General features: G+C 36.4%; 5 protein-coding genes and 1 long non-coding RNA gene across 7 annotated transcripts in view; 2 read left to right on the top strand and 4 right to left on the bottom strand.

The window, feature by feature from the left end:
- Window positions 1-6,048: 6,048 nt before the first annotated feature.
- LOC125491905 (uncharacterized) lies at window positions 6,049-9,009 on the bottom strand. Its single transcript, XR_007268474.2, has 2 exons — window positions 8,637-9,009; window positions 6,049-6,232 (listed from the first exon to the last, which is right to left on the bottom strand). It is a non-coding gene; the product is annotated as an uncharacterized LOC125491905 (long non-coding RNA).
- A 3,064-nt stretch (window positions 9,010-12,073) lies between these two features.
- LOC104884023 (uncharacterized) lies at window positions 12,074-16,469 on the top strand. 2 transcript variants are annotated; one of them, XM_057391560.1, is made up of 6 exons: window positions 12,074-12,305; window positions 12,449-12,497; window positions 13,329-13,455; window positions 14,888-14,958; window positions 15,037-15,109; window positions 15,993-16,130. In XM_057391560.1, exons 1-6 carry the CDS (start codon window positions 12,149-12,151, stop codon window positions 16,011-16,013), a joined length of 498 nt encoding a protein of 165 aa, XP_057247543.1. In that variant the 5' UTR covers window positions 12,074-12,148; the 3' UTR covers window positions 16,014-16,130. The 2 variants fall into 2 exon arrangements, with proteins under 2 accessions (XP_057247543.1, XP_010666915.2); XM_010668613.4 differs by having other exon boundaries at window positions 12,086-12,305; window positions 16,009-16,469.
- A 1,394-nt stretch (window positions 16,470-17,863) lies between these two features.
- On the bottom strand, window positions 17,864-19,761 carry LOC104885392 (UPF0496 protein At1g20180). Its single transcript, XM_010670090.4, has 2 exons — window positions 19,503-19,761; window positions 17,864-19,406 (listed from the first exon to the last, which is right to left on the bottom strand). The coding sequence occupies exons 1-2, from the start codon at window positions 19,567-19,569 to the stop codon at window positions 18,220-18,222; spliced, it is 1,254 nt and encodes a 417-aa protein (XP_010668392.2). The 5' UTR covers window positions 19,570-19,761; the 3' UTR covers window positions 17,864-18,219.
- Window positions 19,762-38,057: 18,296 nt separating this feature from the next.
- On the top strand, window positions 38,058-39,096 carry LOC130589618 (uncharacterized). The gene is made up of 2 exons (XM_057390987.1): window positions 38,058-38,340; window positions 38,513-39,096. The coding sequence occupies exons 1-2, from the start codon at window positions 38,058-38,060 to the stop codon at window positions 39,094-39,096; spliced, it is 867 nt and encodes a 288-aa protein (XP_057246970.1).
- A 4,162-nt stretch (window positions 39,097-43,258) lies between these two features.
- LOC130589616 (uncharacterized) lies at window positions 43,259-43,905 on the bottom strand. Its single transcript, XM_057390986.1, has 2 exons — window positions 43,872-43,905; window positions 43,259-43,792 (listed from the first exon to the last, which is right to left on the bottom strand). The coding sequence occupies exon 2, from the start codon at window positions 43,622-43,624 to the stop codon at window positions 43,259-43,261; it is 366 nt and encodes a 121-aa protein (XP_057246969.1). The 5' UTR covers window positions 43,625-43,792; window positions 43,872-43,905.
- Window positions 43,906-60,178: 16,273 nt separating this feature from the next.
- LOC125491907 (uncharacterized) overlaps window positions 60,179-60,948 on the bottom strand; it is a 1,311-nt gene continuing 541 nt past the window's right edge. Inside the window, exons 1-2 of the mRNA XM_057390981.1 lie at window positions 60,453-60,948; window positions 60,179-60,368 (exon numbers count right to left, since the gene is read on the bottom strand). The exon at window positions 60,453-60,948 is cut by the window's right edge and continues 541 nt beyond it. Coding sequence (XP_057246964.1) covers window positions 60,179-60,368; window positions 60,453-60,948 — 686 coding nt within the window. The remainder of the gene's footprint in view (window positions 60,369-60,452) is intronic.

Genomic DNA, 60,948 nt, shown 5'->3' with positions numbered 1-60,948 from the left:
AAGTAGGGGGAGAAGAAATCAACAAAGGGGAAATGCAAGTCATAAAAGATCAAAGTGAAGAGGGTAAGGTAAATCGAATGAGGGAGCTCATGTGGTTTGTTGGGAGTGTGGTAATAAAGGTCATTTCAAGAAAGATTATCCAAAGAGAGGGAATGGGAAAGGGAAGGAGAAAGTTCAAGATAGTGACGAGAGGGAGATGCTGCAACAACAAACCTGACATTCCGATGCTTTGGTGGTAAGCATGGGTGCTCCAAAAGAGTTGTTTGGGTGGTCGGGATCATGGGTTTTGGAATCAGGTTCTTCTCATCATTCCTTATCATGCAAGGAGTTGTTCTAGAATTTCAAATCTGAAAAACTTGGAAAAGTCTATCTTGCGGATGGCAAGGTAGTGGAAGTCATGGGGTCAGGTGATGTGAGTGTGAAACTCACTCATGGTAGCCTGTTGGAGTTGAAGGATGTCAAGTTCATCCTGAGGTTCAAGAAGAGCTTGATATTTGTGAGTAATTTGCCACATCGGGTCGCAAGATTGTGTTTGATGTGGTTCTTGGAAGATTGTTAAGGGATCTATGATTATAGCTCGGGGAACAAGAAGTGGAACCCTTTACACCATGGGAAGAACAGGAAAAGAGCCCAAAATTAGGACGGAAACTTCATATAAGGTGGTGTTTGGTCGGTAATCAATCGATAGTGGGCAAAAGGATTAGAATCGTGGTAAAGCGGTGTCTCGGTGGCAAATTGACATGTAAGCGCATGAGGTGAAGGTGGCACACAAGGATGTTATACCGGAAATCCTAAGTGGAGCAAAGGGTGTTTTATTAGGGTGGGACCAATGTGAGTTTGTTTCTAGAACAATGAGATGCTTTTTTGGCTAAGGTGGTGATTGTTTTGTTTGGGTTTGACTAGACTTCAATAGGCTTCCTCGATTGGAGACGAAGTGGTTATCTTACTTGGTTGATGAGGATGAGATCATCATTTTGTTGTAGTTGTCTCTTAGATGAACCGACCTCCGGGGTAGAAGGTTGTGCAGGTTCATGTAGTGATGGTGCAATGATTTAGAGGTTTCTTCACTAGTGGAAAAAATCTCATCTAATCCGATCACAATCATGCTTATTGATCTGGATTGGATGAGCCCGCAACGAGTAGGAGTGACAAACAGATCCGGTCCAAAATTGGATCAGTTTGTCACTAATTGATCCGGTTATCTTGCAAAATCACATCAGTTTTGGGAGTCATGAAGCAAAAAAAAAAAAGTCTGCCTTGCAATGTAGGTTTGCAGCAACAAGTAGGAGTAGCCAACGAAAACCAAAAGTCAAGCAAATATACACGTCTGCAGCAATGAAAATTTGAAAAAATTCAGATCTAACAAATATTATAAAAACTAAAAATGAATTCAATTGTACAAATATTATACAAATTCCGATTTTATAGCATATATTGCATAAATATTTAATAAAATTCCGATTTTACAGCATATTGCATAAATATTAGTAAATATTGTATAATTACAAATTTAAATTACAACGAAATACTGAAAACTAAATTACAAAACTACACACAAATTACAAAATAATAAAATAACAAAAATCAAAAAATATTACATAAATATTTAAAAATATTTAAATACAAAAAAAATTATAACGAAAATGAACAAAGATTATTCCACAGCAAAAGCGAAAACTAAAAATCAGAAATTACAAACTTAAAACAAACAAAAAAGGAATAATATTTCCTTATATCTAGAAACTTGGTTGGTGGTGGCTCGAATTCTTGTAGGTGGTGTCGCGTTGGCTAGATTGAATTGTTGTTGTGGTTCGTCGTTGTGGACCAAATAGGGAGGAGAAACGAGGGAGGAGGATTGTGGAGATGGTGGTGTTGCTGATGGTGTCATGGTCTTCGTTGGTGACATAGTGGGTGGTAGGCCTTTGTTTGTGGCGTCATGGGTCACGTGGGTGATTGTGAACGACATTGGTGAGAGAGAAAAGAGGAAAACCAGTGGTCGATTATTTGTCTTTAGGGGCGTCGATGTTCGTGGTGGCCACTAGGAAGTTTGCAGATGAGGGGATGGTATGGTGAATCTTAAAGTGGGAAGTTTACAGATAAGGAGATGGTATGAGAGGAAAAGAGGGATGGAATTGGCCACTGGGAAGAAGGATTGGTTGTTGTTTTTGGCTGGATCGTTGAGGATAGAGAAGAGGGAGAGGGGAGAATGGTGACTCGGTTGAAGAGGAGTGGAAAGAGGGAGGAGGACAAAGGGTAAGATAGGGTTCCATTAAATAAGAAATGGGTGAGCCATGAGAGAAAGGAGTTCATTTACCAAAGAAAACTGGGCCAGGTTGCGGTAGAATACGTTGGGCCTTGAACTTATTAGGCCACTTAAATGATCCGATTAGAGGCGACAAGATCAGTTAACCAAATCCAACTCTCCTCTCAACCGGATCAGTTTATTGGCCCAAAAATTTCCGCCTTCAAAAATTTGCATTAACTGGTCCAATTTTGTGAAAACCCGGTCAGTTTGTTTGTGACATATGAGGTTTTTCCACTAGTGCATAGTGAGAATCAAATTTGGTGTAGGTTTTAATGTCTTTGTATTGGAGTTTGTGCAAACTTCAATGACATTTCTTTGGTTTAGGGAGATGTGTTATCATGGGGATGCTTTGTCTAGGTGGAAGCATGGTTGTGATGCTTGTGTTTGTATCTATGTGGGAGCATGCGTATGATGGGTTTGAAGAGATGTTGGATCGAGGTTGGTTGAGACCTTCTTGTTGCTTCCTTTGATCCAAAGGAAGCTGGATTAGTTATGGCTAATGTATGGAGAGAGATGATGGTGATAGTTTCGGACATTTATGGAAGGATGTTCTCTTGCTTAACCAATCTCTATGTAGGAGATTGTTGGGTTGTGGTCTTGTGGAGATGGTGAAGCATTAAGACACAAGGAAGAAGGCAAGAAGAAGAGAAGGAAGTGTAGTAGCGCCAGTTGCTTCCTGGGCGGGCAGCAGCAGGGCCCATGCTAGCGCTCAAGTGGCCCGGACGTTGTCCCCTGGCGGGCACTTCTTCACTCGGGCGTGCAATTTTTGCAGAAAGGAGGCAGGAACTTCCAAGAAGTCGGCCACCAGCGGGCAAGCATTTTGCATATTTTTTGCAACTCAAGTTTTAATTGTGGCTCTTGGATTCTTTTATTCCTAGGTTTATAGATATCCTATTTTATGATTTTAGAATGAGTTCCACTCAACTTCATTATTAAAACTTGATATCTTATCTTTTATATGGTTATAGGAGAGAGAGTGAAAGTTTTTAAGAGAGCATTGTTCTCCATTGATTCCACGGTGCAAGTTTGTGGGTTTTTCTCCAGAAGCTCAGGTTTCCTACGTTAATGTTAGTGCGTTCCTTGTTTTTCCTTTTCTTAGTTTGTTTGTTTGTTGTATCAATTTCATGATTCTTCTTGATTATTGTTAATTGCATAATTAGTTAGCACTTGTTTATAAATCACAACACTGGAGGGCATGTGCAAACCCAATGTCAAATTCTTTCTTTGGCTTCTCTAGCATGATAAAGCTCCCTTCCCCCCGACGCGCTCGTTTATGGATCCGAAAGCTCTCCCTTGATCTTTGTTTCCCTAGATGTTAAGGTCCGTTTGTAAATGTGGTCGACCTTATCTGACTGTCGAAATTTTTTGGAGATTTGCTTCCAGCCTGAATTTCCTTCCTCTCTTAACTTCGGCATGATGTTCATTGGTTGGCTAGCCCAAAACATGGCCAATAGTGTTGAGGCTAGAGGCCTTGTGTAGCGCGATATATTTCCTTACCCATGTCATGAGACTGAAAAAAATAAAAATAGTTGTGTCTTCCGTAATACACCCCCATCCCTAGCAATGTCATTGTTAGTAGGGTAGTTTATCATGCAAAAAAATTTAAGAAGCCCACTGCCTCGAGAACTTTAGCTAGTTAGGGACACTTCATCCCCGAGATGTCATTATGATCCATGTTGACGCTTTCTTTGTTAGCATTCATGGCCCAACTAGGATAGTGGAATCGAAAAAGATGATATGGAAAATTGAAATCTAAACTAGGTAACGATTTACACTAACTATTCTTTTTTACCCCCATCTGCCTAGTTATTATGTGCCTCATTATATTGCGAATATGACTAACTGTGCGGCTTGTGAAAAATCATTTACTTGGATTACTATTCTGACAAAAAGAAATATAATCAACGCATTTTATAATGTTTTAGATTCATTGATTTAAGTACATTATTCATAAGTTACACATTTTTAATACAACCCATAAAAGTCCTAGATTGCCAAAGTCAAAATCAAATTTAATAAGTCCACAAGTATCAACAAACTAACAAGATAATAGTCAAACTTCACGAATCATTGGCCCCAAAATTATTCCAAGCAAAGAAAGCAAATAAACAATTGTCAAAGAGTAGTTTCCCATAATATAAAGGAAATTTAGCCAAGAAGATGTATTTCAAACATGGCGCCAAAAGGGTTTTGAAATGTACAACGTGGAAGGCTGGAAGCCCTAATTGTCACGAGACTACCAAAGGTCTTAATTAGAAGCTAATGTCAGCCAAAAACAACACAATAACAATTTTTATTTTAAGTTCTTTTTGAATTTTAATCCTATTTTAGTGTAGAATTAGCATGTTTTAGTGTAACTTAACTTGACGTTTGACACAGTTACCAAAATAATTTTATAGGTTGGAGGTACCAAGCTAAGGGTAAGCTAGTACTAAATCACGTTAAAGTTGGTACCAAAATTTTCACTTTAATACATATACTGAAGTGATTCTTACTACCAAAGTTTATTTTGGTACTAACTTGACTACACTTACACCAGCTTACATTGGAGTATTCAATGAGTTACCAACACCTTTTCATAGCAAACTAGTTATTAGGACCGGGATATCCTCCAGGTAAGAAAAAATTTCATTTATTGATATAATACATTATGATAATAACACTAAATATAACTTAGCCTAGTGGTTAAAACTTTAGTGTATGTACCTAAGGTCTCGGGATCAAACCCTATACTATGCAATTTCTTAATTTTTTTATTGTACATGGATTACATGAACTAAAACTCCCTAGGTAGAGTGTCACGTAGCACAATTTCTTATTTTCGCACGCCTTTTAATATATTTGTATAGATGCCTCATTTTTGTTACTTATTTACCTCCTACATTTGTAAGTGCATTGGGAGTATTACAAATTTAACTCATTGTCATTTAAATATAGTAAATTTTATCTTTTAAGTTCATCGGTAATCTTCTCATGTCCAGATTACGGGTTTTTTTTTTGGCAATACTAGTTTAAAAAGAGATGAAATTGATAAGTTAGCTAAAACTAATAATATATTAGCTGAAATTGGTAAGGTGCTGAAACTGATAAGGTAGTTAATTAGTTTAACTCTTTGGCAAAATTAGTTGACGAAGTTGATAAATTATTTTTGAAAAATTAGTTATTATCGAAATTTTAGAAAGGTTTTTCAAAATTTCAGTCAGCTGATTTTGATAAGTTACAATTTCAGCTTATATGTTACCTAGCCAAACTCGCCACCTCATGTGTCAAAGTCAAATGTTCTTCCTTCCCCGCTCCCTCTCACTACTAGAAAAAGTCTTTTTAACGACAAACAAATTCGTCGTTATAGGACCTAAAAGTCGTCGTTAAACCTTTTAACGACGAAAAAAAGTTGGTCGTTTGTTCGTTGCAATAGCTTCCGTCGTTAATAGTTTTAACGACAATGTTTGTCGTTAGTTTTTTTAGTCATTAACAATGATATGTCCACACGTCGTTAAGCAATAACGACAAATATTCTTTCGTCGTTATTCATTTACAACAAACAACCTATTGTCATTATTGGATATTGAATGGCAACATATTTATAAGTAATAACGACCACATAATAGTGAAATATTGTGCTTAAAATATACCAATATAATTCCAACAAGTACTTCATATAGATATAACTATATAAGTGATAAGGACACGTTTTCACGTGTTACTTTAATTTGTTCAATGAACATGTATATAAGATTAGAAAAGATAAAAACTAAAAATAGAAATAAATCGTTAACATAATATCAATTGATTTTAGTACAAGCCGCTAGAAACATAAATGAGTTTGAAGATCTTTCAAATAGTCATCTCATCCTATAAAGCTTTAAAACTACATAAATCATTCCTAAGTTGTCGATGATGTGCATGGTTGTTTTCTTCTTCATATACCTAGAAGACAATACAAGTTAACAATAAGATTAGTTCATGTACTAAAATACATACACAACAAAAGATAAAGTTAGTATATATTGACAATTTAAGAGCAACATAAGCCATGAATTAAGATCATTTGTAATGCAGCAACAATAAAAGAACCATGAACAAAAATAAATAACTAATTTATAGAAATTCAAATGTGAAATTTGGCAGAGTTTCCTTTGTAAATTGGATAACATAAACTTAACCAATAACAGATAAATTAAAAACCTGTTTCAAAACCACAAATACAATCCCAAATGCCAAACATATACTCAGAATGGTAGCAAATTCATATCAAAAGTTAACCAACACTTCCCGTTGAACAATTTTTAATTAGTAGAGAGAAACAAATAAAATCCATCATTCACGAATTCATGATCATGTCTCTTAGGTGCACATACCCTACTCGACTCAAGTAAATATATAATACAGTATATCATTTCCACAAAGACTGACTTTGGATTCCCAACAGTTATGGGCTAACTTTTGAGACGCCTAAACATTCAAAGGATTTCTCAAATACCAAGCATGATATATATAATAGGCTCAAATAGTGGATAAAAGAACTAAATTTTAAGCTTGATGCATATAAACAAGTTGATGATTTAGTCAATCTCTTTAACTTAATCATTTGATATATATCAGGAATTTCCTAGCAGCCTATTCAACTTGCTACACAGACTACCAAACAACTATGTTTTGGTTGCTGTATAGGCTGCCAGGCAGCTCTGTTTTACTTGCTGCACAGCTGCCAGCAGCTTTGTTCTACATGTTGCATAGCTGCCAGCAGCAGCTCTATATTACTTTCTTGCACAAATGTCATTCTGCTAGCTGCCAGTGGCTCTGTTCTTCTCGCTGTACAAGCTGCCCAGCAGCTCTGTTGGCTAAAAAATGGTGTAAAATAGTTGCAGAGTGTGTGTGCAAATATGTGTAAACACACTTTCATAACTATGAATCTATCACAATAACTGTGTTACTAGTCACTTCTCAATGCAAGTTTTGTTGTGATTCATGAATGACCACTTATCTATCTGACTCTTAATAAACTAATTAGGTGCACAACAAGAAATTTTAGACTTCTAAAATCATATAAGCCTAAACAATATGCAAAACTTGCAAAATGGTTTCTCTAATCGATGGCACAATCCACTGTTCCCAAACTGCTCTAGCAAAGGAAATGAAAGCCTGAAATGTTTGTTAACCATAGGTATGTCAACTTACACAAAAGAAATTTAGTTTATAACCTTTGATACTAGTGTCAACATGAAACAACCATAGCAGGCTGCAAATCAATTGTATTTATAACGAGTTTTTTTATAAAAGACCTCCACTTTTGCTTACCCACTGCATATTCATTTGAGTTATTTCATACAATCAAAATATGAAGTCCCAAAAGTACCACGTTTTCTGCTTCCTAGATTTTTATTAGCATAATAGATCAAGATTACAAACTTAATCAAAATTCAAACGTGTGTTAGAATCTAATCAATTGGACAACTTCAAATATCGACAAATAAACTTAAAAATATGTATTAGAAAGATGTGTCGTTTCGTCATAATAACAATAATTATTATTATCATCTTGATTCTTAGACTCCCTAATCAATTCTCTCACTCTTTCAATGATATCTAAAATTATTATTAAGTCATGCTTTATGTAATAATCATTATATCAATTGATAAAAGTTACAGATGAATGTATGTAAATTCGTTTCGCAGTTGTCATTCTACACCTCATACTATCATAACATTACTTAACTATAACTTAACTTCTTTTAAAATTCTTTATCAGATTGAAGTATGATGATTTAAAGGAACTAATATTAGAACCTCATATAATTTAATGTTATAAACCCCTGCATCAAACAAACTATTAGATGATAAACCCCCTGCGATAGTAATTCTTTCTATTTCTCAAACACAATATTCAAAATTAAAAGTTCAGATTTCAAATTTAAGAAAAACTTCCAATAATTGAAATGACTTCTAATTTCCCAAACACTACCTAATAGAAAACAATAATTAATGTTCACCAAACAATTGATATTGAATTAATTTTTAGAATTTTATTTTCGAATTTTTGCTTCAAGGAAGTAAAATGAATACAAAGAAACACTACCCGAAAATTGCAATTTAGCTAAAACCCACATCCAAGCACAATATTCAATCTAATTGAATCCAATAAAAGATTAAAATTAGCATATAAACAAATAAAATCGATGCAATCAATTTAGATACAGTAAGCAACATTAGAATTAGAAAATTTAAACATGTATGGTGATACTAACTTCTTAGGATTGAAAATTTCACTCAATAACTGGAATATACAAAAAATTGAGTCGAATTTGAAATTCCCAAATTCAAAAGTACTTACCAAATAACTTGGTTGAAATTAGGTCGAAGCAGCGAAATTCAGTCGGCACAGCAAATTCAATTCAGTCGTCGATCGAATTCAGTCGTTGAAGCAGCGGCTTGCAAGTTGAGAGAGAAGCAGTTTCAAAACTTAATTTCATGTTGAAAGCGATTTTTTTTTCTAAACAATGTATGTTGAAAGAGGAGAAATGGAGCGAATAGGTTTCATTTTCAATTTTAAAGAAAAATTTTGCTCCTCGATCTGGCGCTCTAAGTGCTTAATTACGGTTTTTTTCTAAAAAAATGAAGTTAGTATCAGGTATTAACGATGAACTTGATATAATTTATTTTTCTTCTCAGGTATTAACGAGAGTTTAGCAACTCATAATATGTACTAGACCTTATAACAACGACGATCGCCAAAAGTTCTCGTTAATGCATACATATATCAACGAAAATTTCACTTGGTCGTTATAATGTAGTCGTTAATAATGCAGATTCTAGTAGTGTCTTTTTCTACATATGCGGTGGCGGGCGGAGCGCTCTATATGACCAGCGGCGGGTTACCAGAGAAGAGGGAACAACTTCTTTATCCCTTGCCTTGCTCCATCTTCCTTTTCTGATTGAAAGTAGCAAGCCTCTTCACTACTAGTACAGAGGCCAAATAAAAGGTTGCTCATCCAGCCCAGCGGATCCATTGTTTATGCGGCAGTGCGATGGAGCTGAAAAACGTAAGCCCCTTTTTTTTGCGCAACGCAATAAAGAAGTCTAACAGTTTCTCTCGGCATCTGTCTTTTCTTTTTTATTTTAAGTCATTGATCTTATATCTAAAAGAAGGGAGACCCTCCCCACCCCAGTATAATGTCCTCTCGAAAATCGGATACCTTTTCGTTTTCATTTCTCCCATTTCTTGCGTCTGTCTCGAGGATCTGAAAGAGCTCGAACGAATGTGAGAGGAGCGAAAAGCGTTTTTCGTTTTTGAAATGGTAAGTAGCGGTCAGAGGGTGGCAAAGAGCGGAGAGGGGAGGTTTCGAAGAATTTGGAGATTTCTGAGACTCTCTTTGATATCAATCACTAAACTAAAGAAAGTTTGAAAAATCATAAGAGAAGAAAGTATGCTTAAGTCATCGCTTCAAATCCGATAACGCTTTTCTTTTTTTCGTCGAGATTGGGTTGGTCTTCAGTGTACTTTCGTACAAGATCGAAAAGGGCATATATCTAGTACTTTACTAAATACATGCTCTGGACTTGGCATTTGTTTAGATAGCATATGAACTTCATGGCTTGCTGGCTGAACTTGCATGATTTTACCTTCGGACGTATAGAAAGCTCATTTCAGAAGCCTTGAAAAGAACATGAATTGGGCCTTAATCAAGAGCTACTAATCGGTTCCGCATAAGCTACATTTCGTGGGGGCGGGAGGACATAGATAAGAAAAATGCAGGGGTGGTGGATGAAGCAACAACATTGCTGTCATTTTGACCATGTAAAATTTTATCTTAGGTACTTCTCAGACACCACTAAATCTTTTAGCACCTTATCAGTTAAAGAATCTAAAATGTTTCTCCAAATATAGCCTACTTGTACGTTAGCTAGATAATAGTATATACTTTCTCCGATTTTTTTTTACATGTCACACATCACTTTTTAAGCATGCCAATACAAAAACTTTGGGTACATATATCTCTAATTTTTTATTTGTAAAAATTATAAAAAATACATATTAAAAAAATACATATCAAGACCAATCTAACAAAATCCTACATGACTATATTTTTATTTACGAATAAATCACAAACGATGGTCAAAGTGAAGTTTGTGAATAGTGTAAATATCAAAGTGTAACATGTAAAAAAAACGAAGGAAGTACATTTTTTTAAATTGGAACTACATATACATTTCATAAAATAGTGCTTGCAAAATCTACGGTAATAAAAGGATTTTGCTAAATTACGCCATAAAATTTCCTAGTAATGCCCTAAATACAATATTTTTATACTGTATTTGTATATTTCTATTTCTTCTCTTTCACCTTTTCCTTTCCCATTTCCCAACCACCACTGCCAGAGCTGCCGCTGCCAACGCCACCACCACCATCACAAGAACGTCGCCGCCACCACCATCACCAACGCTTGATTTCATTTTCACCATCATCACCTTCTACCACCCCTCCTCCTCCTCCTCCTTTCTCTCCTCAAATACCTCAAAAATACCAAAAAGGCAAAAATGGTGGCTGCAAATTCAGGAAACAAGTTTCTAGATTTTTAAACTCAAAAAATGAAGGCTTTGAAATTCAGGAAACAAAACAGCGCAGGGGCATCACCCTCTTCACACCATCTTCACACCCCAACACCATCCCACCTTCATGCTGTCACCATATAACGTTTTTTTTTTTTTTAAAAAAAAAAAAAAGAGGGAGGCGTCTGCGATGGACGCCCCACCACCGGGGTAGGCGTCCATGGCAGATGCTCCACCATAGGAAGAGGCACCTGCCATGGACGCTTACTTTGGTGGTGGGGCGTCCATGTCAGGCGCCTGTGTATTTTTTTGAGAATAAAACACTACAGGCGCCTACCATAGACGCCCCACCACCGGGGTAGGCGTCCATGGCAGGCGCCTCTTCCTGTGATGGAGCGCCTGCCATAGACGCCTACCTCGGTGGTGGGGCGTCCATCGCATACGCCTCCCTCTTTCTTTCTTTTTTTTTTTTATAGAAAAATCGCTATAAGGTAGAAGGTGGGGTGGTGATGGCGTGAAGGTGGGGAGGTGATGTGAAGAATACAAAAATTGTTAATGCTGGCGGCTGCCATTGTTGAAGGAGTTATATGGTGATGGGTCACTGCAAGCATAACTCCGTTAAAGGTTTAATTTGTGACGGTGGAACTTTGTCATGCCCATTTGTTTAATTCTCAAGGGGAAAAGTACTCTTATGTATGGTGGTAGTGATGGGGTGAAGGTGGTGGTGGACCGGTGGTGTGGAAGAAGAAGGACAAGGGGAATTGAGGGAAGGGCGAAAAGTGAGAAAAAAATGAAAAGTAATAAAGTATTTTATACGTATTTAGGGCGTTACTAGGAAATTATAGGACGTCATTTAGCAGTATAGTAATAAAAGGGGAGATACTTGTCCGATCTTTTTCAGTGTAGATGGATCACTATCCACTGCACTCCATCTTCCCCTCATTCTATCTTCTCTATTCTTTACATTTCCTTCCATGAATAAGATCCAAACGAAATGTTAACTTTTTTCTTTATTTAATAAAAATTTGAAAATACTAATATGATAAAATTCATGGCCTAATTGGACCGGCCCAATTAATACCAAGGCCCGGCCCATCCCAGTCCAGTTGCTTAATCTCTGAGCCTAGGGCCCAACTCCACAAATCTCATAAATACAAAAAAAAGGGCCCAAATAAAAAATGAGCCAATTCTCCCACGAGGTAATTTGCTATTTTGCTGTGCATCTGCTACTAGACTTATTTGAGTTGTTGCTACTCTACTACTATCATCGCCGTCAATTTGCAGTTGACAAAAACAATGACAGAAACTCTAAAAACACTGGATTCTGTCCCTCAATTGCAACATAATAATGAAGAAGAAGAATTGAAGAGATTGCTTCTTCCAGATCTTTCCAATCTCCCCCTCTCTCCTCCTTCTGCTGTTGAAACCAACTTCGTCCGTTATTTCGCCCTTGGTAACCTTTTTTTCACATATTTTATATTTCCAATTTATGATCTTTCTGGTATACTGTGTATTTGGGAATTGGTTTATATGTTACAAATTAAGCGACTTTATTTTGTTGGGTTGTTAATTTTGGTTGATATTTGTTGCATTCAGATTTTATGAAACCAGGGCACGATCAATATGTGTATCGTCATGCTAATGGGTATGATTTTCTTTTTTACATTATAATATGAATCGTTTAATTATTTATACTGCAATGCTTTTATGTAGTTATTCTTAGTTCCTCTGTTCTAAAATAAATAAAACATAGAGGAGGTACCCGGGGACTAAGAAAAGGAGAGATAGGGAGAACTAAGGCTCCGTTTGGTTGGTCGGGCGTAAAACATTTTCAGTGTAAAATGCTTTTCACATAAAAATAATTTACAATGGAAAACACAATTCTAAAATTAGTTTTTCGTTGTTTGGTTCTATGTAAGAAAAAAAAGAAAGTAAGGAGGTAGGGAGAGGAGTGTAAATGAGAGAGATAAGAAAAATGAAGGAAAACAGAGGGAATACGGTTTTTCATCATTGGAAGAGCGATTGTACTCCGAGGGAAAATAGTTTTACACTCCTTTGCAAACGAAATAATGTAAAATTGAAAATAGAGGAAAACAAGTTTCTAGGAAAACGTTTTACGCCCTATCAAATGGAGCCTAAATGTAAATAAAGGTACCTTTTATTTATTGTAAAACAGGCTGAAATGGTAGATGTTTCATTTATTTTAGAATGGATGCAGTATAATTTCATTATTCTTTCATGTACTTATTGTCTATTGACCAAATGATTAGAGTGTTCTTCCAGTGAGAAAAGAAGATATATAAGTTTTGGCCTGCTCAAGATGGAATTTTTTTATTATTTGGGTTAACTGAATCGAACATGCATCATCGAAACTTGTCAATCATCTTTTATTGTTTTTGGAAGAATTGTGTTAATGTTTTTATAGCATTGAGTTAAATCTTATGTGTTTTTTTTATTTATTTTGTGTACAATGCAGTTTGTGTGTAGTTGGTTTGGCACTAACCCATGTAGCTCTTCAAGGTGAAGGAGGTGTTACCTCTGTAGATTTTAATGTTGGGAAGTCGGACCGTAGCGAGTTTAAGGTTACAGGGAAGCGCAAGAAGGTAATGAAATTAGCTTGTGTTTTTTGCTTTATATACTCTTTAAATATCAGAGGTGTTGTTTCAATGTACTGTATTAGTTAGCAAAGGGGCACGAGGGTCCGAGGACATTTATCAGAGTTTGTCCGTTGCTACTCAATCAAAGAGCTTAGTAGTTTTCCTCTCTTTGCACTTTCAACAAGGGCTCAGAAGAATGTAGTGGAATATATAGCTAAAGATTGTAAATCATTATCGGGGATTAAGTCATGATTAGTTGTCGAAAATTAATAACTGAATTGATGTGCGGACTCTTTATTTCATCTCGAATATTGGACACTTGACAGCTGAAACTCTGAGTGCATATGGAATTGATAAAATGTGCTAGCTGGCTATTTATATATGTATAAGAAAGGAAGTAGGCCTTGTGAATGTGTCATTAAATTTGTACTTTCAGAATGTTTCGAATATGATTTTGTGATCCTTACCTAAGGCTGACACTTGATCCAAGCATTAGGTCCCAACTCTCATGGATTTTGAAATCCAAAGATGTCTAACAAAACAAAAGTTTCACTAGATCACTTTGCCAATTCAGGTGTACCTCATAGAACTATGTTTATATAAGATTCTGTCTCTATATATTCGTGGAAGCATAGCTGAATTTAAGAACAGCTTTAAATAGTTGCAATCTTCAGCATAGTATCTTACACTGCTTAATTCCTGCAGAAATCTAAAATAGTTTTTTACAAATTGCGATGGAAGTGCACATCATTGTCAAATACTTCTAGATTGAAGTGGGATATTTCTTAATTAAAAAAAAGGTCTACCTGACATCAAAGCCAAAAGGAAGTATGCTTATTTATAGAAGCTTCTAGTGTGACTTCCTTGAAGATAATTGGCTGACAATTAAGAGAGTGGAGTAAGTAGGTGGTCGAATTGTTATAACATTGTTTAGAACTGATATAGCCAGATAGACTATGTCCTCAATCAGCACAAAGTATTCCTAAAGGATCTTACCATATATAATAGTACTTATCTTTTAGTTATGCAACAATTTGGTTTTATTGAATTATTGTATGCTGGTGTCTACGCACAAAACATTTGACATGCAGCCAGAAAATCAGAAATAGTTCATCTAAGGGTTTGGTGCCCTATAGGCTCTAGCGTATATGGTGAGAGTATTCGAAGCCTACTGGTTATAAAAATGTTAATTCTTTGTTCAAATTGTGCTCCTTGTTCTAAAAGTTTCTATCTATGCTTACTTATCACTAATGCTACATTAATCATATTTGCTTTATAGGTGGTGATGATTCTATTATGTTAACGCTATAGCTTAGAAATGGGTGATTATATTACGGTAGACGAGAAAAATAGAAGATAATGGCGTCACCTAATGTATTATGTTTCTACTGTTTAGATTTTAAATTTCACTATGCCTCATTAATCATTACTTTTGCAGAATGCGCAACACTTTCACCCAAACAGTATATTGTGCAATGTCTATGCTGGTGATGCTTCTTATATAGTGAGGTAGTGATGCTCTTGGTTCATAGTCTTTTCTGCCTTCGTTTCACCTCCATCATCTAAAGATTAGGATGTCCTGAACAGGTGTTGCGTGAAAGGGTCATTGCTTGAAGTCAACAATAGACTAATCCAAAATCCAGAATTGCTCAACACATCGGTAAGAATTATTTAATATGTTTACCTATCATAGCTTCTTTATTTATGGTAAGATAGGGCGTGTCTCAGGTCCACTTTTATCAGGTGTCAGATCAATCACAGCCCTCCCCCGCACACTTCACCCCTCTCAACACTCCCCTTTCTCGAGCACTCACGGCCCGTTTGGTAGTTGGTCATAAATGATGGTAATGAGAATGAATTTATGTGTAAATTTGTGAAAAATATCATTGTTCATTCCCATGGTAATGCTAATTTATCTTAAAGTGTTCACTTTCCTTCTTGAATATTCATTCCCATCCAATACCGCCTTGTAGGTAGAAATGAGTTGTAATGAAAATTGCTTCCCCTTGGAGACAAAAGCACAAGTTTAGGGGTGAGATTGCTTGCCCATGGAGAAAAAATGTCTCCCCATGGAGATTTTAAGGGTGCTTCCTTAAAAAAATTACACTTAAAATTCATTCCCATTACCGCAATATATTAACGACTACCAAACGGGCTTTCAAACCCATGTCAAGAGACCTGCAGGTTAGTGAAAGTCCACCACTTCTCACACCTTGCCTCCTATCATATATCACTTTGATCTGTTGTGTACTACTCTGTGTTACATTTTCCTTGTGTGAATTCCGTTCTCAAATTTGCTCTGTAGATTTTTTGTTCTGTCAAGTGCACACATCTCTCATAACCCATCTTTGATTTCAAATCATCAAAACGAACACTGAACACCATCATTTGCTAACAAACAAGTGAGAGGAAAGACATACTCTATTAACAATTCAAAACTGATTGATGGAGATGATTGAGAATCCGTTGCAAATAGTGATTTATGGAACTAGACTGCGTACTTTCTGAATTAATTGGCTGTTACTTATTCAACTCCTCATCAGTCTCTCACTGTTTCAGGCTGATAGAGATGGTTTCATCGCAATTGTAATGCCAAAACCTGGAGATTGGCTGAAGATTAAGGATTCACTTGTGACTTTTGATGAATTTAAGAAATTAAGAAAGCTCGCCTGACAGTCTCTTGTTACATGAGGTATTCTCTGCCGATGGGCTGATCATAAGTTCTGAATACATGTCATTGAACTGGTCCAAGCAGCTGAGCTCGTTGTACTATCATTGTAATTGGTTCGAAGATGGTGGGAGCTTGAGGGAGGGTTCATCTATACATGCAACCCAAAGTTAAGAAGCGAATCCCTGTACTAGACATTTTGGGACCAAATATCGAATCCTCCTATGTTATATGATACGGATCTTTCGGTACTAAATCTCGAATCCTCCTATGTTGTATGATTTCATTTATGCTGTATATTCATATTGAATAATTCCAAAATTTCAATAAGAAATATAGATGTTTTTAAGCAGCTGACTTGTTTTATTTACCCCCCCCCCCTAACCCCGACGATGAGAGTAGATGAGTCTGAAAGTGCAGCACAAGCGCCAACTCTGGTCAATATTTAGATGTATTTGGCGTGGTACTCTTTTCGTATCTCAAACTGTTGCTATGGCAAATCCCTTAATCCAAGCATGTCTTAAATTGATAATTTAGACCTATATTGTATGACTATTACTATATATCAATTTTTCTTTTTGACAACAAGATAACACACAAAAACAAAGAAAACTATACAAGATACGAGATACCCATATCTTGCTTTAATGGCAAGATCATGGGCAATTTTGACTTCAGCTCTACACACCTTCATAAACTTACAAGATATGGAACAAGTACTAAGAGCAATTATATCCTGCACCAAGCTAGCTATATCCATCTACCGATATTGATGATCGATGACTCGCAAGAGCAAATCCGAAGCTGAGCATACAACAACCTCACTAAACCCCTTTTGCTTAGCTTCCACCAACCCTTTGAGCATGGCATAACCTTCAGTCTCCAAAGCAGAAACAGCTACAGCCCTTCCATTCCATGGAAAATCATTTTCCCCACTACAAAGACAGCCTACCCAATGGCAGCTTTCGGAAAGCCTTCAATTCTCTTCTTCCATGCTCCGAAAACACGAATGATACATTTGTACCCATAATTCACTTGAGAAGTAACATGAATTTCCTCCACTCTTCTCACTTGCTGCTTAAGATTTCCAAGATTTAATTCACCCATTCTCCACTCTTGTTCCCAAATTAGATGCTCCACTTTGAATAAGATTTCCTTTGGATTAACTTTAGAACGTTTTAAAGCAACTTCATTCTGGTGCAACCATTGCGGATTAATAAAAATATGTATTATGTGGGGTCGAAATAAAATTTCTAGTTTTTAGTGGGCTCAAACAATTAGTTTTACAAGAAAATTTTCAAAAAGTATCAAAATCTATAAGGAAAATTTTCAAAATTTCTAGATATAAGTGGGGTCAACTGACCCCACTAGTACTAACATGCATCCGCCCCTGGCAACCAGATAGCCCAAAAAACAGCTATCAAACTATGACTCGGACTATTGTTATCTGAATCAAATTTCCATAAACCATAGATAGAAGAGAGTTAATTATCCATGAGCAGATATCAATGGTTGCATCATTTGTGACATTTATCCCAAATTTGAACATTTCCAAATCCTTCTCACAATTTCAGTCTCGAAAAAGATGTTTCTCTGTTTCCCTATGGTGACACACAAATAACAATCTTCCGATACCTGAATATTACTATATATCATCACAAATAACAGATAACTATATATGCTAGTTGCTGCAAAGGCAGGATCTGAATCACTTATAAGGTGTTACATCACAAAACTTGTGTTAGATGCATAAAAAAATTGAGCCGTGTATAATTTGTATTATATGTCTTGAAACAAAATTGAAACATAATAAAAAGCCAAGAGATGGATATCGTATGTGTATTTACACCCTACATTGATTTACGGTGCTGCCTATATCATCCAACTAAGTACTAACTATATTCCACTTTAACCTATCTATGTTAAAACATATATCTTGAATTATTTTGTTTTCCTAAGATCTATCAATAAATTAAAAGTCATGCAATACATCTTGCTAGCTTGGTCCAGAATTAACTAACTGTTACAAATTACATATACTATCAATAATCAATGTAAGAATTCCTTCCTGACGAATTGAAATGTCTCTGGAAGAGATTACCTCAGGTATTGAAAGGGGCCAATATCTCTTCAGTAACTAATCTCCTTGATCTGTTTATAGTTAAAAAGCACAAGTAAATATGTTGTTCAAGCTCTTCCAATTGTTCTACAAAACCTTGTTGATGCATTTGAATATTCCTTAAAGCTTCCCTGATAACTTGATGACTCTTCCCATTTCTGACACACATGGCCGCGATTTCTCTCTTATGTTCAACCTCATCATGCAGGCGTGTGACAAGCCTCCCCACGGTGTCAAAGTCATTGATGAAGATATACATTCCCTTAGCCGCGACATCTAGCTGTGATCCTAGGTGTTTAAGGAAGTTTGCCTTGAGCGATCCTCCACCCTTTACTTTCTTCATCACACCCATAGAAAGTGGCAATAATAACCCTGGTGCTCCTAGAATACCTACCATGCTATGCATTGCTAGGGCTAGTAAAGCAATAGCAAGCACCGAGTAGGTGATCACAAAGCCATAGCCAGCCGCCTTCTTGTAAAATCGCGTAAATTTCTCCTTTCGCTTGATTCTTCTCTTCCTGTTTGTTAATTTTCGGAGTAAATGGGAATATTTGTCATGGATCTTACGAAAATCAACCGTCCCATTTATGATATTTGATAAAGGGTTGTTTAAGCTTGCAAATGAAGCTAATTCTTGGAGTAGTATTATTTTATGGCATGTGAATCTACTAAAATAATCTCCTTCTCCTTCTCCTTCTCCATCTTCCATTCCTCCTCCTTCAGATAAGTTGATCACCTTCTCGAGGAGGCGGTGGTTAGACCGAGTTTTATGGATACCTCTTAAGAGCAACTCACATATATTGCAGGCTTCAAGGCTTGCATCAAAGTAGTCATTAAGTAGGGTTTGAAGATTTGAGGATTTTATTATATCGATCACAGCCTCTTGCCGTGGTTCTAGGAGAAAATCTGAGAGATGATGCATGTAGAAAGGAACTGGGGATGATGATGAATTATATTTATAGGAAGAAGAAGAAGAATATGAAACATATGAAGATGAAGATGATGATGATGAACGAGAATAACATTGTTGGTTATTATCATCTAAAGCTTGAACTTTGCTCCATATTTCCATATAAGATTTGGTCCTGAATACTTCCTTGTACTCTTCGTTTACGTTTAGCTTCCTACATAAGCTACCTTCCTTTGTTGTATCTTTCCTCTTTGAATTTCCTAACAAAAACAGAATCACAATCATATATATAATATATGAACCAACAAATTAATAAAGAAGAAATCATATGAAAAATAATTGTTAGCTGTTATTACCTTTTTTTGATGAAAATGAAGATTTGAGCTTGGACCACCATATCTTCTTGCTCTTTGAGGAAATCATGTCAATCAAAAATATATTTGATCACAATGCAAGCTCAAAAGAAGTGTATGTTTGTCAGTTAAAGAGTTAAGGTTATATCAATGGTGATTTATATTTATATGTTGAGACAAATTTATATATATAGGATTAGGTAGAGAGAGAGAGAGAGAGAGAGAGAGAGAGAGAAAGAGAATTAAGTGGAAGAGAAGAAGAAACTCGTTTGGCAGTTGTGTATAATTACAAAGCCCCACCGCTTGATGTAGTCATGTAGGTTAGGACTTACGTGTATAACACAAGTACAATTGGAGCTTCTTCAATATAGATTAAAGTTTGGCACACGTCAAGTATTTGTTTTAAGCAACATTACTGTTAATATTCAAGATGATGATATCTCTTTGTTTTAAATCAAATAATATCTAAATTGTGGTTGTTAATGATTAGAGATGGTTAATTTTGTTAATACACGAAAATTAGGGAGATTACTACATGATGTGGGTATGGGAAGGCACGTGATGTAATGAAAAAACAGTTTAATTTTGCTTACATCACTTCATATGATAAAATGATGATGATGATTAAGGGATGGTAAGGTGATTGGTTTCCAATTTCGTGGGCTCCACGACGGACAAAAATTTCCAAGGTAACTCTCGTCACTAAATAGATGAGTGACCAAGAGTTATCCTATAGCAATGTATCTTTTGGCATTATTCTACTGGAGCCGCGTGTAACACATCTATTGGTGGAACTTTGTCAAAATTATAGGATAATCAAGAAAATTACCTCTTCCCCTCAAAAAAAAAAAAAAAAATTACCTCTCAATATACAGGCATACTTCATATTTTACACACTCAGGCTCCGTTTGGTTGGGTGAAACATTTTCAGTGTAAAATGACACAATTTCAAAATTAGTTTTCCGTTGTTGGTTCCATGTAAGAAAAAATGATGACGTGAAAGGAAAATGAAAGGGATAGTAGGGAGGTACTGAAAGGAGTGTACATGATAGATAAGGAAAATGAAGGAAAATAGTTTTCCCTTCATTTGCAAAGGAAAATGGTTTTCCATCATAAAGAGAGCAATTTCACTCCAAGGGAAAATGGTTTTACACTCATTTACAAACGAAACAATGTAAAATTGAAAATAGAAGAAAAAAGTTTTCCAAGAAAATGTTTTACATTTTACCAAATGGACCCTCAGTAACAAATTTCGGCCTAGGTACCATAATGCTTTGTTCCTAGTCTTCTAAATGTTATAACCAGTAGCAACTAATGCAGCATAACACACTTGCTGCTTCTTCATACTTCAATAATTTCTTCCCCATTTCTTCCAAGCTGAATAAATACTTTCATGAGCTGAATAAACAAGTTCTAAGAAATATTGTTGTTATGTGGCTTTGGTAACACGATAACGTCTATCATACGTGTATTACTTTATCACCTATATTTTTGGTGCATGATTCTGTTTTATTCTCTTGGCTTTCTTTTGGTTTTCAATTACTTTTAGTAGTACATCTTATGTTTTTCGTTATTTGTGTGAGGCTTTTGGACAAGCTAAGGAGTTTTGTATAAGGTCTCCCTTGTAACAAAATATACTAGGCTTATATTGTACGCAATGCGTGCGTTAATTTTACAATAATGTCTTATTATCCCAACTAACACAAACGACCACTATGAGCCTTTAAATAAATAAAATGATAAATTATCCTAATCGACACATAAGACAATTATAAAAGGCAAAAAATAAAAAAAATATGAGATTGTCCTCCTTTTTTTGGGTATGTTTATGTTAATGTATGTTCTTTGAAATTGTGATTGCAGTTGGAAGTTTAGTTAGAAAGAAAATTTGAAAGTTCTTACTTTTTAATTGTTTGAAATTGGCTTATATAATAGATATATAATAGCTCATCCATTGGCTTATATATATATATATATATATATATATATATATATATTATGTATATATATATATATATATATATATATATATACACACACACACACACACACATACATATATATTATTTTACTTGAATATTTAGAAAAAAAATTACATATCATTGAAAATTTCAGAAAATAGCATTGCGAACATAATAATATTCTGGAAATTATTGTTTGATATCTCATTATACTCAATATGTTCTTATTAGATGGTTTGTTCAAGACCCTCAAACTTAAAATATTGGATCCACCTCAACCCCTAGTTGTCCCAAACCATGAAGCGAAAAAGTATACAAGTGAGAATTTAGCGTGCTATATCTACTTTGTTATTCAAATCAAAAATCACAACTTTGAAAATATTATGACTACTAACATGACAGCTTTTAACCATGATTATTAAATAATGTTTTTTTTTTATCTTATATTAAACATTAATGAAATATTTTTAGTAATAAAAAAATTATCGAGCCTGTTTGCGAGCTTTCGAGCCGAGCTTAAGGTAGCTCAAGCTTGGCTCGTTAAGTTCTCGAGCCGATCCCGAACTCGAGTCGAGCCCTCTCAAGCCAAGCTTTGACCGAGCTTTGACCGAGCCGAGCTCGAACAGTTTGCGGGCCATTCTGACTCATTAACACCCCTACCTATGAGGCTATGACACATCCTACTATTAAAGTAGAAGATTCTTAAGTCTTAACCATTATACTCTTTTCTGAGCCATTCTCAGCAGAAAAAATATAAAGACTATATCCCAGCAATCTGGACGCTGAATCACAAATGACAGACCAAAGGCTGCAATTGGTAACACCCACACACAAAAAAAAAGCTCTGGAAAAGCATGGAAGAAAACTTTGAGGGAATACAAAACATGAATGAGCACACTAATTTTCAAGTAAAAAATATTTTAAGCTAAATGATAGCCATCACGACATTCCTTCTACTGATGTTACAGGTAAATTTTCAACGGACTTTCACATTGCCACAGCCATAGTTTTACCTGGATGATAGGAGATTGTAATTAATAGTAAACATACCACATATATGAAGCTCATCAACATTATAATGTTTCCCTGGAATGTAACATTTACCCGGTTACCCCCTCACTGGTCACATTACAAAACTTTGGTGATCAAATGTAAAAATGCTGCGTAACAAAGATTGTAATTAATAGTAAACACTAATTATATTACCAAACTTTGGTCAACCAAGAATTTTCTGCCTAACAAAGGTTTTAACAAGTGTTTGAATCTATTATAGCTTCAGCTTAAAATCAAAAGAAAATTCCATCTGACTTAAAGTATACTAAGACAAAACTATGAAAAAAAATAGGTAGGTCACAGCACGATGTAGCATACTGCGGCATAAGAACACATCTTTATTATTTCAATTATACCTGTTATATAAATTTTGAGCTATACGCTTAATATTGAACATAGAATCATTACATGAACCATTGAAATAACTTAAAAACTTACAACCTGCCATAGATTTAGTGACTAGAGTAATATCATATAACAAGCTAGTACCTCTTTGCTCTTAGCAGAAAAATAGGATTTGGATGTTTTCTGCCCAAAGAGAACAGTCTTTATCAACTTCCCTGATGAATTCCCTATTAATAAAAGACCAGATGTTGAGTTGTCATAACCTGAAGCAAAAGATCCAGAATCAGCACATGAAATTGAGGGCATTGAATCAGTATTATGAATTACTTAATTTTCTATAAAAACAAATCATATTTTGTACCAATGGGTAGTGTATTTCTTCTACTAAATTTGGTTAATTGTGGTACATGGATAATCTATCATTCATCTTCGAGGTCATAGACATGTTCAAGCAAAAGGGCTCCAAATAAAAAGAGACTACACTATTAAAATTAGAATAAAAAAGATGGAAAAACAACCAATCAGGCGGTGGCAAGGACACGGGGTGGCTCAAGGGGCCAGCAACAAGAAAATCAATCACGTTATTTTTTTAGGAGTTTTTTGTCAGAAAGGACCTAATAAAATACAAGTTTTGTGGGGAAGGACCTAATAAAATTTTTTTTGTCAAAAAGGACCTAATAAAATACTTCGATGAACAGAACCACTTTATGAATTTCCGGCCAAATTTACCATTTACCGGCGTTGACCCTTTTGTTTACCCCTAGTTGACTCTTTAATGTTCAATTCCTATTTTAACTGACCCAAACAATTGAATTCTATCACTTTTCTCCAACAGCGCAATCTCATTGAAGTGAAGTATCAACTTATTCATCTTATCCTGCAACCTTCATCAAATCCAAGCTATGTTTTGCTCTTCAAGATTTTACTCTCTCAATGTTTAAGGGTTTTTGAAATTTAGGGCTCCTATTATACTTTTTCCCAAAAACGCAAATTAGGGTTCTTATTTACTGTAATTTCTCTTCTCCTCTAATTTTACGGTAATAGAAACAGAAACATTAAAATTAACTAAGGGTAAAAAAAAGGGTCAACGCCGGTAAATGGTAAATTTGGCCAGAATTCATAAAGTGGTTCCTGTTCACAATCGAAAGTATTTTATTAGTCCTTTTTGACAAAAAAATTTTATTAGGTCCTTCCCCACAAAACATGTATTTTATTAGGTCCTTTCTGACAAAAAACCCTTTTTTTAGCTGGGGAAAGGAAAATGATCATATACCAACTATATATAGTAGAAAACATATATTTGGTATTTCCTCGAGAATCATTTAAAGGGGGCTTGAGTAGTCAAGAAAAAGGATAATATGGTATTATACCCCGTATGACACTCATTTGTCAAATGGAACAAAATTTTTCTTGAATTGTTTTGCAATGACTGTAAATAAAAGTCAAAGATATCCCTATCACATATGTTGTATCTCCCAAGTTCGGTTTCAAACGTAGCCAATTTCATGGTCATTTCTAAAGTCACGGTAGAAAATGTATAATAATACTGATTTGTGAGAAAGAACATGATATGTCAATATTACATCTAATGACATATAAATAAGTCTTCTACAACCTAAAAGTGTAATGTATTTGCAAAACAACTTCATAATTAAAATAAAGGAGATTTTTGTCTTTCTATGTAAAGTGCATCATTGATGCTTTGTTTTTGGTTAAATAGTAACGATTATTCTGTATTACAATACATCGTTCAAAGTTTATTAATTTAATATGTATAGGGGTAAACTCATTTGAGTTTCGAGTAGTTATAAGCATATATTAAATCGAGTTGACGTAGAGAATCTTTTGTATGCTTTTATTGTAGTTGGTATATAAACATGCTTATTAAACAAAAAAGTTCCCGTGCAACAAAACTATATATCGCTATTTCCTGAGTCACGAGCAAAAAAGGACTTAAAATTCTTATTTGTGATAAAGAGAATAATGTGTGCAAAACAACCACAAATGTTGTTTATAAGGAAGTGTTCCAAAATGTATAATTCATACACATTTTTGTAATATTGTTAATAAACTTATATCTTACATTAGAAAATTAGTTATCTGCTATTCGTTTAATTGAAAATTTTGTCTTATTAAGCAAATCACTTCCCGTGCATTTTTGCACGGGTCCTAAAACTAGTGATACAATAAAGGCATTGCACTAGACGGTAAAAAATCTTATGTTGCATTAGATGTAATGCAAGCAACGGTTTAGCTCCTCTTGCTTTGGTCCCTTTATTGATTCATATACGTGATGAAAATAGCGTTTGGATTTTTTTCATACTTTTAAATTAAATCGAATTTGAAATATTACTAATCCTTTATGTTATGATATGATTCATCAAACATTTGATATGATTAATCAAATATAGGATATGATTCACGCACATGCCAACTGATATGAATATACCACTTAACTAATAATTTCTAATAATTGTATACAATAAAATGTTTACTATATTCAAAGTTCACTTTGTAAGTTACAAAAGTTATCGTGAATTCGTAACAGATAAAAAAAAATTAAGACATGTAACTCTCAATCAACTATGGTTAAACTTCTTAACACATAACTTGTTATTAGTCTATTGCAATGCCTTTATCGTATCATTTGATAATCAAATCTAAATTCGTTTGTTCGGTAACAGTCACATTTAAAGTTGTTTCTTCGGTAATAGTCACATTTAAACTCGTTCAATTTAACTATTATCGAATGAAAGAGTTATAAAACCCGTTACACATCTCGTAATAGTTACATTTATTTATCTTATTATAAATGTTTCAAAATAAGTAAGAATATAATATGATTGAATATTGTTATGATATGATTCAATCAATTAATACATCCCACTCTGATATGAGTTATGATAGTAATTGTATGGTTGTTGTTAAGGATATGAATTAGCGACCTTTACAATAATGATATGAAACACTTCCTAGCAACTAATTGTTACTTGTTAGCTACCAATTGTTATTTATTAGCAACTAATTGTTACTTATTAGCAACTGATTGTTCCTTGTTAGCTACTACTACTAATTTTAACTTATTAGCTACTAATCGTTAATTCTTATTCTTTGCATATGAGTTTAATATGAGTAATATGAGTTAAAATACTTAAGGTGTTACTTATTAGTTACCTTACCAATTAAGTGAAACACGTCTTAGCTACTAGTTTAATAAACTAATAACCATATAATATTAAGCGAATCAGATTGTAATTGAGTAGAATAAGATCCCTTCAAATAATAAAGCGGGTGAGTCCTATCAAAAATTCAATTACACATATCACAAACTGACTTAGTCATATTATAGCATGAAATTTATATGAGATTGTAAGTGAATCGCGTCAGTAATTGGAGCCTTTATAAATAAAATTAGTAAATCACAACATTATCATATCACAAGTTGATGGACTCATATCAAAAAGTGGTTGAATTTTGTCACAGATTGAGTGAATCATATCTTATATTTAGTGAATCATATCACAAATTGAGGGATCCTTTTTTTAAAAAATATTTAGTGAACTACAAGTTTAGTAAATGTATCATATCAATATCCAAAAAACGATTGAATCTTATCACAAGCGAGTAAAACATATCACATTATGAGTTAATCAAAACAAGAGTTAAGTACCATATGACAGATTGAGGAGTTCGTATAAAAACCTTACTAAACCATATCACATTATAATAAATTCATACCAAATCGACAAATAAGTCCAAATCTTGACAAGGGTTATTTATAAGAATTTTGGCAAAATAATATCATTGGATGTTGGTTGAAGTTTTTTGCATTATCCCAGTTAAATAATCCATATATATCGTATATAAAACTATTGGAACTAGTAAAATCTCAAATAAACTATACATATATAGTAACATAATACGTTATGTTATGATTTTTTTTAATTAACATGAAACTAATAACTTATACTATGATCCAATCTTTGATATGACTTCTATTTCGGTTGATATGATTTTCTCACAAGTTGATATGAATTTTGTCTCGGTTGATTTGATTTTCTCACAACGTGATGTAATCACCTCAGCAAACCTTATCATTATAATAAGTCATATAATAAGGAATTTGACAAAAGCAATTCATTATATTTAAGAGTCATACAATATCACTATAAGGCATACCCTGTTCTTGACATTTTATGGGTCCTAGGCGAAGCGTGAAAAATAGGTCCTATACTGTTTTTATGATTGAATATATTTCAATAAATGACAAAAAAAGATTCAACATAACATGTCTTACTAGTTACTACATAGAAAAAAAAAGTTCTAAAAAGTATTTGTTTAAAATTTATATCTTTTCGAAAAATCACTACTCCTCCATAGACGCCCACAAGCACCCAAGTATCCATAGTTTCGTAGTGCATTTCATGCGAAATATCGTGACTGTTGGCTTGCTTTGTAGATCATGCATCGTATACCTTGAATTAGATTTCTTACTCTACCAATTCCATGACTTGAACCAAATAACATGTTTTAACGGCTCGTTTGGTTAGTGGTAATGTAATATCTTGAAAATTTAAAGTTGAATTACAATTAGGGCTTAAAATTTTGTTCACTAATAATTAGGCTTGTTCTTTTGGACTTATTTTCGGTTCAGTTCGGTTCAATTTCACTCTACAATTCAGTTTCTCTTAATCCAGTTCAGCTCAGAGCAGCAATGATATACCCATACCGGGTATGTGCCAATATCATGACATTTATGTAATTTTTATGACAAAAGTAATATTAAAAAATTATAAAAAAAAATTTCATATTTTTTTTGGGGGGCTTGTTAGTTGAAATCTTAAATCATATTTGGGCTACATCAAATCATATTAGTTCGCTATAAAATCATATCCGAGCTACATCTAATCATATCAAGTAACTGATATGGGAAAAGTTGTCCCATACCGGGTATGTGACTATACTTTCTCCAGCTCAGAGAGCCTGTTCTCCCCAGCTTATTTTCAGTTCAGTTCAGTTCAGCTATAATCAGTTCAGTTCAGCTCCGATCAGTTCAGTTCAATTCCGCTCCATTCTTTTATAACCATTTTGTTAAATATTATTATTATGTTGGTATAATTTATTTTTACTAATTACTCCTATTATTATTATTATTATTATTATTTATTTTTATATTATTACTATTAAGTAATATATTATTATTATTATTATGTTGGTATAATTTATTTTTACTAATTACTCCTATTATTATTATTATTATTATTATTATTATTATTATTATTATTATTATTATTATTATTATTATTATTATTATTATTATTATTATTATTATTATTATTATTATTATTATTATTATTATTATTATTAGGAGGAACGTGGTTTAGGTCAAAGCACAAATAAATCCACGTTTTTTAGCCCATAAACCAATCAAATCGCGTCAAAACAGTTTATGATGCAATTTTCGCGGTCCAACCCAATCATTAATTATTTTTATTAATAAATATTATTATATTATTAAATCTAATTATTAAAAGAGTAATATTAATTTACTTCTAGATATTATTGTTATTATATAATCATCATTAAGTATTAATATATTAATACAAATAATATAAAATAATTATTATTAATTATCATTATTATCATTAATTATCATTATTATTATTATTAATTTATGATTATTAATACTATTTATTTATAACTATCATTTAAAAATATCCAAAATACTATTATTATTATTATTAATTATTATTACTTATCATTATAATTTTGACTACACCACATCAACTTTCCACCAACTTTTACCTACTTTTTATTTTTCAGACTTACTTTTAGACTCATTCCAGTTTTACACTTTATCCCTAAGACTCTCTCCATATTCTCTACAATTACTTTAAGCTATTATTTTATATTTAATCTATTTTATTTGTTTTTTTTTCCTATAGCGTTAATTACTTAATATGTCTTGAGAATATAAAGTTCGAAAATTATGTCCCGGATCCATTAAAAATACAATAGGTCGATAATTTTTTGAAAGGATAAATAGTTTTGGAGAGAAAAAGAAAATTGATATAGAATAATTTTGATGAATGAAAAAAAAACACACAAAGTATTATTTTTATAAGAATTTTGACAAAATAATACCATTGGATGTTGGTTGAAGTTTTTTGTATTATTCTGGTTAAATTATCTATTTATATCATATATAAAACTATTTATTTGGATACGTATATAGTAACATAATACGTTATGTTATGATTTTTTTTAATTAACATGAAACTAATAACTTATTCTATGATTCAATCTTCAATATGATTTCTGTTTCGGTTGATATTATTTTCTCACAACTTGATATGAATTATGTTCCATTTGATTTGATTTTCTCACAACTTGATATAATAAGTCATATAATGAGGAATTTCACATAAGCAATTCATTACATTTACGAGTCGTACAATATCACTATAAGGCATACAAACTTCATACGAAATATTACCAACCCCGTTCTTGACATTCTATGGATCCTAGGCGAAGCGTGAGAAATAGGCCCTTTACTGTTTTTATGATTGAATATATTTCAATAAATGACAAAAAAAAAATCAACATAACATGTCTTACTACGTAGAAAAAAAAAGTTCTAAAAAATATTTGTTTAAAAGTTATATCTTTCCGAAAAATCACTACTCCTTCATAGACGCCCACAAGCCGACAAGTTTCCGTAGTTTCGCAGTGCATTTCATGCAAAATATCTTGACTGTTGGCTTGCTTTGTAGATCATGCATTATATACCTTGAATTAGATTTCATACTCTTCCAATTCCATGACTTGAACCAAATAATATGTTCTAACGGCTCGTTTGGTTAATGGTAATGTAATACTACCTCCGTTCTTTTTTAGTTGCAACGTTTGACAAATTGCACTATTCATATTCTCTTATTTGACCACATTTATTGATTTATATGTTAAACAAAATATAGTCATGCGGGGTCTTGTTTGATTCGTTTCGATGTAAGCTTTCATAATATCAAATTTTTATAATTTTTACTTACATACAATTAGAGATAAAACGATTTGAAATTGTACATTGGCAAGCGTGAAAGTCAAAACGTTGCAACTAAATAAAAACAGAGGTAGTATCTTGAAAATTTAAACCTTTTTAATAAAAGAATGATTACGATTAGGGCTTTGAAATTTGGTTCGGTTCAGTTCCCAGCTCAATTTCTCTATACAATTCAGTTTCTCTTAATCCAGTTCAGTTCAGCTCAGTTCAGTTGATTTCGGTTTAGTTTACTTTAGTTTAATTTAGTTCAATTCAATTTCTCTCAATCCAAAAAAGGGAATATATATATCTAAATATTACGAAGTTTATGTTGTTAAGCGAAACTTTTTTTTGCCAAGAAACTAAATCAAAACATAGTGAATTACTATGATTATGAATTATTTAACAATTACAAAGATATAAAAAAAAAAAAAGAAAGAAAAGAAGACAAATTTCCTTAAGTTTTCACGGCAAACCCAACACCATCATCTTCTTCTCTCCTTTCTTCTTCAATAAGCTTGGAGCCATTGTTGCCCCAAAGGCCCAAAGACAACCTCGTTGCCCAAGGTCACAACTCACCACTCACAGATATGTCCGTTGTAATTTCCGCCCATCATCTTTCTCCTCCTTGTTGACCTGTCCCCTAAAGGCCTAAATTTGGCTGTACTCACCACTCACAGCCATGGCATTTCACTCACAGATTAAAAAAAAAAAAATCAAAATTGTTTGTAGGAAGATCGTTTGTTGGTGGTAAATTAATGGAACTTGCATTTTATTTCCATGTCTGCAATAGATTTTTTTTAGGTAATTTAATTTTAATCTTTTGCTTCTCTGTTTTCTTCCAATGAGACCATCTTCAACACCATGAGACCCACCATGAAAATGAAGAGTTGAAGAAATCATTGCCACAATCTTTTCTACTACTATTTTTCCTAAACTCCTACAACATTTCTCTTCTTCTCAACTTCTTCTTCTACCTCTGATTATTTATCAACGGAACTTTCACATTCTCTCTCTTCTCTCTTCTATCTCCTCTACTTTCTTCAGTCCAGTACTGTTTATATCTTACTTTGTATTGCCACATCATTTCCTTTCTCTGTCTTCCATCAAATTACAAATACAACCTCAACTGATTTTCTGTCCTACAAGCAATTACATATCTGCCCTTTAATATAAGTCTAAATAACAAAAATACCCGGTATGGGCAACTAACTCCCCATACCGGGTATGGGGTCATACTTTCTCCTGGAAAAGCATGGAAGAAAACTTTGAGGGAATACAAAACATGAATGAGCACACTAATTTTCAAGTCAAAAATATTTTAAGCTAAATGACAGCCATCACGACATTCCTTCTACTGATGTTACAGGTAAATTTTCAACGGACTTTCACATCGCCACAGCCATAGTTTTACCTGGATGATAGGAGATTGTAATTAATAGTAAACATACCACATATATGAAGCTCATCAACATTATAATGTTTCCCTGGAATGTAACATTTACCCGGTTACCCCTCACTGGTCACATTACAAAACTTTGGTGATCAAATGTGAAAATGCTGCGTAACAAAGATTGTAATTAATAGTAAACACTAATTATATTACCAAACTTTGGTCAACCAAGAATTTTCTACCTAACAAAGCTTAAAATCAAAAGAAAATTCCATCTGACTTAAAGTATACTAAGACAAAACTATGAAAAAAATAGGTAGCTCACAGCACCATGTAGCATACTGCGGCATAAGAACACATCTTTATTATTTCAATTATAGCTGTTATATAAATATTGAGGAGCTATACGCTTAATATTGAACATAGAATCATTACATGAACCATTGAAATAACTTAAAAACTTACAACCTGCCATAGATTTAGTGACTAGAGTAATATCATATAACAAGCTAGTACCTCTTTGCTCTTAGCAGAAAAATAGGATTTGGATTTTTCTGCCCAAAGAGAACAGTCTTTATCAACTTCCCTGATGAATTCCCTATTAATAAAAGACCAGATGTTGAGTTGTCATAACCTGAAGCAAAAGATCCTGAATCAGCACATGAAGTTGAGGGCATTGAATCAGTATAGCCAAACAATGAACAAAGAATATGATACATGGCTGTCAATCATGAAGACTATTCTTACATATAAATATATTGTTCAAGTTGATTCATTAAGAGCTTTGGAGAAATGGAAAAAAGGGGTAAAGCAAAAATTCATTTAGAGTATAGCTCCCTTGCTGCTACACGTCAATTTATGATCAATTCACTATCACTACAATTGCCTAGCTATAATTTCAGTATCATGGGGCAGGTTTCATATACCTACGAACAAACCCCTTTGTACATTTACATGACTAAAAGCACTAGTTCTATAACTTTACTATAATAATGCTACAAATCCAAAGCGTGGATTATGGACTAGGGTGCACAATGCTCATTGTGCACCCAAAAAGAACATATAATTAATATAAAAGAACACAAACTTTTTTCAACAACTTTTCTACTTTAAAAAAGAACACACGGCTTAATATTAAGAACGTGTAAATCTATATTTATAAAAGAACAAATCATATATAATATTAAAGCAAGAAAAAATTAGCCTATGTGGCAGCTTCATAGAAATTCTGCTCTCACAATTCACCCCACATTCATAGAGCAATGAAATAGATGCCACGTGTCACATCCCATTAAAATGATTTTGTTTGATTATGATATTATTAGTTTCCAAAAAATTTAAAAATCAATCATTGAATGCTTTAGGAAAACCTCCAATTCCCTTAAGTTGAAATATATATCGTGATTTTGGGCTGTAAAAGAAAGATTCCTCACTGGAAGGAAATCTCCACTTTAGCAAATCTTTCAAGGTTTTTCCTTTCCTGTCAAATATTCCATTCAACTAATCTTTTTGAAGTTGAAAAATATTTACAGGATGGTTTTAGATTTGATACTGAAATTGTTTGAGGAAATTTAGTTACACACAATTGAATGACTATATTATAAATCCGTGCAAGAATATACACACATTCCTTCCTCTGTTTACTCTTTTACCTTTTTCGCAGTGTTCATATGACATAATCATCCTATTATATATCATACTTTATGAAAGAAGTATAAAAAACCTCATGGGTGATGGGTTGAATGAAAAAATTGCAAATGTGAAGTAGTATATGATATCCTGATAATATGTTAGCCAGCTAATTAATTTTCTTTTTTCTTATTTCACTTTTGGTAATGAATATAATGAGATGCTAGCCCGTTCAGGAGGAAATGCAAATGCAATAATAATAGTCATGAAAATTTACTTTATTACCAAATAAGAAATAAAAGGATGTTTTGTTCAAAAAAAAAAGTGTCATACCATGACTATAATCAGAGGTTACATATAACAAAAACAATAAAAACAATAACAACTCAATCTTTAGTCCCAAAGTAGTCTAAGGTGGGCTAATATGAATCATCATAACAAATTATATCCACGACCAATACATACTAAGTTTTTATATATAGAAAAAACAGAGTTAGAGCATGTTCTCTTTAGCATAAAACAACTGAACTGAATTAAATTATAACTAATAGTAATGATATTAATTTAGGAATTGAACTGAACTGAAAAATAAGTTGGGAAAAACAGTCCCTTAAAGTGAGAGAAGTAAGACAAGAGACAATATATGAAACAAGAAATTAAATAAGGTAAAAAAAGTGAAAACCAACATATAAGGATGGTTCACTTCAACTTATTTTGACAAAACTATGACGATTTAATTAGAAAAAATTTAGATGATAAGGTGATCCAACGGGTTGCCAACCCTCTAATTATTGAAATTTCCTTGGCCAAGAGTACATTCAGACATTAATTTTATTATTGTTCTCTCTCCAATTTATTGTATATATATTAATTATTATTTTATTGTGTCTAAGAGGGTTAACCTTAGGATCACTCAAAATTTTCCCACGCTCTTACATTCAAATGAAACAAAAAATATAAATACATCCACTTATGAACTTAAGCTTATATTATTAATATCATTTTTAAAGAAAATTACACTTTGAATTTGGCCCATTCGATATACAAATTCTAAAATAAAGGATTAGCAGAGAGAGTGAAACATAGCCCATGTGCTTAAATTATAAAATATAGCTTTCTTTAATGAGCTTCGAGACACTAATTGAGAAGGTGATGAACAAAATGAGTTAATTATATATCAAGCTTATATATCAAAAGAGGGATTTATAAGTATTCAATTTTAGTTGGTCTATAAGAGAGTAAAACTGTTGTTGAAAGATCAGAAGTTATCGAATTAGAAAAATTATTAATTTGCCTATGCACTTTGTTTTGACGGCTTCTTTTTTCTTTGATGTAAAAGATAATATTGAAATGTAAATCATATGGAGAACTTATAAAACACACATACATTATACAAGTACGTGTATTTATATTTGTTTACTATACAAAATTATCATTTTCTAAATTATTCTTTATATTAAAATTGTGGTGGCTTAATATACTCTAAAATTGTTTTTAGGAAGAAACTAATGAGTAAGGATTATTTCAAGTAGCAACGAGGAATAAGGTATTTAGGCAAAACAGTAAAGTGGAAAACCCCATATGATACTCATTACGTCAGATGGAACGGGGAATAAGGTATGATACAATATACCATCGAAATTGTGGTAATTTCAGGTAGCAACGGGGAATAAGGTATTTATACCCCATATGGTACTTATTCCTTCAGTTGGAATAGAATTTCTTATGATGTTTCAAAAAAGACAGTTTCTTCGGCCATGTGTTAAAAGTCAAGGACAATCCCTATCACATGGTAGGTTTGTATCTCCCGAGACCAGTTCTTAGTCATGGCTAATTTTATGTAGCCATTTCTCAGTCACGAGTAAAAATTACCTAATAGTACTAATTTATGAGAAAGAACATGGGAAGTCTAACACTTTAAGGCCATTTCGAGTAAAAAATGAAGATTGTGATTGGAAAGGGTTTCTAAGACAATTGACCCTAAGTGGTTACTGGGATAAGACCAAGTTCGTGCAAATTTTCTCCCTTTTTGAAGCAGTTGAGATCATTAATTTACCTTTGTCATCTCAACCCTTAGATGATGGTTTTGTGGGCTACACCAAAATTGGTATATTATATTAAATCATGTCATCACTTTATTAATTTTTCAAAGAATTCCCGTACAGAAGTTATTAGCGGTTCAATTGTATCGAAAGTATGGAGAAAATATAGAATTCCAAATTTCCTCTTAAGGTTTTGTTGGCTTTGCTTATGACTATGTTATACAACCTCCGTTCTTTTTCTACTACAACAATTGAGTTTTCACGTTTGCCAATGCGCTATTTTAACTATTAATATCTTTAATTACTTTTTAGTAAAATTATACAAAATTGATATTCTGAAAGTATATATCGAGACGAATCTAACAAGACCCCACATGACAATATTTTCCTTACATAAAAATCATAATATATAGTGAAAGGTTTTGGTGGTGAATGGATAGTGTAAAAATCCCATTTTGCAATATTATAGAAATAAAACGCAGGAAGTAACTTCTTACTAAATTTCGTTTTGCACTAGAAAGAAGTCTTCCAAAACATATGAGTATCATGTTATGTTAGACAACTTTATAATTAATATAAAGGTGTATATCTCTTAAACACAAAGTCTTTTATCAAGTTAACGTAAGAATCGTTTACACGTTTTCATTGTAGCTAATATATAAACATTGTTATTATACTAAATAGTCCCGTGCACTATGCACGGGCCTAAAACCTAGTGTTATGATGAAAAGAACATACAGTAAATGAACATCTACACTTAAGGTAAAAGAACATATACCTTTTAAATTTAAATTTGAAAAAGAAATCTTTACTTGCAAAATTTAAGGAAACAAATAACAATAATTTTTTAAAATTATAGACTCTAAAAATGATAAAACGACGTAATTTAGAAAAGGGTGCACCATGCTCTACATGCACTTGGATGCATGTACTTATTTGCGCTACAAACCTGCTAATTAAGTGTATCGATTCAATTCCTTTATTTAACTAACATTAAAGTGGTCAACGCCTACATTATTGCGTTCAAATACCGAAAGTTTCCAATTTTTAATCCCACATTTTGTTCATCATCAAAATTCGCTCTTTGGATCAGTATAAACCACCACCAAATTTTTAACACAAAACACTACTCTCGAACTCAATTTTTGAATGCAATGGAGAGGAACCATAAAACTACCATCTTCTGTCAATGGATCAGTATAAACCACCACCAAAATTATAGATTAACACAAAACACTACTCTGGAACTCAATTTTTGAATGCAATGGAGGAACCATAAAACTACCATCTTCCTTCTGTCAATGGCAGTGCCAATGGCAATGCTTAAAGAGACAAATGAGAGCAAACAAATACTTCACATGCCTGTAAATTAACAACCTTAAAAGGTGTCCCCACAGCCCCATAGCAAGGCAAATGTTTCATCATTATAGAGGCTTTTGAAACTAGCTCCAATTAAACAAGTTACAACTCTACCCAAGAGCCTCAACCATCAGCTTAAGCTTTTGGTTGAGTTGATCCTTTGACATGGTATCAAGAGCCAACGTGACAAAAAGGTCACGGGTTCGAATCTCATCCACCCCTCATTTCTCAGTGGAATATTTAGCGCTAGGTATGAGGGAGACCTGTGCTGCATCCACACTTCAAGCCTAAAGAGCTCTTGCGTGAAGGGGCGTGATAGAGTATAAATCTATTCCTGGGGTCTCAACCATCAGCTTTTTTGGTTGAGTTGGTGTTATGTCCTAAAAATTTCCTAAGCTGAACCTGCAGGTTATGTATCTGTCCCAGCTAGGGATTATCAGGTAGCAGCTACAGCAAGCAGAGACGAAGGGAGTTGAATAAATTCAGTTGAAAGAGCATTGGATACTGATCAAGACCAAGTCAAAATAAGTGACGTTAAGCCAAAGAAATAGGAGGAAGTGGTTAGCCAGCAGAAGAAGAGATCTCCCTAGATTCTAGGGGTTGTGGCACCTCGTAGGGAAGTTAGTTATGCAACGTTCAAAAGGAGTAACGTTATACAATTGTATTAGTATAAATAGAAGGGAATAACACTCTGTACACAAAGTCTTTACATTGCTTTACTTACATTCTTTCTCTCTTCTACATTTACAATATTCTAAGTGTATTTAGTACAAGCTCTAAGCTGCTAGCTGCTAGCTATAAGTTGTAATCTTCTCAAATAGTGGATTGGTGGACTCAATTCCACCCGCGGTTTTTACCTCTTCCTGGGGTTTTCCGCGTCACCATTTCTTGGTGTCTTTGCCTTTTCTTTGCATTCTCTTTTAATTCCGTAGCTAGCATCTTTTGTTGTTTGTAGCTGCATCTCCATTAGCTGTAGATCCTCAGCTAAGTTCTGCCTGATCAGAATTTGGCATAAACAGTTTGGCGCCCACCGTGGGGCTCTACAGCTAAACTCTCATCAAAATCCCAAAAAAAGAAACACTTCAACCCAACTTTGAAATGGCTGACGATTCTGCTGAAGCAATGAAAGCGGCTTTGCTGAAGGCTCAAGAGGACCTTCACCGCACTCAATCTGAGGCCCAGCAGACCATTGACAGCCTCAGAAAAGTTGGATTCTGTCAAAAGTAACAAAACGCCCAAACAGCGTATCCGGAACTAATTCCTAAGTGCTTGATCTCGAAGATTCCGAGGCCAGTGAAGGTGAAGATGGAGCAGCTAGGTCCGACGATGAAGCAGATGAAGCTGATCCGCAGCTAAGAAAATGGCGCTCCTAGAATCTCAGAACAGGAAAATACTTCGCATGCTGACGAAGCTGCCTGGAGCACCTACCCCTGTGGCTGAAGAATCTCCTGATGGCTACGCCCAATCCCCCTTCGTGGAAGAAATCGCAAGAGCCAGGATTCCCAAAAAGATCAACGTGACCCAGCCTCACAAGCTGTATGATGGAGCTGCGGATCCCTATGACCATGTGGCTCAATATAAACAGAAGATGTGGACTCTGTCCATTCCTGAGCATCTGCTAGAAGCCACCATGTGCAAGTCCTTCGGGGCCACCCTATCTGGACCGCTTTACAATGGCTGATAAGTCTTAAGCCAGGTAGCATCCAAAATTTTGCTGCTTTAATTAACAAGTTTTATATGCAGTTTGCAAGCAGCAGAGTCCTAGAGAAGCACACCGGCGACTTGTACCGCATCACCCAGAAAGCCAATGAAGCTGTGAGGCAGTACCTGGATCGATTCAACAAGGAAATGATCTCTGTCAAGAACCTGGATGTTCCCACAGCTATCGAAGCATTCAGGAGAGGACTAACCTATAAATCTAGATTGTATTATGAATTGACCAGGTACCCATGTGGCACATTCGAAGAGGTCAGGGCCAGAGCTATGGCTGAGATACGTGTCGAGGAGGACGAGGCTCCAGGTACGTGAGCGAGCCTAGCTACGATCGGAAATCCCAGAACCAGAAGAAGACTGATTGGCGCCATCAGCCATATCAGAAGCGCGAAAGTAATAACGTAGCCAGCAAGGCCACAGGTAAATCTCTAACAACGATTACCCTTCCATTGCTTCCTACTGTTTTAACGTGGATGCAGGAGGCGTAGTAAACGCACTAGAAAAGCTGGGAACCACAGTTAGGTGGCCTCGCAAAAGCGACAGACCAGACAGCGAGAAGGACACCACCAAGTGGTGTCTACATGGCGACCATGGCCATCGAACAGAAGAATGCAATGCTCTCAAAAAGGAAGTGGCATGGCTGCTCAAGAAGGGCTATCTCGAGCACTTGATGGGGAAGAAGGGGCAGCAAGAAGATAAAGCTGGCCCCAGCCAGCAACAGCCTCATCCGCCACCTGAGCCCCTACACGATAAGGTAATCAATTCTATCTCTGGAGGTTCAGAAATATGTGGACTAACATACTCTGCAGCCAAGAGATTTGCTCGAGAAGGTTCCAAAACTGCACCTAGCCCGCTGAGGAGTGCTGAAGAGAAAAAGCTCAGAAGCATGACCATCAGCTTCGACGAAGAAGATGGAGATGAGGAAGCTGATAATCATGACGGCCTCGTCGTATCTCTCACCGTCAGCAATTGCCTCATGAAGCGAGTCTTGATAGACAATGGCAGCTCAGCTAATATCATTTTCAAAAAGTGCTCTAGAAAGCATGGGGCTGCAGGAAGCTGATATCCTCAGGAAAGCAACCGTTCTGTTCGGGTTCAATGGCGAGCCAGCTACAACGCTCGGAGAATCGTATTGCCCACTTATGCAAAAGGAGTCAACCTCCAAACCAGGTTCAATGTGGTAGATTGTCCCTCAGCATACAACATCATAATGGGGACACCATGGATCCACAAAATGCGAGCTGTACCTTCACCTATCACCAGACTATTAAGTTCCCTACCAAGTGGGGAGTCAAGAAATCAGGGGCGATCGCAAGCTGGCTAGGGAATGCTATAGCATATCTCTAAAAGCAAAAAAGGAATCTATCTAGCAATTACAGCAAGGTCCAGCGCCAGCCAAGCCAACAGATCAAGATGTAGATGAAGTGGCGTTGGACCCAGCAAAGCCAGAGCAGACCGTGCAGATTGGGGCATCCCTGCCAGCTGAGGAGCAGCGGATTATTGAATTCTTAAAGAAAAATGTAAGCTGTTTTGCGTGGAGCCATGAAGATATGGTAGGCATTGAGCCTGACATCATCACCCATAAGCTAAACGTCGATCCCAACTCAAAGCCCGTGAAGCAGAAAAGAAGGAAGTTTGCTCCAGAAAGAAATATGATAGTCAACGAGGAGGTGGACAAGCTACTCAAAGCTGGCAAAATCCGAGAAGTCAAATATCCCGACTGGCTAGCTAACGTGGTGGTTGTTGGAAAGAAAAATGGCAAATGGCGGGTGTGCATCGATTTTACAGATCTCAATAAGGCTGCCCCAAAGATCCATTCCCGCTGCCACATATTGATGCATTGTGGACGCTACAGCTGGCCATGAAAGGCTAACGTTCCTAGATGCGTACTCAGGTTACAATCAGATACTAATGGATCCTGCAGACCAAGAAAAGACCGCCTTCATGACTGAAAGAGGCATCTATTGCTACAAGGTAATGCCCTTTGGGCTAAAAAATGCGGGTGCCACCTACCAGCGGCTAGTCAACAAGATGTTCGAGAAGCAGCTGGGGGACACGATGGAAGTCTATATAGATGACATGCTGGTCAAAACAAAGAAAGCAGAGGATCATGTGGACCACCTGCAAGAAACCTTTGAAGTCTTAAAGAAGTATGGGATGAAGCTCAATCCTAGCAAGTGTTCCTTCGGTGTCCCAGCAGGCAAGTTTTTGGGCTACATAGTCACCCAGCGAGGAATAGAAGCCAATCCCAGCCAAGTGCAAGCACTAATCACATCCAGTCACCGCGAAACCTGAAAGAGGTCCAGAAGCTGACAGGAAGGGTAGCTGCCTGAACAGATTCATATCCAGATCATCCGACAAGTGCCACTTGTTTTACAACGTGCTAAAAAAGAATAAAGGATTCAACTGGACAGATGAGCATGAAGCTGCATTGCAGGATCTGAAGGCCTACCTGGCTCAACCTCCCCTACTATCAAAGCCATCCACAGGAGAGACTCTCCAGCTGTATCTAGCTGTTAGCAGCAAAGCGGTAAGTGCGGTACTAGCCAGGGAAGCTGAAAATCAACAACTCCCAGTTTATTACGTTAGCAAATCCTTGCTGGATGCTGAAACCAGGTACACATCACTTGAAAAGTTAGTATTAGCTTTATATATGGCATCTCGTAAGTTGAGGCACTATTTTGAGTCTCACCCCATTCATGTTATGACTAATTACCCCATCAAAGCAGTATTACGAAAACCTGAGCATTCAGGGAGAATGGCCAAATGGGCCATATCCCTGAGTGCACATGACATTAGGTATCTACCCAGGACAGCTATAAAATCGCAAGCCCTAGCTGACTTTGTGGCAGACTTTAGCCCTGACTTAGCAGCTACCGCTGAGGAAGAAGTGCGCCACGTTAACAAAGTAGGTAAATCAGGCTCATGGCAGCTGTATGTGGATGGATCTTCAAACTTCAGAGGGGCTGGTCTAGGTATAGTGCTAAAGTCGCCACAAGGGGACATGATAGTACGCGCTATCTGCTGCGATTTTAAAGCTACCAACAATGAAGCTGAATATGAGGCCTTAATCGCAGGTATGATACTAGCACATGATTTAAAAGCTAACAGTTTGCGTGTCTTCAGTGATTCGTTGCTAATAGTAAGCCAGGTAAATGGAGAGTACGCAGCTAAAGATTCTAAAATGGCCTCTTACCTGGAGCTAGCCAAAGACAAAGCCAAGTTATTCGAAGAGTTCAGCATAAAACAGATCCCAAGGGACCAGAATACCAAGGCCGACGCCCTAGCTAACCTCGGATCAGCACTCAGAAAATGCGATTTCAAATCAATACCTATAGCCCACCTAGCTGAGCCAGCTATCAGCAAAGAGGTAAACATGGTGCAATCAGATGACAGCCAGGCAGGAAGCACAGCTGGACCCAGCCAATCATCGATTTTCTGGAGAGGGGCATCTTGCCAGAGATAAGCTGGAAGCTAGGAAGCTGCGAATGAAAGCCACAAGATATCATGTTATTTCTGGCACTCTATTCAAAAGAGCTTGCGCCAGCTACGATCTATTACAAAGATGCTTAGAAAAGACCATGGGAGCCCAACTCAAGGAGTTCCATGAAGGTGAATGCGGGTCTCATGCAGCTGGAAGAAGCTTATCAAACAAAATCCTAGCATACGGGTATTATTGGCCAACCATGCGTGCTGATGCTAAGAAGTATGTGCAAAAATGCGAAAGCTGCCAGAAACACGCAGGCATGACACATCAGCCAGCTGAGATATTGCACCCCACCTTAACACCCTGGCCTTTCATGAGGTGGGGCATGGACATTGTGGGGAAATTACCTGTAGCTCCAGGGCAAAAAGTTTTCATGCTAGCACTCACGGACTACTTCTCCAAATGGATCGAAGCTGGGGCATTCCAGCAGGTGAGAGATAAAGAAGTAATATCCTTTTTGCATACTAACATTATCTGCAGATTCGGGGTACCCAGCGAAATCATTTGTGATAACGGATCACAATTCATAAGTGACAAGACAAGGCAATTCTGTCACGAATGGAACATCAGCTTGATAACTTCCACACCTAGATATCCGCAAGCTAACGGACAAGCTGAGTCCAGCAATAAAGTAATTATCAAGGCATTAAGAGGCGCCTAAAAGCTAAGAAGGGAAGATGGGTAGAAGAGCTACCTAAGGTGCTGTGGGCAAACAGAACAACACCAAGAGGCGCCACAGGAAGAACTCCTTTTTCACTTGTGTATGGATGCGAGGCGGTGCTACCTGCGGAAGTAGCTGTCCCTACAGCTAGATATGGATTGATGACTCCTGAAGCCAACGACAAGGAACTTAGCTACGACCTAGATTCCATCGAAGAGTTAAGAGATAGTGCATTAATACGAATGGCTGCACACAACAAATAGTGGCTCGTAGCTTCAACAAGAATGTCAAAGCTAAAGTATTCAAGGTAGGAGATTGGGTTCTAAGGAAAGTTTTTCAGAATACCCAAGAAGTCAATGCGGTAAATTAGGAATCAGCTGGGAAGGCCCCTATCTAATCGATCAAGTAGTTGGAAAGGGGGCTTATCGCTTAACTACTGAAGATGGAAAAGCAGTACCTAGAAGCTGGAACGCTTCTCACCTCAAGCTATATCATTTCTGACCTGGGGCATCAACCAGGTTACCACCGGCCAAAGACGCCAGAATCTTTAAAGGCAACCACTGCTTTGAAAGCATTGGTCCACCAGGTAAACAACAACTTAATTTGCTAACAACTTAAGTATTTTATGCTCGTAGCAGCAAGCCATCTAAAGTCCACTTCATACGCAGGTAAACGCAAGGGGTTGCAGCACCCAGGTGGGTAGCTGGAATTTCGAGATTCAGCTACAAGGTCGTAGCACCAGCATCAAGCAGCTAAGGGTTAGTTCACCCAAACTTAGCTGAATGGTCGTAGCACCAAGAAAACGGGCCCAACCTGAGTTGAACAACACTTACCCCAGGTAAATAGGTTGTTCTAATATCTAAGATCAAAAAGCATGCATGTAACTTAAGTATTTATCAAAGTATCAATAGCTAAGATCAAAAGGCAAAGCATAAGTTCAAACGATTAAATTACTAAAAGGAAATATGTTCTTACAAAAACGCATTGCCCCCGTAGGCAATGGTAAAAGTATCCAAAGCTAATTAAAACTAAAATGTTCCAGAAAGAAAGCTGATAAAGTACTAAGAAACTAAGAAGCTACGCTGGCATCATCACCAACAGTTTCGTCTTTGCTAGCTGGAGCGGCACCTTCTGGCTGGTTAAGCAGTGGAGGAGATCCAGCTGTAGATTGTTCTGAATCATCTGCCTTCCACCAGTAGCTAGGGCCTCCAAGGCAGCCATCGAGTCCAGCTTGAGGAACCTGTCGATATAAAAGTTGATACCCTTGTCGTCCAGCTTCTTGAATTTTATCAGGTATGCCAGCTTCGCAGTTTCAATAATTTTTGCCTCAGCCTGAACATCTAAAACCCTTTCTTCAGCATCTCTGACAACTGTGTTCAGGCCCGCATTTTCTTTCTCCGCCTCAGCTATCTTTTCATCTTTTTCCTGCCTCTCTTTCTCCATTAATTTTTGCTCAGCAGCTAACTTGCTCTCAGCATCCAGCCGAGACTGTTTCTCCCTCTCTAGCTTAGCTTGGTGGCTCAAATTGTCCTTTTGCAGACGAGCCACCTTATCCTGAAGGGTAGCGACAGTCCGCAAGCTGTCCCTGGCAGCTATGCAGCTCTGGGAAAGCTGGCGAGCAATGAAAATCATAAGTAAAGCGGCAGTAATCATTTTCTTAATCTAAAGTAGGTCAAAAGACGTTACTAACCTGCAGGGATAGCTGAACAGCATGTTCAGGATGACCTCAGGGTCTGTCCCTTTAACCTCTTTTGTGCAGCTGGGAATACGAGCTTGTCAGCTGCAGGCCAGATCCCACCTTCTAGACCTTCTTCAGCTAGAAAGTCGCAGGAAAGCTCACGAGGACTTCATCCTAGGAGAATCGTCGTGATGTCAATGGTGGTTGGGATGGTAGATGAGCGAAGGTGCTTGCGAGGAACCCTCTCAACTGAGTCTGCCCAGAAGAGGCTCTGATCTCTTCCTATTCTTCAGCCTATCCATAGCATCTTCATCAGACAAATTACTAGACCTTGCTGGAGCTGCATGGATGAGGAAAACCTAGTTAGCCTAATATCCAAGAATTGTGAGCAAAGTAAAACCTTCACCTAAAATCAAAATTACCTGTCGACATTGAATTGGTACGAGAAGAAGCCTTAGAATCCAGAGGTAAAACTTCAGCAGGAGCCGTGAAGGTGCGTTCCTCGATAGGGAAATTAAGCAAGTCCTGTAGCCTCTCAGCTTGTTCAGGAATCTGGGAGATAATAGGGCCAAGACCTGCAAGAGAAACAAGGTAAGAACCTTGTTAATTCATTTTTAGAAACAAAGCACAAATTGGACAGTTAGGTACCTTTAGTAGACCAACCCCCAACTAGAGGGCCCCCAGCTTCGCCCAGCGAATCTTTCACTACAAAGAAATACCTAGTCTTCCAAATAGAGTCTGATGCAATTGTACCTTCTATTAATGGGGGGAAGGGAGCCTTAGCCCAAAAATGATAAACCCTTGCCCGATTTTCTAAGCTATAGGCAGTCAGTAGTTCGTTTAGAGAGAAAGGATTATGCCATGTCTTAGTTAGGGCTTCTAAGGTTAGGCAGGTTTTCCAAAAAGCTGGCATAGCTGGCCAGGAGAAAGGTGCAGACTTCCATGAAAGATCTAGTGAGGGGGGAAAAGGTGTAATTGTATCCTAGGTAAAAAGGGTGCTCGTAATAACAAATGTAATCTTCAGGGCAGGTTTCGGGCCTGCATGTGGGAGTAGGGAGAATAATTTGAGCATTTTCAGGGAAGCCTCCCAGAACTTTAAGCACCTCAAGATCTCTCTCAGTGACAGACGAAGCAACGTCATCTATGGCTCTACCCATTAGAAAAGAAGAAAAAATCTACAGAGTTTTTGAGGAAGAAAGAAAGAGAAAGAAGTTTTACCTGAGAAGGAGATGAAGTCGTAGAAAATAAAGTGAAGTTCAAGAAAAGAGGAGGAGTCCTTTAAATACTGGTAGCTCAACGGTAGTTTGGGCTAACGGATAAAAATTTATTGATGCGTGAAAAAATTATCTTTTAGCTGTTGATAAGTAATCATTAATCTGATGAATTTTTTCTTTCCCCAAGAAAATTATCTTTCAGCGGATTAAAGGAATTTATCTTCTAGAGTAAAAGTTGTTATCTTCACACGTTTTAATTCCTCAGATTAAGAGATAAAATTTTGAGAAATACCAGTTTGTTTAAATCTTAAGTCCTTTTGCTAACAGTTTGTTTTTGATTGGTAACTTGCGATTTTAACTCAGCTACGCCTAGGTTGGCATCACAAGTTAGGGGCAATTGTTATGTCCTAAAAATTTCCTAAGCTGAACCTGCAGGTTATGATCTGTCCCAGCTAGGGTTATCAGGTAGCAGCTACAGCAAGCAGAGACGAAGGGATTGAATAAATTCAGTTGAAAGAGCATTGGATACTGATCAAGACCAAGTCAAAATAAGTGACGTTGAGCCAAAGAAATAGGAGGAAGTGGTTAGCCAGCAGAAGAAGAGATCTCCCTAGATTCTAGGGGTTGTGGCACCTTCGTAGGGAAGTTAGTTATGCAACGTTCAAAAGAGGAATAACGTTATACAATTGTATTAGTATAAATAAAAGGGAATAACACTCTGTACGACACAAGTCTGGACATTGCATTTACTTATATTCTTTCTCTCTCCTACATTTATAATATTCTCAAGTGTATTTAGTGCAAGCTCTAAGCTGCTAGCTGTTAGCTATAAGTTGTAATCTTCTCAAATAGTGGATTGGTGGACTCAATTCCACCCGCGGTTTTTACCCTCTTCCTGGGGTTTTCCGCGTCACCATTTCTTGGTGTCTTTGCCTTTGCTTTGCATTCTCTTTTAATTCCGTAGCTAGCATCTTTTGTTGTTTGTAGCTGCATCTCCATTAGCTGTAGATCCTCAGCTAAGTTCTGCCTGATCAGAATTTGGCATAAACAGTTGGTCCTTTGACAGTAATTAATAGTAAACATACCACATATATGAAGCTCATCAACATTATAATGTTTCCCTGGAATGTAACATTTACCCGGTTTTCCCCTCACTGGTCACATTACAAAACTTTGGTGATCAAATGTGAAAATGCTGCGTAACAAAGATTGTAATTAATAGTAAACACTAATTATACTCATTTGCTAAATCCCGCCCTAGATTTTCCTACTAACGCCCTGTATAAATACGTATTTATACTTTAACACTCACTATCTCACTCTCTTTCACTCTCCCTCACTCTTTATAACTACTTCACTACATCTCTTTCATCAACAAGGATCTCCCATCAAAAACTCCGTCAATTTTTCCGGCAATAATAACTCCGACAACTTTTCCGACTAATTTTCCGGCCACATTATTGCATTATTAATATTAATGAAATTTTATAATTCTTTTAATGCACAAAAATCGGACTATATTGACTTAAGAAAAAAAAAGTGTCCAGGCACCTAAATTAGGTGCCCGAACATGTGGTCAGGCACCTAAATTAGGCGCCCAACCACAGGTACAGGCACCTAAATTAGGCGCCTGTACCTGTGGTTGGGCGCCTAATTTAGGTGCCTGTACCTGTGGTTGGGCGCCTAATTTAGGTGTCTGTACCTGTGGTTGGGCGCCTAATTTAGGTGCCTGACCACAGGTTCGGGCACCTAATTTAGGTGCCTGGACACTTTTTTTTTAAAGTCAATATAGTCCGATTTTGTGTATTTAAAGAATTATAAAATTTAATTAATATGAATAATGCAATAATGTGGCCGGAAAATTGGCCAGAAAAGTTGTCGGTTTTATTTTGCAGGAGATATTGTGGTCGGAAAGTTAGCCGGAAAAATTGCCGGAGTCTTAAGCTGCCGGAGATATTGTCGTCGGAAAGTTAGCCGAAAAAATTGCCGGAGTCTTGATGGGAAAGTTAGCCGGAATAATTGCCAGAGTTATCTCTCTCACTCCCTCACTACATCTCTTTCATCAACAAGGATCTCCCATCAAAAACTCCGGCAATTTTTTCCGGCGACAATAATTCCGACTAATTTTCCGGCCACATTATTGCATTATTAATATTAATGAAACTTTATAATTCTTTTAATACACAAAATCGGACTCTATTGACTTTTAAAAAAAAAAGTATCCATGCATTTAAATTAGGTGCCCGAACCTGTGGTCAGGCACCTAAATTAGGTGCCCGAACCTGTGGTCAGGCACCTAAATTAGGCTCCCAACCACAGGTACAGGCACCTAAATTAGGTGTCTGTACCTGTGGTTGGGCGCCTAATTTAGGTGCCTGACCACAGGTTCAGGCACCTAATTTAGGTGCCTGTACCTGTGGTTGGGCGCCTAATTTAGGCGCCTGACCACAGGTTCGGGCACCTAATTTAGGTGCCTGGACACTTTTTTTTTTTAAAGTCAATATAGTCCGATTTTGTGTATTAAAAGAATTATAAAATTTAATTAATATGAATAATGCAATAATGTGGCCGGAAAAGTTGTCGGTTTTATTTTGCAGGAGATATTGTCATCGGAAAATTAGCCGGAAAATTGCCGGAGTTCTTGATGGGAAAGTTAGCCGGAATCATTGGCGGAGTTATTGTATATGAAAGAGATCTAGGGAGGGAAATACAACCCATGTATACAAATACAAAAATACAGGGCGTTAATTGGAAATTTTAGGGCGGCATTTAGCAAGACCCTAATTATATTACCAAACTTTGGTCAACCAAGAATTTTCTGCCTAACAAAGCTTAAAATCAAAAGAAAATTCCATCTGACTTAAAGTATACTAAGACAAAACTATGAAAAAAAATAGGTAGGTCCCAGCACCATGTAGCATACTGCGGCATAAGAACACATCTTTATTATTTCAATTATAGCTGTTATATAAATATTGAGCTATACGCTTAATATTGAACATAGAATCATTACATGAACCATTGAAATAACTTAAAAACTTACAACCTGCCATAGATTTAGTGACTAGAGTAATATCATATAACAAGCTAGTACCTCTTTGCTCTTAGCAGAAAAATAGGATTTGGATGTTTTCTGCCCAAAGAGAACAGTCTTTATCAACTTCCCTGATGAATTCCCTATTAATAAAAGACCAGATGTTGAGTTGTCATAACCTGAAGCAAAAGATCCTGAATCAGCACATGAAGTTGAGGGCATTGAATCAGTATAGCCAAACAATGAACAAAGAATATGAGACATGGCTGTCAATCATGAAGACTATTCTTACATATAAATACATTGTTCAAGTTAATTCATTAAGAGCTTTGGAGAAATGGAAAAAAGGGGTAGAGCAAAAATTCATTTAGAGTATAGCTCCCTTGCTATAAACCACCACCAGATTTATTAACACAAAACACTACTCTGGAACTCAATTTTTGAATGCAATGGAGGAACCATAAAACTACCATCTTCCTTCTGTCAATGGCAGTGCCAATGGCAATGCTTAAAGAGACAAATGAGAGCAAACAAATACTTCACATGCCTGTAAATTAACAACCCTTAAAAGGTGTCCCCACAGCCCCACAGCAAGGCAAATGTTTCATCATTATAGAGGCTTTTGAAACTAGCTCCAATTAAACAAGTTACAACTCTACCCAAGATAGCACCAATCAACCCCAATAGATAGGCATAAGATACCAAAGAGTGAAGATACTAAAACAATATAACAGTCTTACTTGGATTAGAATTTTCTTGTCAATAGGTACCAAAAGACGATGTGCTCTCTATAGTAAAGTTTGTAGGTATTACAATTAGCTATCAAATTTTATACACCCCATAACTGCAACAAACACATTAGATACTTTCACTGCAGATGTATATCAGGAGGGAGAAGTGTATACAAAGTCCAGTAGCAACGAGAATGATCCTAAAACAGAAATCCTACACCAATCAACCAATCCTCTGTAAAAAAGAGCAACTAGTAGTTGATTTGGGATGCTTGACCTTGATATGAGTGAACAAGGAACGAGCATCAACAAACTCCCTGTTTCCACAAAAAAAAAAGTTAAACTAAAATAAAACGAAGTAAAAGAGCAATAGCATAAAATACAATCACAAAACACAGTTTAAACAATTACCTCGTGCAATAGATGCACGGATATTCAAAGACGACCTTGGAAGCATGTTTCGCAATGAAATGGGGCCGGAAAGAATAATTGTCCGAAAACAGCAAAGCACACTCCACACAATAGAGCTTATCCCCAAGCCTTCCCCAGGTACTCTTCGAATACTCCATCTTCTTTGCAAGATTGTAGAGTAGCTCCTTGTGTGTTGGTGGTCGGTGGAGGGACCTTGTGAACTTTTCGACACAAGTCGGTATTAGGGTTCAACTGGTTGCAGCAAGGACACTGAAAGATACAAATACAGTATCTAATTTGAGGTATTTGGCAATTAGAATCTTAGAGTTAAACGAGAGTTTGAATCACTTTTACAATTTTGGAATAAAAACTCTCAAAATGAAAAGCTTCTAATAGGAGCTTTTTCTTTAGAGGATTAGGTAAAACTATGTTCAATGACTATTATGTCTCTAATAATAATACTACCTATGTATATTAAAATGGGTCTTTCGTTGAGCTTCTAACAAGTGAATAAAGTAAAACAACAAAAGGAAGCTCCCTAACTTTCTTTCAACTCTTGTTGTAGCCATGGCGAGAAAGAAAGGGGGCCAAAAGAGAGGTTTGACATCGGAAAACGACAGCTACACAAGAGGTCGTGGAGGCCATGAAGGGAGCTCTTCCTCTTGGTGCGCCCAAGGAGCCAGGCGTGAAGAAGATGGTGTGGTTCAAGTGTCAAGGGTTGGGACATGTAGTTCGAAACTGCCCTAATCGTACCATGGTGACAAGGGAAGAATACTATAACTTCTTGGTACAAAGCAGGATGGAAGAGAGTGAATCAACACACTATGTAGAAGCACCACACGACATAGGGGGTATAACTAGTGAGGAGTTTTGGACCAATCAAGCCAAGTGTAGTCCAGAAGAGGCGCATGAAGTGTTGGTGTTAAGAAGGTCCTTGTTGGCAGAGTTGCAAGATGAACAAAGGCAAAGTATTTTTCATTCAACTTGCTTAGTAAAGGATCAAGCTTGTTCCTTTATCATTGATAGTGGATCATGTACCAATGCTTGTTCCTTAACTATGGTGGACAAGATGAAATTACCTACAAGAAAGCACCCTAACTCTTACAAACTCAACTGGTTAAATGATGAAGGTGGTGTGTGGGTGAGAAAGCAAGCCTTGGTTAATTTCAAGGTGGGTGAATATCATGATGAGCTATGGTGTGATGCCATCCCTATGACAGCATGTTCATTACTACTTGGGAGGCCATGGCAAAGTGATAGGTTTATGCTTCATAATGGCAAGACTAATGAGTATTCAGTTCTCATGGGTGCTAGGTGTTTGATACTCGAACCTTTGCCTCCAAAAAGCATGCTTCCACGCAAGGTAAAGGGAAGAGGAAGCAAGATGGAGCTCATGTGTGTGTGAGTTCGTGCCATGGTGAAGTCCTAAAAACAACAAGCAACAAGAATGAAGGTAGGCAACAAGTACTATAACTACGCAAAGACACTAAGTTGGACCTAGGAGACAAGGTGTGGTTGTCACTTGCAGGTCAAAAAACTTCATGTGAGTCACAAGAATGGAGAGTCTATGGATGAAGGTCCCTTTGAAATTGTTGAAAAGATAGGTTATGAAACGTGCAAGGTGTTGCTAGGAGATGGCATATGTGCAACGTTTCCTTCATGTGACTTAGTCCCATGCTTCGAAGACTAAAACTTGTGGTCAAGTTTTTTCCTACAGGGGGAGTATGATGCGTGGCTAAGGTCATTTAGTGAAGAGTATTATTTCTATTAGGACATCTATGTAGTGTCCTAGTTTTGTTAGGAGACTATGTAGTCTAATTGCTTTTTAATTGCTTTAATTTGAGTATTTGAGTGATGAATTCCTTTGTCATTGAGTGTTATTAGGAGTCTTACTTTGGTTTATCTTTATTCTAGGCGTGTGGATTTTAGATAAGTTTGTTATTTATCTTTATCCTTTAAGCTTTACTAGTTTTAATAAGTATGGAGTCTTGCAATATAAATAGCCTATTTCGACCATCATAATAAAAAAAGAGATTGCTTGAGTTTAATTTATTCCTTGTGGAATTAAAATTTTAGGAGAGAATCCAAAGTTTTAGCAGTGAATGCACCCCGAGTTATTATCAACCTTGGCTAGGAAATGATAATTTCATATCTTGTTACTAAGTTTCGAAATCTTTAACCATCACACGTGAGTGTTATGATCAAAGAGTTCGAACCTAAATTTTGAATAAGCATTCAAGATTCACTTTCTTGGTTCAAGACTCAATCAAGAAACAATAAAGATACATTCTTTTATTCAAGATTCAATCAAGAAACAATAAAGAATCAATCTTTAAATCAAGAACTTGAATATAGCCTTCAATTTCACATCATGCTTAACCAATCTCTAGGTGGGAAATTGTTGGCTTTGGTAGAGATGGGTGAAACAAGCAAGGCACGAGGAAGAAGAAGTGAAGAAGAAAAAGCAAGAAGGCTACCAACCCAGCAGCCCAGGCGAGCTCCCTGTTGGCTCGAGCGCGTAGTTCAACCCAGACAAGCGATTCTTGGCCAGGACAGATGGTCCATGTTCTGTGGTTTATTTTCGTTTAGGCAAAATGTTGTGTGACCTTGCACTCAGGCGGGCGACTTTGCTCGGTTGGGTGATTCTTCGGGCTATCCCGGGCAGCCCAAACTACATGTATTTTTTTAGCGGGTTAAGTTTTAATCATGGCCCTTGGATTCCTTTTAGTTGTAGGATTATAAATACCATATTTTCTTGTTTTAGGAAGAGTGACACAAGATCTCAAAGTTGAAACTTGATATCTCATATTTTTCAGGGGTTTAGGAGAGAGAGAGTTTGTGGAAGATTTGTATGCTCACCATTGTTTTTCATTGATTTCATATTGGAAGTTTGTGGGTTTTTCTCCCGGAGCTCCGGTTTTTCCAGCTTAAATTGGTGTGTTCTTAATTTTTTTCTCTTTCTTTTATTGCTTTACTTGGTTGTTATTTCAATTTTTTCATGCTTCTTCTTAATTATTATTGATTGCACAAACTAGTTAGCACTTGTTTCTAAATCACATTAAGTTACAATACTACAATATATACCACGATAGCAATGAAACTTTTGAGGTGAAATTTAATATTATTTTTATGATACTATAATATATAATGACACATATAGATATATAGCTAGAAGATAATTCATCGATGTAAGTCCTATTGACTATCAATCGTAGAATAATAGCAAACAATAATAGAATATCAAATAAGAAAGCAGGAAAGAACACACCAGAACTTTTACGTGGAAACCCAAGAACTGGGAGAAAAACCACGAATATGCATTAGGAATCAATGAATGTTTGAGAAAGATTACAAAAGCGCTCAAGAATTCTCTCTAAAGATTTTTTCTCTCTCAAATATGTGCTTAATGATGAAGAATACATTAATGACGTAATTAGGGCACCTATATATACCCCCACTAAAGAAAACGCGTAACCAACCCGCGTAAAATTAAGCCCCGCCCGATCAGGTCGGGCGAGACCCGACCGATCAGGCGACTGACGCCAAAGATAGAACTGCTCCCGGGCCCGATCGGACGTGATGGCCCGATGCCATCGGGCGAGACATCGCTTCACTCTTCCTTTGCATCGATGCGAGCCCGATCGGGCGAGGACGCCCGACTCATAGTTCGGTCCTCCGCCCGATCGGGCGAGATGGCCCAAAGCCATCGGGCGAACTCACAAATCCACCAAACTGCCAGTTTCGTTGTTATGTTGCGGGCCCGATCGGGCGACTACCTCTTTCCTCCGTTTGACGCATTTCTTCTTCTACGCAACCTTTCTCCACCCTCATACACCCCATGAGCTTCATATGTACCATATACGCAACAATCTCCCACTTGGAGATAGGTGTAAGTGAAGAAAAAAAACTCCATACCTTCATCATCTTCTCATTCATCTCAACTCATAATCCACCATCTTCGCCATCAATCAACGAAGACCAACTAAGGTCCTGCACAACCTTAGTTTATCACAACTCACACTCTTAGTGAGCATATCTGCTAGATTCTTAGAACCCAAAACGCCTACAAATGTGTTTAGTCCTACAATGATACATGGGATTCTTAGCCAAATGCACTGCACTTTGACTATCACTGTAAAGTATCACCTTTTCCTGTTTAATGCCCATCTCCTCATGAAAACCAATCAACCATACCATCTCCTTACCTGCCTCCGACATAGCCACATATTCAGACTCTGTAGTAGACAAAGAGATACACTTCTGTAACTTAGACATCTAACTCACTGCAGTACCGCCCACAGTAGAGACATATCCTGAAGTGCTTTTGCTTGTATCGATATCTCCACTGAGATCAGCATCAACATAACCCTCTAGCTTTACTCCCTTCTGCCAGAAACAAAGCCTCTTGAAGTGTCCTTCAAATACCTTAATAACCACTTTACAGCCTCCCAATGTTTCTACCTGGATTTGAAACAAACCTACTAACAACTCCCACTGCAAAAGCAATGTCTAGTCGTGTGCACACCATGGCATACATCAAGCTACCAACAGCTGAAGCATAGGGAACAGTGGCCATCCGCTCCTTTTCTACTTTTGTAGTTGGTGAATGCTCCATTGTCAATTTGAGATCACTAGGAAGTGGTGAATTTCTGGGTTTAGCATCTCCTACATTAAACCTCTTCAGCACCTTAAGAATATAATCCTCCTGAGACAATTTCAACATTCCAGTAGACGTGTCCCTGAAAATCTTCATGCCTAAGATTTGTGTAGATTCAACCAAATCCTTGATCTCAAATATTTGTGACAGCTTTCCTTTCACTCCATTTATCACTTCCATACTAGTACCAGCAATCAGCATATCATCAACATACAGAAGTAAATAAACATAGTCATTTTCATACCTCTGAAAGTAACAGTAATGATCACTATCAGCTCTCTTGAACCCACTGCTACACATGAATGTGTCAAACTTTATATACCACTGTCTAGGAGCCTGCTTCAGTCCATATAAGCTCCTCTTGAGCTTGCACACCAAGTTCTCCTTCCCTTGAACTTTAAAGCCATCTGGTTGCTTCATGTAAATTTCCTCCTCCAGATCACCATGTAGAAACGCAGTCTTAGCATCCATCTGTTCTAAGAACAAATTTTCAGCAGCAACAATAGCCAACAAGATACGAATAGTAGTTAACTTCACAACAGGAGCAAATATTTCATTATAATCTATACCCTCCTTTTGTGGGAACCCCTTTACTACTAATCTCGCCTTATACCTGACACTTCCATTAGGCTCTTTCTTTAGTCTGAAGATCCACTTGTTGCTAAGTGCTCTCATACCTTTAGGTAATGCAGACAACTCCCATGTCTGATTCTTTTCCAGTGACTTCATCTCATCTTTCATGGCTAGCTCCCACTTAGATGAATCAGTCGAACTTATTGCTTCCTTGTATGATTCTGGTTCACCTGCATCAGTTAGTAACAAATAATACATAGAAGGTGAATATCGAACAGGTTTTTTGGACACCCTTGCGGATTTTCTCAAGTCAACTTGAGAGACAATTCTCCCTGTACTAGAACTGGAGCCTCTTGGTTGTATGACAATTGTACCCTATGAATTACCAGACTGTGAGATATCTGACTCCTCAGAATCAGACCCTGCAGGAGTGTGAACTTCATCTCTATGTTGCTCACCCAATTCTGGAACAATAACATCCCTAACATCAATGCCACTTATCTCCACAATCTCCTTCTCCTGAACTCCCACTACTTCAGTAATCTCAGATTTATCACCAAATACGTCCTTATACAACTTTGTCTCATCAAATGTGACATCACGTTGTCTCAAAATCTTCTTACCTTTTGGTTCCCAACATCGATATCCATACTTCTCAGAACCATACCCAATAAAATAATATTTAACGGCTTTTGGGTCTAACTTGTCACGTTTCTCAGATTGAACATATGCAACACAACCAAATAGTTTTAGAAAAGTAAGATTTACCTCCTTTCCACTCCAAACCTCCTCTGGTAATGTGAACTCTAAAGGAACTGATGGTCCTCTATTGATCAAATAAGCTGCTGTACTAACTGAATCTGGCCAGAAAGTCTTAGGTAACCCTGCATGCAACCTCATACATCTAGCCCTCTCAGTCAGTGTCCTGTTCATCCTCTCTGCAACTCCATTCTGTCGTGGTTTCCCTGGAACTGTCCTCTTCAGAATTATACCGTTCTCCTTACAGAGTTTTGTGTACTCTGTCAACTCATACTCACCTCCATTATCATACTAAATGCACTTAATCTTTATTCCAGTTTGATTTTCGACCTCAACTTTCCACTTCTTGAAGGTCTCATGAAGCTCAGATTTCTTCTTCATGAAGTAGACCCACACCTTCCTGCTGTAGTCATCAATGAAAGTAACAAAATACTGTGAGCCTCCAAGAGATCTGGCTGGTGAAGGACCCCACAAGTCAGTGTGCACCAATTCTAGCTTCTCAGTTTTCAACTCTTTCTTAGCTTTTGTGAAAGTCACCTTTTTCTGCTTGCCATAAACACAGCTCTCACAAAATTCCATGTCAACTGATTTCAACCCTGACAACTTGCCACTTGAAGCTAAAATCTTCATCCCTTTTTCACCCATATGACCAAGTCTAGTATGCTATAACTTGGTCTCATCAACTGTAGCTGCACCAATCATGTTTGTACACCCTGCAATAGTGTATAGGGTTCCCATCTTAGTACCTTTAGCCAAAATCATGGAACCTTTGGAAATCTTCCACTTTCTCTCACAGAACACAGTTTTGTAGCCACATGAGTCCAGTTGACTCACAGAAATCAGATTCTTTGCTAGGCCTGGAATGTACCTAACATCATGCAGTTTTATAGTTCCTCCATTCGTAGTCCTGACAACCACATCTCCCTTCCCCATTATATCCAAGGTCTTATCATCGGCAAGATGGACCTTTCCTAACTTCTTTGCCTTGAAGTCCTGAAACAGCTCCCTCATGGGTGAAGAATGAAATGATGCCCCCGAATCTAGGATCCACGACTCTATAGAACTATCAACACTCAAAACCAGAGCATCCTCAACCTCATTCAATGCAGAAAATATTGATGAGTTATCACTATCCTCCTGTCTCTCATTATGATCAGATTTTCCACCCTTCTTCTTGGGATGTGGACAATCCCTCTTTCAATGACCCTTCTCACCACAATTCCAACAGGTAAAATTTGCTCTGCCCTTAGACTTACTTCGCCCCCTTGACTTTGATATCCCTTGTGAATTCTTCCCTTTCCCTTTTGTTTTCCCCTCCCTCTACCCTCTGCACTGTATGCTCCAGATGATTCTCCACTCTCTTTCCTTCGAATGCTCTCAGTCAAAATAAGATCACGGATAACATCATAAACCAATTTCTCTTTACCAGAGGAATTACTAACAGCAGTAACAACAGTTTCCCAAGCAGTTGGTAAAGAGGACAACAAAATTAAAGCTTTCACTTCATCCTCAAAAGCAATATTAACAAACGATAACTGACTTATTATAGAATTAAATTCATTAATTTATTCAGCAGCAGAACTACCATTATTCATCTCTAAATCAAATAGACGGCGCATCAGATATACCTTATTCATAATCGAGGGCTTCTCATACATATCAGACAGAGCTTTGATCAATCCAGCCGTTGTTTTGATGTCCTTAACATTGAACGCCACAGTCCGAGCCAATGTCAAATGCACCACCGCTAGTGCCTGCCTATCCAGTACCTTCCACTTAACCTCTTCAATGTCAGCAGGCTTTTCAGACAAAGGTTGATACAGATTTTTCTGATATAAGATGTCCTCTATTTGCATCTTCCAATATCCAAAATTTGTCCCATCAAACTTCTCAATTCTAATCTTTGAATCCTCCATTGTTAATTATTCTAGATCTAGACAATAATCAAACCTAGCTCTTGATACCACTTGTAAGTCCTATTGACTATCAATCATAGAATAATAGCAAACAATGATAGAATAGAAAATAAGAAAGCAGGAAAGAACACACCAGAACTTTTACGTGGAAACCCAAGAACTGGGAGAAAAACCACGAATATGCACTAGGAATCAATGAATGTTTGAGAAAGATTACAAAAGCGCTCAAGAACTCTCTCTAAAGCTTTTTTCTCTCTCAAATATGTGCTTAATGATGAAGAATACATTAATGACGTAATTACGACACCTATATATACCCCCACTAAAGAAAACGCGTTTTCGGAACCAACCTGCGTAAAATTAAGCCCTATCGGGTGTGATGGCTCGATGCCATTGGGCGAGACATCACTTCACTCTTCCTTTGCATCGATGCGGGCCCGATCGGGCGAGGACGCCCGACTCATAGTTCGGTCCTCCGCCCGATCGGGCGAGATGGCCCAAAGCCATCGGGCGAACTCACAAATCCACCAAACTGCCAGTTTCGTTGTTCAGTTGCGGGCCCGATCGGGCACCCTTGCCCGACCCGATCGGGCGACTACCTCTTTCCTCCGTTTGACGCATTTCTTCTTCTAAGCAACCTTTCTCCACCCTCATACACCCCATGAGCTTCATATGTACCATATACCCAACAATTGATCCCCTAGAGAATTGTCAAGTAGCTTTTTTGCTCTAAAAAGGATGTGAAACTCGTGCTCACCGATTGAAGAGGTGGACAATGTTGGCCTTGAGCCTTGAAGGGAGGATTGTGAAATTTTCCGCGCGCAAGCTCCTACAAGCCACAAGGGACTAGGGAGTGCCTTTGGAAAACATCATGGATTTTGATTTTTGTTCATGGTAAAAATGTCGGCAAAGGTAGAAGAACTCCTTCAATGGTCACAACTCATATGGGCAGATGGGCTTGCAAGTATCCTAGGTTTTTGACGTGGTTCTGCAAGTTTTGCGGTTTATTGCTTGTTTGCTACCAAGTTTCCATATCGTAGATGGTTTGGAATTATAGCGTTCTATTTCCTATTCTATTGTAAATGATTATTGATTAACAAAATTGTGTCTTAATGGATTACAAATCTTTTTAGAGGCTAGTATAAAGTTTTTCTTAGAAAGGGGTCTCTATGCATCATCTACATATAGGGGGTTTGGGGTCGTTGTTTGTTGGTTGGACGAGTAAGAGATGCAAACATTATTAGGAGATTTTGTAGGGTTCTTGTTTTGAAGGTATGATGTACAGTGTCATAACACATTTGAGTGTCACACGTTGATAAAGGTAGAGAGATGAGTTGATTTTATAAAGCAAAGAGACTACTCTCTTTATTGTCATATGGTTTTAAGGTGTAACCTCCTTAGTTTTGTGAATTAGATTATTTCTCTTTATGATGGTTGCGGCTCAAGCCCATACTTAACATAGAATCATAGTCAAGCCTACAGTTCGGACAGTTAACTTTGGGCAAATTGAAAGAAAAAAAAAAAGACATGATATATAGCGCAGAGCACATGTGAGCATTCCAAATTGATAAAAGAAGATATAGATGAGTTAAATTTATAAGGCAAAGGAAATCGATTAGTATATTGGTGGTTCTTTTTCCTTTTTTTGTTAGTGAGAGGTATTGTAATGTATGTAATTTGTTGTAATCTTTAATTTTCACACCTTAGATTTATCGTATTTTGTATTGTTTGTGATTCCTCTCATATCCTTTCATCATAAGTTATACTTCCTCCGTTTCTAAATAAGTGCAACATTTGCATAGTGTTTACTATTCATAGTTTAAACTTTAATTAGCTTTGGTGATTTACATTTTAGGAAAAACATAGTCAAGTGGGATCTTGTTCGATTCATTTGAATGTGAATTTTTTTAATATCAACTTTTCATAAGTTTTACTTATTGGTAATTGAAGATATTAATGGTTAAAATAATGCATTGGCAAACGTAAAAATAAGAAGTGTTGCACTTATTTAGAAACGGAGGAAGTACGAGGCATCTAAACCTTTGCCTTGGGTGTATCTATTTCTAGGTACCCTTGAGTGTATAGATGTATGAATTTGTAATGCACTCCCTTTATTCCTCACATGATTGTCTATCTTCAAGTTTTCAAGAAGCATTTGATGGTCAATTAGTTATACACTGTAAATGTAAAAGTCAAATCTTTTAACTAAAAAAAAAAGGAAGTATCATTTTCAAATGATAAAGTAAAAAAAAAAAAAAAGTAACTTCTCACTCTCTCTAAAAAAAACTCTAACTCCTCTATTAGTCGCAAGGGTTGCTATCGTAATCTCTTTTATGGCGGTAAGTCCCAAAGCCATCTTTAATTCCTTAGTTTTTAATTATTTAGTTATTAATAATCCTCCTTTTATTTCTTTATGAGGGTTTTTTCCCAATTTTTGAATTCGTTCTCTCATTTAGTGGTAGTTTGCAGTATGATTTTCTTTTCTTTTCTTATAAAAGATTAGTATTTGGTAATTGTAGTTTGCTTGGAAAATTAATTTCTTTGATTGTTCGTTTAGCAAGGAATAAAGATCTAGGGTTTCGTAATCACTATAAGTATCTATAGGATTACATAAGTATTTTCACCCAAACGACTAGCATCACTGGGCCTTAAGTCGAATTAGTGTTGTCACATATTGTAATGCTTGCTGAAGTTTTTTATTAAGGTTATTGTTGATCGATTCTGCTATGTACTTAGTTTTAAGGTGTTATGTATTTTTGTTGGAGTTTTATATTTCTTAAAAATTATTCGTAAATACTACCTGACTTTATATTATCAGTTAAATTCTATTTCTGAAAAAACAAAAGCAAAACAAATTATAGTTCTTTATTATAAAACTAGTTTTGGGACCCGTGCAAAAATGCACGGGAAGTGATTTGCTTAATAAGACAGAATTTTCAATGAAACCAATAGCAGACAACAAATATTGTAATGAAAGAATAAGTAAAAGTTATATTAACAAACATTACAAAAATGTGTATGAAGTTATACATTTTGGAACACTTCCTTATAAACAACATTTGTGGTTGTTTTGGACACATTATTCTCTTTATCACAAATAAGAATTTGAAGTCCTTTTTTGCTCGTGACTCGGGAAATAGCGACATATAGCTGACCATGACTGAAAACAGGCCTTGGTAAATACAACCCGACGTGCGACAATGATTGTCCTTGACTTTTATTTATTGTCATCGCAAAACACACAGTCAAAGGAAATTGCCGTCTTTGAAATCTGATAGGAAATTTTGTTGAGTCGGACGGTGTTAGTGTCATTCGTGGGATGAATACCTTGTCACCAACATTGCTCCCTGAAATGACAGTAGCTTCAATCACTCGATTGCCTAAATGCTTGACTATCAGCCTCGTGCCATTACACAATCCAGATGTCTGATCAATATTACGAAGCAACATGATAGGCGCACCAACTTTTAACTTAATACTATGATTTGGCAGGCCTGAGCACTTTATTGTGTTTAAGAATTCAGTAGAATATATATCATGAGCCCCTAAGTTCCCTTCATCTTTACTAATTGCATCACAACTCAAGTAAATTTTCTCATCACCTGGAATTGTGGATAACACATGATCATTTACCTTCTCAACTATTTCATTAGTTGGAGCTAGAATTGCTCTTTCTTGGAAGTATTTGGCTTCCCAAAGGTGATCAGTGAGTGAAGGGTATGTGCTGTCGACAATCGATGATATGGGGTCATCTCCACCGTCTATAAGAATATCTTCAGTGATTTCAATATCGA

Source organism: Beta vulgaris, chromosome 1, assembly GCF_026745355.1.
Source record: "Beta vulgaris subsp. vulgaris cultivar EL10 chromosome 1, EL10.2, whole genome shotgun sequence".
Classification (NCBI taxonomy): Eukaryota; Viridiplantae; Streptophyta; class Magnoliopsida; order Caryophyllales; family Amaranthaceae; genus Beta; species Beta vulgaris.
The sequence above is the reverse complement of the archived record's forward strand: the minus strand, read 5'-3'. Positions and strand labels throughout refer to the sequence as shown.

Bases quoted from the DNA above. Each gene is read 5' to 3' on its own strand.
- LOC104884023 (XM_010668613.4), top strand. From the start codon at position 12,149: ATGACAGAAACTCTAAAAACACTGGATTCTGTCCCTCAATTGCAACAT. The intron at 12,498-13,328 runs GTATGATTTTCT...TGTACAATGCAG, and splicing joins GTGTATCGTCATGCTAATGG to TTTGTGTGTAGTTGGTTTGG. The intron at 15,110-16,008 runs GTAAGAATTATT...TCACTGTTTCAG, and splicing joins CAGAATTGCTCAACACATCG to GCTGATAGAGATGGTTTCAT.
- LOC104885392 (XM_010670090.4), bottom strand. From the start codon at position 19,569: ATGATTTCCTCAAAGAGCAAGAAGATATGGTGGTCCAAGCTCAAATCT. The intron at 19,407-19,502 runs GTAATAACAGCT...TGTTTTTGTTAG, and splicing joins TTCATTTTCATCAAAAAAAG to GAAATTCAAAGAGGAAAGAT.
- LOC130589618 (XM_057390987.1), top strand. From the start codon at position 38,058: ATGCAGTTTGCAAGCAGCAGAGTCCTAGAGAAGCACACCGGCGACTTG. The intron at 38,341-38,512 runs GTACGTGAGCGA...ACGTGGATGCAG, and splicing joins CGAGGAGGACGAGGCTCCAG to GAGGCGTAGTAAACGCACTA.
- LOC130589616 (XM_057390986.1), bottom strand. From the start codon at position 43,624: ATGGAGAAAGAGAGGCAGGAAAAAGATGAAAAGATAGCTGAGGCGGAG.